This window comes from Lactuca saligna, chromosome 2 (assembly GCF_052625555.1).
Source record: "Lactuca saligna cultivar CGN05327 chromosome 2, ASM5262555v1, whole genome shotgun sequence".
Lineage (NCBI taxonomy): Eukaryota > Viridiplantae > Streptophyta > Magnoliopsida > Asterales > Asteraceae > Lactuca > Lactuca saligna.
The window spans coordinates 48889107-48961195 of record NC_136418.1 but is presented as its reverse complement, the minus strand read 5'-3'; the positions used below and the strand labels follow the sequence as shown (position 1 = coordinate 48961195).

Here is a 72089-nt window from a genome sequence, read left to right as displayed (position 1 = left end):
CTTTATCTAAGTTTTTTAAGCTCATACACCTTTGCTTTAGATAGCTCACATGTGTGTCTAAACAATTCAGAATTTATGTTACTATGTCCCAGATGTTCAGACCAATTGCCAAATCTCACAATTCGAACTATGAAGAGGGATGCCATATTCATAATCAAATTTGAGAATACAATTTTCACAATTATTGTCTTCTTAAAATCTCTCTTAGTAAAAGTATTTCCTCACAATCATTTTCATGAAGGAGGGAAATGTATGTCACTTAGACTTTCTGGTGCATGTGTTCCTATCCATGTGAATTTGTCAAAACGAAGCTTTGCGACAAATCCAAAACCATATGGACTGAACTTGTTCAATCTTGATTTCTTGCCTCATGGTAACACGAGTGCCAACCATGTCTTCCAAGTGGTTTAGCAACTCATCCTTACTTATCAATGTACTTTCCATTGATCAAGGTTCTTTGTCTTTATGCATTCAAATGAGAACTCATAGAACTCACATACATATTTAGCTTAACTGGAATGGCACTGAAACAAGATAATGTTAACACGATAGCTTATAAACCTCAAGTCGTGCGCTAGTGACGATTAACTAGGTTTACTCTTGATTTGTTCTTGGAAATTTTCAAGACCATTAAGACTCCCACTTACTCCTTGACATATAAGATTCTCATGTCAAGAAACATTTCTTGACAAAAAAATATTCAAGAGTTAGTGTAGCCTTTTGTCAAGTTTAACACTTCACACAATTGGTCTTGGTTGGTCTTTGTCTTATCCAAGACATCACAACTTACCAATTTCAAATGTGAAAGAATAAGAAAACTTTTCCAAATTCCACATTTGACGAGTGTTATAAACCTACTTAAGACTTGTCACTCAAGTCACAATCTTGGAGTATGACTCTTAAGACATGATATTGGAACGGAGTATCATTGACTTATTGATTTAACTATTTCCATAATTCTCGATTCCTCTTCTTAGACATACAAATGCAATAAGAATCACTTAGAGGACCAGTTGAGAAATAGTTCTTAATCATTAAAGCTTAGCATAAAACACAATAACAGGTACTCTCCCTTCTTCTTAGAACAGAGAAACTTTTATCTTTCTGCCTTCTTGATTCTTCTTATTTGTTCTACTATTGATTGAAACTCTTTCGATCAACTCAGAATTATACATAATCTTATAAGTATAACCATATTTAATAAACTTTAGTAAATCATGATGAATATCTATATCACTCTTGTGATGGACTTGATCAACGCACAACCTAGTGTACTCGATCTCCTGGTCCTTCTCTTGACACTTTGCCAAAGAATTAGTCTAATTTCCAAATATGAAGTTTCTCATTCATCACGCAACCAAGTTGTATGATTCCAAGTTTCTGTCCAATTGAAACTTGGGCTATGAGAATATTCCTTTATTTGGTAAATTCTCGACATTTTCACAAATAACATAATTAAGAATCAAACCCATTATTGCTAATAGTAGAAATATTCAAACATCATTTTTTCATACATGCCACTGCAAGGATAAATAAATAAGACAAAATTAAAATTTATATTATTGTAGAAAAAATTTGTCCTTACAATGCAATCCAACTGAAAAACTATGCTACTACATATTTCTTATCAATCTATCCTAACTCTAGAGTAGCAGCTTAAAAATATGATCTTCGAATCCATGTGATCGAAATCCATTTCTTCATGATCAGATTTAACATGCTTCTTCCTTAAGCTTCCTCTCTTTTCTTCGATCCTACAAAACTTCAAAATGTAATTTTATCACATCACATATTAAGAATCAAAGAATAGGAACATATAGAGTTAGTTAATGGGTTTTAGCTGAAGTAGAGCCATACGTTCTTGACTCTCCCATCTCCTAGATCTCTCAGGTAAATAGAGCAGCTTCATCTCCAATGCCCCTTCTCTTGGAAATAGAAGCAAATGGACTCTTTTAGAATGAAACAAGGAACTATCTCAGAATTTACCTTTTCTGGATTCCCAATGTCACCATTTTCAATGTCCATTGAACTTTGGGAGTTTGATTCACCGGACAAATTTGCTTGATCAACACGCCAAATCATTGCTGATTCAGCAGCTATAAGTAAATAGGTCAAATCAATGAGGGTCACATCATGGTCCATCATATAGTACTCTCTAACGAACTCACTATATGATTCAGGAAGTGACTGAAGAACCCAGTCAACAGCCAACTCACCTGAAATCTTGACACCTAACATCTTTTAACCTGTCAATTTGTACTTTATCTCCAAGACGTGTGCATACACAGGTTTCCCATCTTCTTGTTTACTTGCCAATAGGGCTTCAGTGAGCTTGAACTTTTCAAGTATTTGAACTTGTGGGTTTGGGAGAATAATTGGAGGAGGTGGAGGAAGTGAAGCATGACCCTCATTTCCTTGATTGTATCGTGGAACGTCATCTTCATTTGGAAAGCTTGTTCCAAGGGACTTGGGAAGACCATTGTAAGATTTAGACATCTACAAAACGGGAGAAAATTCATGTTAGTTGATAAGAATCCTTGATGTAACACCCAAATGAAACATCAAGGCTAGGATCAAACACAATACTCTAGAACCTAGAAGATGGATGTCGTAATCTAGTTGCAGAATATTTGAAGGTAGGCAAATGATGATTTACCAATTTTCACCATGCACAATGAAAAAGAAGTTTAAGTTTTAAATGAATTGAAACTCCTAGGTCTTTTGAGATTCATTGAACTCTTCAATGGCATGTTTAATCTCGATTATGCCCTTCAAATTTGCGACTGGGATGCTGAGGATCACAAACAAGGTGTGAATAACCATACGAATCTACGTGATGCACTCAATGATACTATCACCTAATTAATGTGCCGGTTAACCACACACGCTCCATTGATCTATGATAAACATCGAGCCACCCTTCGCCACCAATGTCAACCCCAAATTAGTGTTCCAGTTAACCACTCACGCTCCACTAATGTTTGGCAAGGGTGTGAATTGTAATTCCATGGATTAGCATACAAATCACATTTTTCCTGAAGTAACTATGATTTGGGAATTTGTGAAAGCATTTAGTTACTTTGTACTTCATTATACTTATAATGGAAGGTTTCGTCCTATCCTACCTGTTCGGCTAACGGCCCTCCACCAGTCAAGAGTGCGGTGGGTAAGAGTGGATACCCATTTAATCGCCATTTTATAGGCAATTTCCTTAGACACCCCTTATAGACCAACTTCGTGAATGAGGCCTACTAACGGTAAGACTGACTGTTTACTCATACATATATATAAAATTAGACTTTTAATGTTATATATAGTATATGGTGTATTTTACACTTTTAAAATACTAGGTGGTCTAATTTAATAAATTATAGTTTTATATTAATTAAATGTAAACCAAAATTGTATGGGTTTATAAAATCTCCTTCAATTATACACCATAATTAATAAATAAAACCATAAGGGTGTAATTTGAACTTTTTTTTTTCAAAATACGAGGTTTTAGAATTTAACATTTCAAACTTAATATTTTAATCAACTTTTAAATTCCAAAACTTAAGGGAAAGTTTTGAACTTTTCAAAACATTAGGGTTTAGAATTTAAATATTTAATAAATTAACTTTTAATCAAAAATTTAAATTTCAAAACTTGAAGACAAGTTTTGAAACCTTTCAAAACATTAGGGTTCAACTATTCAAATTTCGAAAACAAAACATTTAAGTTCAAAATTAAACTATAAAACCTGAAGGGGAAAATTGAAACTTTTTCACAAGATAATTCAAATCTAAATTACAAATAATCAATCTTTATGTAATAAAACAAAAGATAATCTAAATTTTGACAATTATCTTCTATTTTGGCATGGATAATCTCCAAATATTGATAAAAATCAGATTTTATTAATAAAAAGCGTTTTAGGTAATTATCCACAGCTAAAACAGTTCAAAATTCCGAAATCAGCTGCATCTGACTCGCTGACTCATCGAGTCAGGATTGGACTCGTCGAGTTCACTATGGGCTCAACGAGTGAAGTCGAAAAACCTCAAAAAAATCGATTTTCAGCCAAAATTTGATCAAATAAGCATCAAATTCACTAACAAACAACCCTATGCTTTGATACCACTGCAGGGTTTCCAACAATACATCATTCTTATGGTGTACATGCAAACCCAAATAGCTTTCGGATCTAGTTTGTCTAATGAACATGCAATTGAATATCCAAAGCTATAAACCCTAGATCTATCATATAGGAACCGAAATAAGGGTTTAGTAATTACCTTTGATTGTTATATAGTAATAACAATCAATTCCTTGCTTTGATTGACTTCAAAAAGCTTAGTGCCTCAAGTATTGCACCTCTAATGGAGTCACAAACACCACTAAGCGATTGGATGAAGGTGAGAAGAGAGGGGAGGCACAAAAACAGCTAGAAACCCTAAAGGAACACTTGACCACATTTTTGGGGTATAGGGTTCCTTTATATACATGTAGGCTATTAGGGTTTGCAACTAGGAAACCCTAATCTGACTGCTTAGGCCCTAAGCAGCCCATGGACTCCTTTAACATATCCCTTGGACGATTTCTAATGGTCTTCCCATAGAATCGTCCAACCTATATATTATTAGGCGATCCATAGCCCAATTGTAATTATCTTATAATTATAACTCCAGTCCCCTAAGTTTAGTTAATCTCTTTTAGCCACAAAATTAATTCTCATTTAATTCTTGACTAGTATTAATTAAACTATATGATTTCTCCTTTAATATATTATTCTTATAATATATTAATAAATCATAATTAAACCTTTCTCTCCTTAATTGATACTACATATTGCTATGGTGAAGGCAACCCAAAAGGACCATGTTCATAATCGGTCAAGTACATACCAAAATAGTTATGGACTTAGACACTAATCCAACACTTAAATGAACATCTAATAACAACTAGCAATCCATTGAAGCTCCTAATCTTAGATGGGGACTTTGGGAACTCCTACTGCATCACTGCCTTGATCATGTCCGGATTGACCAAAATCCCGTTCTGATTGATGAGTTATCCTAAAAACTGGACCTCTCGTAACAAGAACTTACACTTGAAGAACTTGGCATAAAGTTTCTCCGGCCTCGGTACTCCAGGTAGCTCTCTAAGATGCTCGTCATGATGCTCCATGGTCTTGGATTTACTAGAATATCATCAATGAACATAATAACTAACCGATTGAGCACCCAATTCAATTATTAAAATATTTTTCTAGAGATAAATTGTATATATAGGTGATGCTCAATTATTACAAGTTTCAACGAAGTTCCAAAGTGGTGACATTCAACATTATCAATATGTTGGGGTTTTCTATTAATTAAAGGCTATAAGTTCAAATTGTAATTCCATACAATATACAAAAACCTGACATTAGCTGTAACTTCTCAAAAATTATGACAAAATTTTCATTTTTAAAATCAACACAAATCCATAATTCATACAAAATATAGTTCCAAAACCATAAGTGTAAATTAGAGTATCCCAAAATCATAAGTCAAATAAATATCCAGGATGATATGCACAATCACGCCTTCACCTTACCCCTATCCTATGATGTACCTAAAACCATAAAATCAAACTGTAAGCCAAAGCTTAGTGAGTTCCCATAAAATACCACCACACAAACATATAAGAACATGCACATTGGGTCCACAACCATCAGATTGGTTTACCCCTAAGCCCATAGCATAATTCTAGATTACCCTCCCGGCCTACGACTCGTGTGTGGATTGCTTCCAAGCCCACATCATAAATCTGGTTTGCCTCCTCTACCCTCAGCTTATGTGTTGATTACTACAAGGTTTGTTGGCTTCCACATAGAACAGAAATGCCTCAACCCAACACACATGGACCAAACCAAAATCTACTACTCAAAATACCCCACATTACATAAAGTGAAATTTGGTCAAAGTCAACGGCCAAAGTAAAAGGTTAACCTCCAGCTGGTCGCCATGTTGTGGCCATCGTTGTCTATGTCGTGGCCACTAAATGAAAAAATATATGGATTCCTACCCATCGCAACGTCGTGGCAACATAAGTCTACGCGGTGGGGAATGATATAGATAGCTTAATCCATTAAACCATTTTCCTACAACTTCAAGATCTCTAAAGCTTAGATTTGGTCCTTCCCATGGTCATGATGGATAAAGATTCCAACTTTATTCATTAACACACCTTAACAGGTCAAGATCCCAAACCCTAATTCCTTAAAGGTGACTAAAAGCATAAAGTCACCCATTAAGCACCAAATCTCTAGAGCTTCTCACTTGAGTTTTCTAGAACGATTTCTTACACCTAAGAAGCCGTAAAGTTCGTAGCTTTATGGACATCTATGTCAAATGCATGTCCCTTCCATTTTAGGTCAAAATATGGCAATAAGGAACTCAAGCTAGAGCATGAGACCAAAAACTCCCTATATTCTCAAATCTGGAACATATGACACTAAAACGACCACATGGATCAATAAAGTTGCAACCTTTATGAGATGTAACCTTCCAATTCTTCACATCATGAAGATTAAGGAACAAAAGGGATAGATCTATAGATAAGTAACATAAATATTGGATCTTGAGGACTTATAAGAGCCTAAAAAATGTACACAAGAGAGATAGGGAGAGTTTCTTGCTGAAAAAAGCCCAAGGAAGCCTTCTTCTTCTTCTTTAAAACACCACCAAACACACAAAAACTCAAAGGTTAGAAATGGAGGCTTGGCTTTTCACTTAAAGGCTAAGGGAGCGTGACTGAGGTTGAGGATGGGCAACCCTAGCTATCACATTACCTTAAATAGGGGCTCAAACTCCGAATTAGGGTTTGCCACTAAATAGTGGACACGTTGTGGCGAATAGATGCCACGCGGTGATGTTAGCTTAAAGCCCACGAAACTCTGCCTTTGGTGTTACATTACAGGTAACGAAAATAATTAACGACCACCACAAATCCAACATCTGAATTATTAGATTACGTAAAAGAAACATACCAGAAACTTGGAGTCACATTAGCGACAACAACCATTATTAGCAGCCACAACACTTACTGTCACCACTAATTAAGAGTAGTTGTCACCATTATCAGCGTTGCTGCTAATGATAAAGAACCGAAACCGCATGATTTTTTTTTGTAAAGCGCATCCATTCGATCAAGAATTATATCCAATGGTTGGGACTCCATTTCGCATAAACAAAGTAGCGGCTACACTAATACCGATAACAGTCTGGTCGCTAATAGTCGACAAAAGAGGGGCTTTTATTTGCCTCCACAGACGTTTCCTTTATTAACCTAGCTCACCGCTAATACCCTAATAGTCGCTACTATTTCTTGTTACCGCTATTGCTCGTCAAGATAAATCTCTTTTGTGTATGTCTTATTTTCCGTCCTGCTTCCATTCTCTAGCTATTGTTTTCTCCGGCGATTTCGCTCTTCCACCACAATTTTGTTTTTTCATTTTCAGATTGAGACCAAATAACACCCCCCGTACCGGTGACCACCAAAAGTGCAATACAAGCGACCCCACTATTTCTAGCGATGTGATGCTTTTCTAGAGATGAAATATGTAAGATTTTTTGTGGTTCTCTTTTTCTTTCTCCTTTCACCACTGATATGTTGTTTTTTTTCAAGTTTTCTTAGAACTTCTTGATAGTTTTCTAGAAATTTTCCGAAAATTCAACTCATCATAATCTTGTCGAAGAACTGCAACTACCATCATTTTTTGCTTAAAAAATTGTCAAGACAACCTCACATGTTAGTTTCTCAGTGTTCTCATATATTTTTATATGTATATGTGTACTTGTGTATAAAATATTGTATTTGTATGAGTATTTGTGTATATAATAATGTTTTTTGTATATGTATGTGTATTTGTATGTATAATGTTTACATGACAATTGTGTATAAAATATTCTATTTGTATTTGTACTTGTCTATATAATTATGGTTTTTGTATTTGTATGTGTATTTGTGTATATAATACATGTGTATTTGTGTATATAATACATGTGTGTTTGTGTATGTAATCTAATTGTGTATGTACATGTGTTTTTGTATGTATATTTATGTACATAATTAGTGGTATGTGTATATAATGTATATGTATATGTGTAGGGATGAACATATGGACCTGGGAACCGGCCGAAACTGGTCCTAGAACCGGAACGCGATGGAACCGGTCGGGCCGGGACCGATACTATAATTTTGTCAAAATTTGGAACTGGGACCCGGTAAGAACCGGTCGTTGGAACCGGCCTAAAACCAGGAACTGGACTGGATAACTCACTCAAATTTTGGAAGTTGCATAACTTACTCAATTTAACATTTTTTGGCCTTAATCGTTTTCCTACATGTAGATTATGATTTGTAGTTAAGTTTAGAATATAAAGACGCTTCATTTGGTTAAAAATTGAATGAGTTACAATCCCCGCAAGGAAGAGTGTCAAATCAGATTTTTTTATGTTTCAGCATTTAAATGTAATCTGACTTTGTTGTTCAAATGTACATAACTCACTCAATTTAACTTGTTTTGACCTAAATATTTTCCTACATATAGATTAGGATTTGTAGTTTGGTTTAGACTATAAAAAAGCTTGATTTGGTAAAAAATTGAATGATTTACAAGCCCCGCAAGGAAGAGTGTCAAATCAGATTTTTTTTATTATTTTTATTATTTTTATTTTTTTTATGTTTCAGCAATTAAATGTAATATGGCTTTGTTGTTCAAATGTGCATAACTCACTCAATTTAACTTTTTTTTTTGACCTGAATATTTTTCCTACATGTAGATTAGGATTTTTAGTTAAGTTTAGACTATAAAAGCGTTTGATTTGGTTAAAAATTGAATGAGTTACAAGCCCCACAAGGAAGGGTGTCAAATCAGAATTTTTTTATGTTACAACAATTAAACGTAATCTGACTTTATTGTTCAAATGTGCATAAATCACTCAATTTAAGTTTTTTTTGACCTGAATATTTTCCTAGATGTAGATTAGGATTTGTAGTTAAGTTTAGACAATAAAAATGCTTGATTTGGTTAAAAATTGAATGAGTTACAAGCCCCATAAGGAAGCGTGTCAAATCAGACCGGTTCCAGAATTGAAAATCCGGCAAAAACCGGACGTGGAACCAGAACCATTTTAACCGCCAAGCCGGTTCGGTTCTTAATTTTGGCCGAAGCTGGTTCCAGTTCGGGTCAGGTCGAGCCGATTCCGGCCGGTTCGGTCTGTTTGCTCATGCTTATATATGTGTATATAATACATATGTATGTGTATTTGTATTTATAACATATACATGAAAATTGTAAATTATGTACTTTTATTGAAATAGAAAATTATGTATTCAATTTGGAATGCATATGTTTACTTTTATGGAATTTGGAACATTACTTAAATTATGTATATATGTAAAAGTATAATGCTTAAAAAGAAATAAAAAACAATATAATATTTTGTGACAACCCGAAATTTCTGTTCTAAATCAAACCAGTGCAATCCAATAGTAGTAGAGCAGTTACAGTGAAAATTCAAACTTTTGGAATAGGTTTGGCAGTTTTAGGGTTTTACACCTAAGGAGTTATTAGGAGAGTGGTTGCACTAGGATGTTGTGCAACACTGTAATTCCATTACTCTAGGTCATTAGAATCCATTCTGAGAAAGGAAATATTTTCTGCCAAAAATCTCAGGACTATAAATAGAATTCTGAACCAAATTGGTTCATTAGTTGAATTCCATTTAGAGAAAAGCCCATTTCTCTCTCACGGATCTTTGGGTTTTCATCCCATATTGTGAGTCTACTTCCCTAAATGTGTTTTAATACTTGTTATATACGTTATAACATTGTTTACATGTCCAAAACACAAGATCTGGGAGTTTACCGCCCAAGAACGTTCTTGGGGAGTAAACTCCAAAATCAAGCCTAAAGGCCACCTAGTCCCATTTTCGTGTTAGGAAACTAACTAAGGACTTAGTGTATGATCATTAGAGGCTAGAAACAAATCAAAATCACTTAGTTTGAGGAGTTTACAGCCAAGGAACAACCTCTTGGGCCGTAAACTCCAAGTAAAGGGCACAAATGAGTGCCTAGTGATCCTTTAGCCTTAGAACAAGAACCGAGAAGCTTTAAGCAAGTGTTTTAGACCAACAAAACAATTAGAAAACCAACATTGGAAGGGAGTTTACGGCCAAGATGCTCCTTAGGCCGTAAACTCCAAGTTTTAGGTTCCAAAATGCCTTCAAACTCTTCCTAAGGCTTAGTATTCATTTTTGGCATGTACCTTAATGTGTTTAGGACCTAGATAACACATGAAAAGCATAAGTGTTGGAGAGTTTACGGCCAAGAGTATTTCTTGGGCCGTAAACTCCTTTAATGGAGTCAAAGAGCACCCTAGACACTTCCTTAGGCCAAGAAACTTTTAGGGCAAGTACCTAGATGAGATATGGACTAGTTAAAATTCTTAGGACCTCATGTGTGAGGGAGTTTACGGCCCAAAGAGTTCTATGGCCGTAAACTCCATCAAATGGTCCCATTTAGTGCCATAAACCTTCCTTAATCCAATGGTTGAAAGACTTGTTCCTAGAAATGTTGGAGACTTGAAAGGACAATAAGAACCCTCCCAAGGGAGTTTACGGCCGTAAACTCCAAGGGAAAAGGGTCTTTGGGCCGTAAACTCCCCAAAGGAGTCAATGTGGTGCCCAAACACTTGTACAGCCTTGAAACAATTCCCCTCTAAGGTTGTAGTACTTCTAAACTCCATTTCATGACTTGTTTGAGAGTTTACGGCCAGGAGCTTACTCCCCTGGGCCGTAAACTCTAATGAATATGGTCTCTTGACCTTAAACTCACATTAGGGGCATTGCACTCCTTTGTTGCAACCCTTTAGCCTCCTAGCACTTGACCAAAAGTGTTATCCTCGCGCTTAAATGTTATTACTTGTATAATTAGTGTTATAATCACTAATTATTTATATACATATGTTTTCATATGTAATTAGGATCATTGTGTGTGTCTAAGTCTCCACTTGACACAAAGCACTTGTCCGATCCTTTCGTACGATAACAGTCCGTTCAATTCCAGTCACTTACCGCAGGTGAGTTCATACCCCTTAACTAATGTTTTAAACTCTTTTTAAATGTTTTATGGGGGGGGGGGATACAAGTAGAATCATGCTACTTATTATGTCAATCACATGTGATTTGTGAGTAGGACATTATTACTTATTACATCAATCACATGTGATTAATATACAACATTCAAAAGATTTGGCTACTCATTAGCCGTTTTACCAGACAGTTTCTTCAAATGATTTTTATAAACATTTTATATGTTTTCAAACTACTTCTTACACTGTACTTCTTACTCTGTTTATCATACTTCAAACTTATTTACAACTGTGTTTCAAACAAATGTTCCTTTATACTCAAAACTGTTTTATTATACTTATGCCTTCGAATTGTTTTATAGATAGACATCAAGTCGATCTTCTCTTAAAATAATATTTCTGTTTCAATTGTTTTACAAAACTTACTTATGCTTTTATTTTATTATAAATTGCATGCCTCTATATGTATAGTTATATAAGAAATGTTTAAAAGACATAGGAAGACTACCCACCCTATTTCCTTTTCGCGCCTTGAGATGTGGTCTGGTGGGACATTGGGTATTCGTCCGAAAGTCGTTTAAAGATTTGATATATATCATGTGTACATATATAGTCATAAAAGGTCCTTCCAATTCATCCTATGCCCTTGGGTAGAAAGGGTATACATCCAAGTCCATACACCACTTAGATTACTAGTAAGCTACCATAAGGGTAGTTCAGGAAGATACTAGAACCATTACTAGAGCGCGATATCATACAATGAGTCAGTTCATTCATGAGTCAATACTTTCTAGAACATTACTGTACATTACATATACAACTATACTAGAACGTTTACATTACTATACATGCTAGAACAGTTCATTACATTACAGCTAGAACAGTACATTACATTACATATACAAGAATACGTGAGTTACTGTGATTTAAATCGGAGCATGACTTAAAACCTCATGACTTGAGTTGCGGCCAGAATTCTCTTGAAGGGAGAGCGTGAGTTTGAGTATAGATCTATACTAGATTGACAATCCTACACCTTGCTGCTAGCTACAGCCGGACCTGCAGGTCTGCGGGTGCCAAACGTCATTCCGTTATTACGACCATTCATTTGTCGTTGTTACTAGTCGATAGTATGGTGCAATTTATCACAGAATGCCTTAGCCTAAAATACGGTTTAAGGTAGTTAGTACGGTAGTAGTGCTTTTAGAGCTACGTTTTAGTACTACGGTAATTTTTTCCATTACATATTTTTAGTGATAACCTCACTTAAACATAAATGTGCAGACTTTATTTTTGAATAATGATAGTTATACTTTGGAAAATGCATCCTCTTACAAGAGACACACACATTCAGAACAGTTAGGTCTTGGTAGAAGACTACATTCAGAACAGTTAGGTCTTGGTAGAAGACTACATTCAGAACAGTTAGGTCTTGGTAGAAGACTACATACAGAACAGTTAAGTCTTGGTAGAAGACTCCTTTTGTTATTAATAGGAATCATAGGGATTCTAGGGTTTTTCAAACACTTACAGTTCATATACACTTTCAATACTTTTAAGTACATATACTTACATTTTCTCACATACAAACTAAGACACTAAATACTTATGATCTCAGCAGCTTAAAAGTTGATACTCGCTTTCAAAATTACTTGTATCCTCAGGTCATCATAGACAGGTACCGATGCAAGGAGAAAGGAAGATGGAGCTTGTTCAAAACTTATCTTCATTTTGATTTATGCTTTAGTGTTTATCAAAATTTGACAGAACACATTTGTATAATAATTATATTATTAATGCAATGGATGATGTTGTTGCTTGTTTACTACTTTACATTGTTGTTGATATTATACATGACGTCCTCCGCCCCAGAACGTTTCCGCCGTTCCTGGTTTTTGGGTGTGACAGATTGGTATCAGAGCATTGTTTATAGTGAATTAAGTATATCAACCCATAAAAGATATACTAACTATAAATACATAAGGGATTAAAAATACTCTGACCAAGAGTTTATACTTTAAATAGTAAAATATTTAAGTAGGTATACGTGCTGCATTCATACTAAAATCAGTGTCACTAAGACAGTACAAAAGAATTACGATTGTTGGACAACACAAGTGGGCTTAGAGACATATGGTCAAAACTGGGAAGATATAGCCTGATCGCCTATATTATCCGAGGGTTGACTAGCATGTGCCTAAGTTTAAGTGTGTGGTTGCAACAATGCTAAAATCTTACCAACCCTACCACAATGAGAACAATAGAACCTAACAATAAATTTAAAATACTATAGGTGTATTTTGGTGTTACTATGAGTACTTTATACTTGAGAATTAAAAAGGGATCTTCATTACTAAGTTGATAGTTGCTAAGTGGATACACTAAGGCTGCATGTAATTAGGATGTTATAGACTTAGAATCTGTGATAATTTTGCCTTACCCCTATTCTGTGTGAATTTGGAATTAAGGTCACTTATTCGAAGGTCTATCCTATTTAGATTACACATAGCTGGTATGCACTCACAAATAGCGATGTAACTGATGAAGATTTTCTACATAATTATCTAGATAGATCGTCTAATAATTATTCTTTTACCCTAAAATTCTCGCAAAGAAATTATAACTGGACTCCATCCCCTTGACAACTAGTATCTTCCGAATGAAGTCATAGCTGGTTGGTTATGATGAAGACTTTTCGTCTGATGCTAAATCCGAACCAGAGTTTGAAAACCTACCCCGAGCAGCTCCCTTTCCAATTCCTAACCCTCGTCCGGCTTTTCATGGCCCGACCTTGAGTGAGTGGAATGCTTGGAAATATGGAGCCAAGGACAAGATCAGTCTATGCTATTTGATGGCGACCGAAGCTTTCACAACTTAAGCAAAGAGGGCTTAACAGATATAGTCTTGTCAATCTTGGTCCGCAGAGTGGCCCGAAATGAGATTCAAGGCAGGACAGCCCTAACATCAGATTACAGAAGTTGTCGCATATGCTAGAATGCATACCCTCCACACCATCCATCTAGAAGATGCACACGAGAGATCAGAGAGAGACCATGAAATCCTGCTGCAAGTACTGGCCGAATCACGAGCCGGAGTCATAGAGCTCCGGGTACGCCAGATGGTGTGCGAAAGACACCTACTTGACATGGAACGTCAATTGGTTGAACTACGAGTTCACCAGAGGGATGACCGTCGCCAGTAGTAGACGCTTTACTTTATTTCCCTTACAAAAAGGAATCGTATTTTCTGTCTACGTCGGATGTGGCATTTTCTATGAAATTATCTTGTACCGTAAGTACTTTAGTTAGGTCTTTATGCTGTCAGGAACTATCTTTAGTGTATATGATGTAAGACCCTTCCAAGGTCATTTTCCCAGAATCTTTACATCGCGAATATCACAGATATTGACAGCCGGCTAACTTCTGTGTCATTCTTCATTCAAGTACTCTTGTCATTCATTCATAAGAGTCTATCTGAATCATGCTTTAGTCAAATCATTGGACTATAGCGATTTATCTCCAGAGGCATTTCCAAGTCTCTTTCAGTGGTTGGATCTTGTTATTCATTAACCCACTATACCTCAGCTCGAACGACAAACGTCTTGAGACCATTCTATGAACATACTTCCATTCCGTACTAGGATTGCATCATAGGGATGTAGGACAAACCTTAGCGAACATACTTTCATTCTTTACCAGGACTGCATCATAGGGATGTAGGTCAAACTTTCGAGATAATACTCTTACTGTTTCATGAACAATCTAAGTACATCAGGGTCAACCAAAGTCGCTCACAAATCCTTATCTTTCATATTACAGAATCATGTTGTCATCCGGAAACGACCAGCCAAGCAACGAGACCTATACTTTTTCGATGGACGCCGCTACCTTTCAAACGACATTAACAGCTGCTGTAGTGGCTGCCGTAACCGCGGTCATTGCGCACCGTAGTGCTAGCAACACAGTCGATACTGCTGATGGGAATGAAGTTCCCAATCGTGATATCCATCCAGGAAGTCACCAAACAGTAATAGTCATAGGCTCGCAAAGCCAGAAAGCAGAGAACAAGAAACGAAAGTGTCAAGCTCAGAAGGAACGCAAGAGAGCCCAAAAGCTGGCTATACCACAGCAGCAAGTGGAAACCCCTGCCGTTCCCATACCGCGCAGATCATATGAGGGAAAACTCCCTAATTGTGATAAATGTAGTTTCCATCATCATGGGACTTGCCATGAGATGGAATGTTGCAATTGCCTAAACATAGGGCATCGTGCTCGTGACTGTGGAGCACCGAAACGACCCATCACTCAAGTCCCTTTCATCGAGACTAACCCTGCGCGAAAGACGAGTTATAGTGCAGAACGATTTAAGAAACAATTTCCAAGGTGGAGTAACGAGGAAGGCACTCGTGCCCACATAACTTTGGCTAAACACCGCAATCCCGTCGCCAAAGCTAGTACTACCCAGGCAAGCCACCAATGCGGGGAAATAGGGCACTTCAAGAAAGATTGCCCGATAGCAAAGAACTCTGGCAAAGATGGGAGAATTCTCAGGATCACAGCTGCAAGAGAGCCTGCTCCGGAACCACGTTATATATAAATTAGGCGTTTTCGTTGTAACAGACTTATAAACTATCTAGAACTAGTGCAACTAGAGTCTTACCTTTTGCGAGATCCTAGCTGTATAAGGACTCTCGTGCTGCGTATACTTGTCTTTTGTAGTATATCTTATTCGCAACAATAGTCTTGTGGTAAACCTAAAGTACTGTAACTCTGTTCATGGTTGCACGATTGTGTTTTGTCTGTAAACGTCTTATGTTCAAATCTAATGTCTTTAAGTTTCGGTATGATTTCGACATTATCATACGACTCGATTCAATTTGATCCTCACGAAAACAGCTTCATACGTACACCCCTTTCTTCTAGATCACTTTTCCAGCGAAACCGTCACATCAGATCGCCGAAGTACTCATGCCAGGAGTACCTATTAGTTATTTTCTTTCCGAAGAAATCCCCGAAGTACCACTCATACAGTACGTCAAGTTTAATCCAGGGGTTGATCTATCACTGAAGAATGTATGCATAAGAGTGATATATAATCAAGGTTCTATAGGTTTAGAATTGATGATTCCACTTTAAATGCTTTTTCCCCGATGGGATGTGAACTTAAAGAAGAACCAGTTATTCGACTACCTTTTCAACCTTAATTATATATGACTCATATACACGAATGAGTGACTGTGAAACTAGGTATGAATTCTAAAAGGAACTTCAGGACGGAGAACTGCTTAAGTACGAGTAATCACATCGTCATAAGAACAAGCATAGAACCCAGTACGACTCCCGAAAACAGGTCGCCCTATAGCTTAAACACCCACGGAGATACAAGAACAGTTTGGACAACTTAGCGAACTACACATAAATAGAATTAGAAGACCAGGTTTCTCACCCTAGAGAACCTCGGTCATATTCTTCCAGAGATCGACGGATCGCATTGCATGTACCTCGATTATTGAGGACCCCGTCGAGATTTTTCTTTGAGATTCCAAGTGAGTGACCAATTTCTTTAGAATAACTCACTCTGGGAATGGCTTTATACGCTTAGTAAAGCGTGGAAAGCTAAATCCAAGTTAGACAGGACCTCCGAGATTCTTATCAGAATCGGTCCTGTGCCTCGCACAAACTAGATCTACTCTGCGAACTCAGTAACATACTTTCTACTTTTCTCCTCTCGATCGTGAAACCATACCTTTCCGGATGGACTCTTACAAGTCCATTCGTCGAGATCCTTGCCTTCGTAGCAGGACCGTAGTGACCCTCGACCGAGAGGTCAAGTGGACGAAGCAACGCCGTCGCCAATTAGTGAAGGTTCGTTGGGTACCAACCGAGTGCCCGATTTCACTTAAGTGCGCTAGAACCAATCGATTAGGAAGTTTCCTCCTCACGTCTCGATCATTCGTGCATACTTCCTTGTCTAAATTCTAATTTTGGGATGAAATTCCCTTTAACAGGGGGATGATGTGACAACCCGAAATTTCTGTTCTAAATCAAACCATTGCAATCCAATAGTAGTAGAGCAGTTACAGTGAAAATTCAAACTTTTGGAATAGGTTTGGCAGTTTTAGGGTTTTACACCTAAGGAGTTATTAGGAGAGTGGTTGCACTAGGATGTTGTGCAACACTGTAATTCCATTACTCTAGGTCATTAGAATCCATTCTGAGAAAGGAAATATTTTCTGCCAAAAATCTCAGGACTATAAATAGAATTCTGAACCAAATTGGTTCATTAGTTGAATTCCATTTAGAGAAAAGCCCATTTCTCTCTCACGGATCTTTGGGTTTTCATCCCATATTGTGAGTCTACTTCCCTAAATGTGTTTTAATACTTGTTATATGCGTTATAACATTGTTTACATGTCCAAAACACAAGATCTGGGAGTTTATACCCCTTAACTAATGTTTTAAACTCTTTTTAAATGTTTTATGGGGGGATACAAGTAGAATCATGCTACTTATTATGTCAATCACATGTGATTTGTGAGTAGGACATTATTACTTATTACATCAATCACATGTGATTAATATACAGCATTCAAAAGATTTGGCTACTCATTAGCCGTTTTACCAGATAGTTTCCTTCAAATGATTTTTATAAACATTTTATATGTTTTCAAACTACTTCTTACACTGTACTTCTTACTCTGTTTATCATACTTCAAACTTATTTACAACTGTGTTTCAAACAAATGTTTTTTTGTACTCAAAACTGTTTTATTATACTTATGCCTTCGAATTGTTTTATAGATAGACATCAAGTCGATCTTCTCTTAAAATAATATTTCTGTTTCAATTGTTTTACAAAACTTACTTATGCTTTTATTTTATTATAAATTGCATGCCTCTATATGTATAGTTATATAAGAAATGTTTAAAAGACATAGGAAGACTACCCACCCTATTTCCTTTTCGCGCCTTGAGATGTGGTCTGGTAGGACATTGGGTATTCGTCCGAAAGTCGTTTAAAGATCTGATATATATCATGTGTACATATATAGTCATAAAAGGTCCTTCCAATTCAGCCTATGCCCTTGGGTAGCAAGGGTATACATCCAAGTCCATACGCCACTTAGATTACTAGTAAGTTACCATATGGGTAGTTCAGGAAGATACTAGAACCATTACTAGAACGCGATATCATACAATGAGTCAGTTCATTCATGAGTCAATACTTTCTAGAACATTACTGTACATTACATATACAACTATACTAGAACGTTTACATTACTATACATGCTAGAACAGTTCATTACATTACAGCTAGAACAGTACATTACATTACATATACGAGAATACGTGAGTTACTATGATTTAAATCGGAGCATGACTTAAAACCTCATGACTTGAGTTGCGGCCAAAATTCTCTTGAAGGGAGAGCGTGAGTTTGAGTATAGATCTATACTGGATTGACAATCCTACACCTTGCTGCTAGCTACAGCCGGACCTGCAGGTCTGCGGGTGCCAAACGTCATTCCGTTATTACGACCATTCATTTGTCGATGTTACTAGTCGATAGTCTGGTGCAATTTATCACAGCATGCCTTAGCCTAAAATACGGTTTAAGGTAGTTAGTACGGTAGTAGTCCTTTTAGAGCTACGTTTTAGTACTACGGTAATTTTTTCCATTACATATTTTTAGTGATAACCTCACTTAAACATAAATGTGCAGACTATATTTTTGAATATTGATAGTTATACTTTGGAAAATGCATCCTCTTACAAGAGACACACACATTCAGAACAGTTAGGTCTTGGTAGGAGACTACATTCAGAACAGTTAGGTCTTGGTAGAAGACTACATACAGAACAGTTAAGTCTTGGTAGAAGACTCCTTTTGTTATTAATAGGAATCATAGGGATTCTAGGGTTTTTCAAACACTTACAGTTCATATACACTTTCAATACTTTTAAGTACATATACTTACATTTTCTCACATACAAATTAAGACACTAAAGACTTATGATCTCACCAGCTTAAAAGCTGATACTCGCTTTCAAAATTACTTGTATCCTCAGGTCATCATAGACAGGTACCGATGCAAGGAGAAAGGAAGATGGAGCTTGTTCAAGACTTATCTTCATTTTGATTTATGCTTTAGTGTTTATCAAAATTTGACAGAACACATTTGTATAATAATTATATTATTAATGCAATGGATGATGTTGTTGCTTGTTTACTACTTTACATTGTTGTTGATATTATACATGATGTCCTCCGCCCCAGAACGTTTCTGCCGTTCCTGGTTTTGGGGTGTGACATATTTAAAGTATAATGCTATTGTAGAAAACTTGAGGGAATCTTCGGAAAAATCTCAATATTTTACCTTAATTTACGAAAAAGTATCAAACTAAAATTTGTTTATGAAAAAGTCCCAATTACCAGTAAAAATAACGATTTGACCATATTTTCCGGGTTTACCGGTATTATTAGTTACCCGGTTTTAATAAAGTCCCACTATTTTACCATAATTTATGAATAAGTTCCAAATTATGGTAAAATAATGGGACTTTAATGAAAATTATGGTAAAATAATGAGACTTTAGTGAAACCGGGTAAGTATTGAAACCGATAAACCGGAAAAAAAGTATCAAATCATCATTTTTTTCGGTTATTAGGACTTTTTCATAAACCAATATTAGTTTGAGACTTTTCGTAAATTAGGGTGAAATATTAGAACTTTTCCGAAGATTTCCCAAAACATAAAACAAAATCAAATGTTATATTTAATAAAAATATACAAAAGTAAGATGTTGTATCGGTATATATCTTATAACTTATTAGATAATGACGTTTATTTGCATCTTGTTTGTGACAACCCGAAATTTCTAGCTTTCATTCTTCATTGTTATTAAAGTTAGCTTCGTTTTGCTATTTTATAATGAAGTTTTGGGTCTAAAAGGGTGCTTAAAGCTTAGTATAATTGAGATACGTGTCAGAGGATGGGTTAGATTGGGTGTAGCATTAGTATAATGTAATATCTTTCACAAAGAACACCAAGAACACCAAGAACACCAAGAACACCAGGTTTTTTTGGCAGCACACGCCTCCTGGCCGCACACATGGCCGCATACACGTGCTGGCAGCACTCACACACATATAGTGTGTATTTTGGCCATACACTCTCTTGTATAGCCATATAACCCTTCGTACAATCATATATTGTTGTAACACTTCAATATAAGTGTTTACCAGTCCCTCATGTGGTCCCAATTCAATAATTAGTTGTTCATAACACTAATTATATTCATATATGTATCAATATACGCTAAATAGGATTCGCATGTGTACTCAAGTGACCACTTGGCACTTAGCAATTGATCCAACATTTTCATCAGAACCAATCACTATAGGTGAGTTCATACCCCTAAATTAAACTTTGAAATGTTTTTAAATGCTCTTATAGGGGGGGGGGGGGGAATACAAGTTGAACAATTATAGTGATTATATCAATCACATGTGCTTAGTGACTACCAAGCAAATGGTTTTTCTTACTTTCCAAACTATTTATCAAACTGTTTTACCTCAAACTTTCTTACAAACTCCTTTAATTGTCAAATACTTTTACTTAAACTCTTTTAAACGTATATTATGTGTATCTGTATAGATACAGTTATATAAGTTGGACTGAAAGGACTTAGGACTGCTAGTCTACCTTGCTTCCTGTTCTTGTTTGATTGTGGTCTTAGGGTATCAAGGTTAGTTGTCCGAAAGTCGTTTGAATCCTAGTTATATATTATGTATATGTATAAAGATATAAAAGGTCATTTCTTTCATTCAATTCCATGCCCTTGGGTAGCAAGGGTATACAAACATGTTTATACCTTACTAGTAAGCTACCATAGGGGTAGTTTAGGAAGATACTATTACTAGAACAAGGAAACATACAATGAGTCAGTTCATACAAGAGTCAATACATGCTATGATGAGAATCAAACTTGAAATAGAGTGATGAGAAAAAACAATAGACACTATGACGAGAGACAAACATACAAGCTAGACAGAAAAAGAACGTACAATACAGCTAGCACACATATACATTACATATACATTAACACAGTTATGTGAGCCATTAAACAGGGCATGGCACTACCTGCCATTACTGTTTTTGTATCAGAATCTCCTTAATTGGGGAGCGTATAAGTTTGTGTATAGATCTATACTGGATTGACTATCCTACACCTTGCTGCTCGCTACAGTGGGACTTGCAAGTCTCCGGGTGCCAAACGTCATTTCTACGACATCTTACATTGTCGTTTTTCAGCTAAGTTGGTAGCAAGATATAGGCCGATCACATGTTACCTTAAAATTTACATTTGGTTTAAGGTAGTTAGTACAACTATAGTTACTACATTACAGTACTATAACATCTTCCCTTTTCTTTTTACTTTGTGATATTCACACAATAAACAATGATGTACAAACTACATTTTTGGTTAATGATAGTCGGATTTGGGAAAATACACACTCTTACAAGAGACACACACACAAATACTAGATGCCTTGGTAAAAGGATACTTTTAGTAGAAAACATAGGGTTTTCTAGGAGAGTTCAATCAGATACAAAACTTTTACAAACATACACATTACATCTTACAAAACATCTTACAAATGCTTTCATACAAACACAAACACTAATATACTTATGATCTCACCAGCTTTAAAGTTGGTATTCGCTTTCAAAATAACTTGAATTCTCAGGTCGCCAGTAGAAAGGTACAGGTGCCAGGTTTTGAGAAGAAGGAGCTAGTTTAAGACTTCTCTTTCATTTTGATGTATATAATTTTTGGTGTCTATATAACTTGACAGAACACACTTGTATGAAATTATACTATTAATGCAATGGATGATGTTTTTGGTTGTTTACTAGTTTGCATTGTTGTGATACTGTACATGACGTTCTCCACCCCAGAACGTTTCCGCCGTTCATCAGTTTTGGGGGTGTGACATATTGGTATCAGAGCATTGTTTATATTAAATCGAGTGTATTAACCCATAAAAGATATACGAACTATAAACACAAGCGGGATTTAAAATACTCTGATAAAGAGTTTATACAAGAGTTTATACTCTTAAATAATAAAATATTTAACCAAGTATACATACCTACATTCATACTAAAATCAGTGTCACTAGGACAGAACAAAAGTATTACGATTGTTGGACAACACATGTAGACTTAGAGACATATGGTAAACCCTAGGAAGATGTAGCCTGATCAACTACATAATCTGACGATTGACTAGCATGTGCCTAAGTATTGTTGTGAGGTTGCAACAAGTCTAAAAACTTACCAATACTCCTACAGTAAGATCAATAGAACAAAACATTAAACTTAAAATACTATAGGAGTATTTTGTGTTACAATAATCAATCATCTGAGAATGAAAGGTCTTTATTAGTATGTCAATAGTTGCTAGGTGGATACATTACGAGTATATTTGCTTAGGATGTCATAGCCTTAGAATATGTAAATCTTTGCTTTACCTCCTGTTCTTGTTTGATTGTGGGCTTAAAGTTAGGATTCACTTATTCGAAGGGATATCTTGTCGTGAGTACATATAGCTGGTATGCATTAAACAACTATTGGAGTAACTAGTAAAGGTTATCTTATAATTATCTAGTTAGTTTGTCTATTAATTATTTCCTTATCCCTATTCTCACATATATTAAATGGCTGGATTCCATATCCCTGGAGACCCGTACTTCCCCAACCACGGCAATGTAGGATGGCTAGAAGATGAACCAGAAGATGATCACCCAATTCCTTTGGATGATCATGAAGCTGAAGGCTTTTCTGATGGTTCCGACTCAGATCCTGAAGTCAACAACCTACCTCAAGTAGGTCAGGCTCTGAATAACAACCCCTGACCTGCATTTCAAGGACCCACACCTCTGTGGGCAACAAACTTGAATACCTGGAGCCATGAACAAGGTCAACCCATTCCCTACAATGGAGACAGAAGTTTCTACAACCTCACTGATGGAGGTTCTGCTAACAGAGTCCTACCCATCATAGTTAGTAGGATGTCTCGGAGCACAATACTGGGGCAATCATCTATCAATCGAATCTTGGAGATTGATGCCAACACTGGTGTTAACACTGTCCACATTTGCCAACTAGAGACTGCTCAGGAAAGGGCTCAGGTCAGCAATGCAATGCTTTAGAGGGAGCTTGCTGAAACCCGAGCAGAAGTCAGGGAACTTCGAGCTCAGCAAGTAAGATCGGATAGGTGTGTAAGGGACATCGAGCGTCTTCTGTCAGCTTTGAGAACTCACTTTAGCAGTTCTCATCGCTGATAGAATCTTATTAACTTTTCTTTTGGATATAACCTAGTTATGTAAAAACTTTAGGCTATTTTCCTATCCTTGTAAATCTTAGACATGTTAGGTCTTGATTTGGTCACAGTTCTGTCAAAATTTTCCATCTTGGTTGATGTAAGACCTACTTATAGGTCAATTTTTCCCAAAGTCATTACATCTGTAATTCCATTATCTTTAACAAATGTCTAATCTAATGGAAATTATTATCCAAATTACTTTCGTCTTCATTCAATTATGCTGTTGGGCTATGTAGAGTTAGTCCATGTGTCATTCTCATTAATTTTCCTATCAAATTGTTATCAAATATTTATATATTTCTAAACTTTCAGTTAAAAGATGACTCCATGCAAATCACCAAGAAACAATCCTCCATCACCACCTATTTCTCAATTTGTTACAAGAGCCCTTAATGCTGCTGTAGCTGCAGTTGTGGCAACAGCCATGGCTGAATATCATTCCTCAAGTTCCACTGGAGGAGGGACTCCTATTCCAACTATACAGGTTGAAACCCCTGTGCACTCGAAAGATTGCTCCTACAAAGATTTCACGAACTGCAAGCCATTTTCCTTTAAAGGAACTGGCGGAGTCATTTTACTCTCGCAATGGTTCGAGAAAACCGAATCGGTTTTCGCAATCTGCTCCTGTCCAGAAGGGAGCAAGGTGAAGTTCGCAGCTTGCACCTTTGAAACAAAATCCCTATCATGGTGGAATGGCCATGTTAAGTCACTATCTCTTCCAGTGGAAAATGATATGGGTTGGGATACTTTGAAAGACCTCATGAGTGAGGAGTACTTCCCGAGGGGCGAGATTCAAAAGCTGGAGGAAGAACTTTGGTGCCTAACCATGAAGAGCTCCGATATCGTCGCCTATACCGTCAGGTTCTGTGAACTGGTGGCCCTTTATCCGAATATGATTCATACAGAGCGAAAGAAGATCGAAAGGTTTATATGGGGACTGGTGCCACCATACCAGGGCAATGTTTTGTCATCACACCCTACTACATTCGATAGTGCCAAGCGATTGGCACAACAACTAATTGACCACGGGGTCCGTACCCCGGCAGCAACAACCACCCTAGCCATCTCAGAACCCGCCAGAACCGTAGAGTCCAAGCGGAAATTCTGGGATGACAAGAAAAAGAATAAGACTGCCAAGAAACAACAGGTCGTGGAAGTTCATGCTGCTACAACACCTGCCACTACTGCTACTCCGTTAAAGCAGTATTCTGGAAGCTTGCCACTCTGCAACAAATGTAACTACCACCATGTGGGATCCTGTCGGGAAATGCAGTGTGTACTGCAACAGGAAGGGGACACTGCCCATTTCTGCAAAGCTCTGCCGAGGCCAATCACCCAAGTCCCCGACACGGGAGTGGGCCAAGCTTGCTACAACTGTGGTAATGTGGGTCACTACAAAAGGAACTGCCCCAAGGCAGGAAATGTCGGTGGAGTAGGAAGAGTTCTGGCTATAGGCCATGAGGAGGCGGTTGCCGACCCCACAGTGGTCACTGGTACGTTCCTCCTCAATAACTCTTATGCATGCATTCTATTTGATAGTGGAGCGGAGAGAAGCTTCGTGAATCAAAAATTTGCTCTTTTACTTAAGCAAAAATCACGAACACTCAAGGAACCGTTCACAGTAGAAATGGCTAATGGGAAGACAAAGAGCACAAGCTGCATATACATAGGATGTACTTTAACTTTAGATAGTCATTCATTCTCGATCGATCTCATGCCAGTCTCAACTAAAAGTTTCGACGTCATCATTGACATGGATTGGTTGAGTCTTCAGCGTGCCGACATCATGTGTTACGAAAAGGCTTTCCGCCTTAATCTTTCGTCTGGCGAAACCCTAGTAGTTTTTGGCGACAAACCCCACACGAACCTTCGTATCATCTCGAGCATTAAAGCTCAGAAATTCTTGCGAAAGGAATGTCTCACATTCCTTGCTCATGTGGTCGATGTGAGCCAAGAAACGAAATCTATTCAGAACATTCCAGTATTACGTAACTTTCATGACCTCTTTCCAGAAGAACTACCAGGACTACCTCCCCAACGACAAGTCGAGTTCAGAATCGATTTAGTTCCAGGGGCTACCCCTGTAGCCAAATCGCCTTATCGTCTAGCACCTGCAGAGACGCAAGAACTATCCTGTCAACTTAACGAACTGCTCAGCAAGGGCTTTATAAGACCAAGATTCTCACTCTGGGGAGCTCCAGTCTTGTTCATCAAGAAGAAAGACGGATCGTTTCGAATGTGTATCAACTATAGGGAGCTCAACAAACTAACCATCAAAAATCGTTATCCTTGCCTCGGATTGACGATTTATTCGATCAACTTCAAGGGGAAAACTTGTTTTCAAAAATCGACTTAAGATTCGGATATCACCAACTACGAGTGCTAGGGGAGGATGTTCCGAAGACAGCCTTCCGAACTCGTTATGGGCACTATGAATTCGTAGTGATGCCATTCGGATTAACAAACGCGCCTGCAGTATTCATGGCTTTAATGTATAGGGTGTGTCGTCCTTATTAGATTAGTTCTTCATCATCTTCATCGGTGACATACTTATCTACTCTCGTAGTAAGGAGGAACGTAGCCAACATCCACGGTTAGTCTTAGAAACCCTGCGTGTGGAGAAACTTTATGCGAAGTTCTCGAAATGCGAATTTTGGATCCGCCGTGTCACACCCCAAAACCAAGAACGGCGGAAATGTTCTGGGGCGGAGGACGTCATGTAAGTATCACAACACAATAAATGTAAATAAGCAAACAACATCATCCATTGCATTAAATATATAAAATTTTAATACAAGCGTGTTCTGTACATTATAGACACCAAAAATAACGTATATCAAAATAATAGGATGAGTCGTGAATGCGCTCCATCTTCTCAAAATCTGGTCTCGGTACTTGTCTACTGACGACCTGAGAATACAAGTTATTTTGAAAGAGTTTATCAGCATTAAGCTGGTGAGTTCATAAGTATTTTAGTGTCTGTATTGTCATTAAAAAATGTTTGAACATGTATCAAGTATAAGTTTGTAAAATGTATGTAAAAGTTTGAATCTCTCAGAAAAACCTATATTTTCTATTAAAGTAGCCTTCTACCAAGGCTTAACTGTTTTGTATGCTCGTTTGATGTAAAAATGTGTAATTTCCCAAATGTAACTATCATTTAACAAAATATAGTTCGTACATAAACGTTTAAGTGAGGTTATCACTAAAAGTATGTAATGGGTAAATTATTGTAGTAATGTAGCCTTGTATTATAAGAACTACTATTGTACTAATTACCTTAAACCGGATTTATATTAAGGCATTACGTGATAAATTGCACCATACTATTGACTAGTAACAACGACAAATGAATGGTCGTAATAACGGAATGACGTTTGGCACCCGCAGACCTGCAGGTCCGGCTGTAGCTAGCAGCAAGGTGTAGGATTGTCAATCCAGTATAGATCTATACGCAAACTCACGCTCTCCCTTTGGAACATCCTCTTCTAGCACTCGTAACTGGTGATATCCGGATCTTAGATCAATTTTAGAAAAATAGTTCGCCCCTTGCAGTTGGTCAAATAAATCGTCTATGCGAGGTAGAGGGTAACGATTTTTGACCGTCAGTTTGTTGAGTTCTCTGTAGTCGATACACATACGGAATGATCCGTCTTTCTTCTTAACAAACAAGACCGGTGCTCCCCAAGGTGAGAAGCTTGGTCTTATGAAGCCCTTGTTGAGTAGTTCGTTAAGTTGACCAGATAATTCCTGCATCTCTGCTGGTGCTAATCGGTAGGGAGACTTGGCTACTGGGGTAGCTCCTGGGACTAAGTCGATACGGAATTCGACCTGTCGTTGCGGAGGTAATCCAGGTAGTTCTTCTGGGAAAATGTCGGGAAAGTCACTCACTACTGGAATGTTCTTGAGTTCTTTCGTTTCGAGGTTCGTGTCGATGACGTGAGCAAGGAATGCGTGGTATTCTTTGCGCAGATATTTCTGTGCTTAAATACTTGATATAATGCGAAGACTCGCACCAGGTTTGTCGCCGTAGACTATAAGAGTTTCGTTAGATGGAAGGTTTAGTCGGATTGCTTTCTCGAAGCACATGATGTCGGCGCGATGTAGACTCAACCAATCCATGCCGATGATGACGTCAAAACTTTTTATTGAGACCGGCATGAGGTCGATTGGGAATGAATGGTTATCTAGGGTTAGGATACACCCTAAGTATATGCTACTGGTGTTTTCTGTTTTGCCGTTAGCCATTTCTACTTTGAATTGTTCTTTAAGTGCATGTGGTTGTGGTTTAAGCATGCGAGCAAATTTGTGGTTTACGAAGCTTCGCTCCGCTACACTATCAAACATAATGCATGCATAGGAGTTATCGAGGAGGAACGTACCAGTCACCACTGTCGGGTCAGCGACTGCTTCCCCGTGGCCTATAGCTAGTACCCTCCCTGCTCCTCCAGTATTCCTCGCTTTAGGTCAGTCCCTCTTATAGTGGCCTGTTTCGCCACATCCATAACAAGTTGGGCTCGCGCCAGAGCCAGGGACTTGCGTGATTGGTTGCGCCGGAAATTACAGAAACGGACGGTGTGTCCTTTCCTGTTGCAGTTAGAGCACTGCATTTCACGGCAGGGGCCGTTGTGGTGGAAGTTGCATTTGTTGCACTTCGGCAAACTTCCAGCATACTGCTTCGTCGGTGCAGTAGCAGCAGGGGTTACTGCGGCATGTACAGCCACAGTTTGCTGCTTCTTGGCAGCTCGCTGCCTCTTCTTGTCATCCCAGAACTTCCTCTTGGTGTCAGCGGGTTTGGATGGTTCTGAGATGGCTAGGGTTGTTGTGGTTGTAGGGGTTTTGACGCCATGGTCAATGAGTCGCTGTGCCAGTCACTTGGCACTATCGAAGGTAGCGGGGTTGGATGCTAAGACATTCCCCTGATACGGAGGAACTAGCCCCCATATGTACCTTTCAATCTTCTTCCCTTCAGTGGGAACCATATTCGGGCAGAGGGCCACCAGTTCGCTAAACCGGGCAGTGTAAGCGATAATGTTGGTGCCCTTCATGGTCAGGCTCCAAAGTTCCTGTTCCAGTTTTTGGATCTCACCCCTCGGGCAGTATTCCTCAACCATGAGGTCTTTCATCGTATCCCAGCCTATGCCGTTGGCCACGACGAGAGTTAGAGATTTAACGTGGCTGTTCCACCATGTCAGTGCCTTCCCTTCGAAGGTGCATGCGACATATTTGACTTTGCACGCAGCAGGGCAAGAACAGATTTCGAAGATTGATTCAGTCTTCTCGAACCATTGCAAAAGGGCAATGACTCCGCCGGTCCCATGGAAGGGTTTCGGCTTACAGTTGGTGAAATCCTTGTAAGAGCACTCTCTCGAGCGCACAGGAGTTTCCACCGGAATGGAGTTAACCGGGGTTCCACCTCTGCTAGCATCCGATGAGTGATACCGAGCCATGGCAGTTGCCACTGCTGCAGCTACGGCAGCGTTCAGAGCGGCAGTATCGATGACTGCAGGTGGAGGAGGCGGTGGAGGCACAGGATTATTCCTAGCCCTGGGAGATTTACGAGGAGGCATCTTTCAACTATAAGTTTATAAAGATGAGAAAAGTGGTAAGAATCGATTTGTAAGAAATGTGCGAATGACACATGGACTAACTAACCATAGCCCAACAATTGAATGAGTGTTTGTGTTCATAACCAGAATGATGTGTAAGAAAACCCAAATGCAAAGATTTATCCCACAGAGTAGGTAGTTGTCAAATAATACTGGTATTACTGATGTAACAAGTTCAATGAAAATTGACCTAACAGTAGGTCTTACATCATACCATACAGAAAGTTTGACAGTTCCTAGATTCCTAGTTAGAGTACTGAAAGTTAGGAATATTTTACAGACAAGTGCTACTTAGAGCACAGATGTTAAAAGACTAATCCTTAACCCAAAAGATAATGATGTACTAGACATCATCTACCGGCGATGAGTATTCCTCGGGAGAACCCTGAGGTCTCTCATTTGACGTACCACCTCTTGAAGGTGTCGTTCATGAGCTCTTTGACGAGCTCGAAGTTCCATGACCTCAGCTTGAGAGGCAACCAGACGTTGCTGCAGAGTTTCATTAGTTCTCCGGGTCCATTCCATATCTTCTTCGAGACGGCGAATGCGGACTGTGTTGACACCAGAGTTGGCATCAATCTCCATGACTCGGTCGATGGCTGTTCGACCTTGCTCGACATTACGAGATATCCTACGGATAAGGACAGGTAGAGCTCGGTCAGCAGAGCCACCATCGCTGACGTTGTAAAAGGTTCGGTCCCCAAAGTATGGTAAGGGTTGACCCTGTTCGTCACTCTAGCGATTCAAGTTATCTACCCACAAGGGAGTGGGACCTAGAAAAGCTGGTCGAGGGTTGTTGTTCGGGGCTTGACCTACTAGAGGTAGGTTGTTGACTTCTGGCTCAGAGTCTGATCCATCTGAGAAGCCTTCAGCTTGATGATCATCCAATGGAATTGGGTGTTCATCGTCAGACTCTGCTTCGAGCCATCCTGCGTTACCTTCATTTGGAAAGTACGGGTCGCCGTGATGGAATCCAGCCATCTAAATCTATGCGAGAAGAGGGGTATAAAGATATAGTATACAAGTAGTTGGTAGTACAAAATACACCTATAGTATTTTAAGTTTAAGTTGTATTGAATCTTCTTGTGGTATTGTTGGTAAGTTTTTAGACTTGTTAACACATCACAACCATTCTAGGGCATATGCTAATCACTCCTCGGACCAACATAGTTGATCAGGCTATGCCATTTCCAGGGCTGACCATATATCCCCGAGCTTACCTGCGATATTTAACAATCGTAATACTTTTGTTCTTGTCGTTGTGACACTGGTTTTTGTATGAATGTAGACTAGTATACTTAATTAAATATTTTAGTATTTTAAGTATAGACTCTTGGTCAGAGTGTTTTAATCCCAAATGGGTTTATAGTTTAGTATATCTTTTATGGGTTGATATACTTGATTCACTATAAACAATGCTCTGATACCAATCTGTCACACCCCAAAACCAAGAACGGCGGAAACGTTCTGGGGCGGAGGACGTCATGTAAGTATCACAACACAGTAAATGTAAATAAGCAAACAACATCATCCATTGCATTAAATATATAAAATTTTAATACAAGCGTGTTCTGTACATTATAGACACCAAAAATAATGTATATCAAAATAATAAGATGAGTCTTGAATGCGCTCCATCTTCTCAAAAGCTGGTCTCGGTACCTGTCTACTGATGACCTGAGAATACAAGTTATTTTGAAAGAGTTTATCAGCATTAAGCTGGTGAGTTCATAAGTATTTTAGTGTCTGTATTGTCATTCAAAAATGTTTGAACATGTATCAAGTATAAGTTTGTAAAATGTATGTAAAAGTTTGAATCTCTCAGAAAAACCTATATTTTCTATTAAAGTAGCCTTCTACCAAGGCTTAACTGTTTTGTATGCTCGCTTGATGTAAAAATGTGTAATTTCCCAAATGTAACTATCATTTAACAAAATATAGTTCGTACATAAACGTTTAAGTGAGGTTATCACTAAAAATATGTAATGGGTAAATTATTGTAGTATTGTAGCCTTGTATTATAAGAACTACTATTGTACTAATTACCTTAAACCGGATTTATATTAAGGCATTACGTGATAAATTGCACCATACTATTGACTAGTAACAACGACAAATGAATGGTCGTAATAACGGAATGACGTTTGGCACCCGCAGACCTGCAGGTCCGGCTGTAGCTAGCAGCAAGGTGTAGGATTGTCAATCCAGTATAGATCTATACGCAAACTCACGCTCTCCCTTCAAGAGAATTCTGGCTACAACTCGAGCCATGACAGTTAAGTCATGCTCCGATTTAAATCACAATAATAAAGTATTCATGTATATGTACTATTTCTCGTTCTAGTATATGTATATGTATTGTTTCTAGCATCATTGTATATGTATTGTTTCTAGTATCATTGTATATGTATTGTTTCTAATATATGTATATGTATTGTTTCTAGTATCATTGTATATGTATTGTTTCTAGTATATGTATATGTATTGTTTCTAGTATCGTTGTATATGTATTGTTTCTAGTATCATTGTATATGTATTGTTTCTAGTATCATTGTATATGTATTGTTTCTAGTATATGTATATGTATTGTTTCTAGCATCATTGTATATGTATTGTACTGTGTTACCCCGATGGTAACAAGCTATGATGTACTGATAAATATGAATCTGGAAGTACTTTTATGTCTATACATGTATATATTATATATAATTAATGTTGAAACGACCTTCGGATGGTCACCCGAAGCTCCACCAGACCACATCCAAATCGAGGAAAAGGAAATAGGATAGGTGGCTTTCCTAAGCCTTTTAAACATTATTTATACATCTATACGTATATGGGCATGTAAATTATAAGAAGTAGAACAAAGTTTAATAAAAGAATTTGATAAGTAAAAGAGTTTGTAAAACATTTGAAGTGAAACAATTTGATAAACAGTTTGAACATTGGTAAAAATCGTTGTTTTCCTAGTTATTAATCACATGTGATTAAAGGCAATCCCATGTGATTGAAGCAATAACTATGAGTATTTGACTTGTATCCCCCCCATAAAGTGTTTAAAACATTTAAAATCATTTCAAAAGTTGATTCAAGGGGTATGATCTCACATGTGGTGAGTCGCTTGAATTGAGGTATCGGGTACCGTGCTAAGTGTCAAACGGAGACTTGTTCACACGTACGAGCCTAGTTATCATATAATAAGTATATATATATATATATATATAACTAATTAGCCACATAATAACTTAACAAAGTAAGTTAATACAATTAGGAACATGTAAACACTCTTATGAGTGTTTAAGGTTCAAATGGTTGCATCTAAGTTGCTACGGGACAAGGCAAAAGGGTTTGAAACATCAAATGGCCTTGTATAGGAGTTTACCACCTAACAAACCCCACATCTTGGAGTTTACGGCCGTAAACTCATGGGTTTATGGCCGTGAACTCCTCAAAGGTTGGTTTTGGGTGTTGTATGGTGCTATCTTGGTCCTAGCTCACTCCTAGCTTTGTTGGAATAACACATGAAGTAGTTTAAGGCTCTAGAACACCCCATATGGAAGTTTAGGGCCTAAAGTCCTTCATCCTAGAGTTTACGGCCTAAAGTCCTTTATATATAACTAATTAGCCACATAATAACTTAACAAAGTAAGTTAATACAATTAGGAACATGTAAACACTCTTATGAGTGTTTAAGGTTCAAATGGTTGCATCTAAGTTGCTACGGGACAAGGCAAAAGGGTTTGAAACATCAAATGGCCTTGTATAGGAGTTTACCACCCAACAAACCCCACATCTTGGAGTTTACGGCCATAAACTCATGGGTTTATGGCCGTGAACTCCTCAAAGGTTGGTTTTGGGTGTTTTATGGTGCTATCTTGGTCCTAGCTCACTCCTAGCTTTGTTGGAATAACACATGAAGTAGTTTAAGGCTCTAGAACACCCCATATGGGAGTTTACGGCCTAAAGTCCTTCATCCTAGAGTTTACGGCCGTAAACTCTTGGATTTTAATTGATTTGAAGCACTTAAACAACAAGGATTGCTTTCATGAATTTATCTAAGGCTTATGGGGACAAGAGGCACACTTTGGTGCCTTCACTTGGAGTTTACGGCCCAAGATATGTTCCTTGGCCGTAAACTCCTTTCAAGGAGTGGTTTTGATGTACTTTTCTCTCCATTCAAGTCCCAAGAGTTCAAGGTAAATTGTCTTAAGGCTTAAGGGTTGCTTGGAATGATTTTTGTCCCACAAAAAGGGGTTTACGGCCCAAGAGGAGTTCTTGGCTGTAAACTCCTACTAACTTGTGATTTTGATGAGATTTTGATGTTCTAAACAAGCACAAGTATTAGTAGTTAAAGTCCTTAAGCATTTGGGGAAAGTTTTAGGGCATTTAAGCCCTTGAAAAGGGGTTTACGGCCCAAGGGAGTTCCTTGGCCGTAAACTCCTAGAACTTATGTTTCTTGGATGATTCCTAGGCTATAAAGATCATACACAATGTCATTGATAAGTCTTCTAACACGTGGATGGGTCTAGAAAGCATTAAAGTTCCATTTTGGAGTTTACTCCCCAAGAACGTTCTTGGGCGGTAAACTCCCGGATCTTGAAATCTAAACATGTTATTGTTGTTAATAAGCATTAAACAAGTATTGAAACACATTTAGAAAAGTAAACTCACAATCTGGGATGAAAACCCGAAGATCCGTCAGAGAGAATATGGCTTTTCTCTATTTGGAATTGTGAATAATGAATTAATTTAATTCAGAAAACTATTTATAGTCCTGGAATATTTTGGCAGAAAATATTTTTATTCCTGATGTTGGACTGTAACATTATGAAACTTGAAATGCCCAAGTTTCACAAAACCAGGAGTATCCACTCTCCTGATATCATCTAAAACATAAACCCTAATGTACACAAACTTGTTCGGAAAAGCTTGAAAATCACAGAAACTGAACTAGCTTCTATTGAATAGATGATGTTCGCACAAATGGAAATTTCGGGTTGTCACACGCCGAGTCGAATTCTTAGGGCATGTGGTTAGCGAAGAGGGAATACACGTGGACCCTTCCAAAATTAAAGCCATTGAGAGCTGGTCAGCACCAAAGACGCCTACAAAAATTCATCAATTTCTAGGCCTCGCTGGCTACTATCGTAGGTTTGTTCAGAACTTCTCCTACATAGCGAAGCGTCTTACAACACTTACCCAGAAGGGCGTATCCTTTGATTCGGAAGAAAAGTAGGAAAGAGAGTTGCAAACGCTCGAACGAGCCTTGTGTACCACACCAATACTATCCCTCCCCGAAGGGATAGAAGACTTCGTTGTCTATTGTGATGCATCAAATCAAGGACTCGGATGTGTTCTAATGCAGCGAGGTAAGGTCATCGCCTATGCCTCGAGACAGCTGAAGACGCATGAGGTCAACTATACAACCCATGATCTTGAACTGGGAGTAGTTGTGTTTGCTCTAAAGATTTGGAGACACTACCTGTACGGTACGAAGAGCACAATCCTTACAGAACACAAGAGCCTACAACACATATTCGACCAGAAGGAGCTCAACATGAGATAACGATGGTGGGTCGAGCTACTCAGTGACTACGAATGTGAAATTCGTTATCATCCCGGCAAGGCCAATGTAGTAGCTGACGCCCTGAGTCGGAAAGAATATTCTAGTCGTAGGGTCAAATCATTAACTATGACTGTCCATTCACACATATCCGTACAAATACAGGCGGCTCAGTTCGACGCTTTGAAACCTGAAAATGTGACTAGTGAATCCCTGCGGGTGACAGAGCTTATTATCTCATGAACCGAATCTGGACCCCGAAACTTGGTGGTTTCAGAGACTTGGTCATGAACGAGGCGCACAACACTCATTATTTCGTCCACCCAGGTTCAAATAAGATGTATCTGGATCTTAAAAAGTTATACTGGTGGCCTAACATGAAAGCAGAGATTGCTACCTTCGTGAGTAAATGCCTTACTTGCACAAAGGTCAAGGCCGAGTACCAGAAACCCTCAGGCCTCCTTCAATAGCCTGAGATCCCGGAATGGAAGTGGGAGGGATCACTATGGATTTCATTACTAAGTTGCCCAAGACAACGGGTGGACTTGATACCATATGGGTCATTGTAGACAAATTGACCAAGTCCGTGCACTTCCTACCTATCAAGGAAACAGACAAGATGGAGAAACTTACAAGAACTTACATTAGGGAGATAGTACGACTGCACGGTGTTCCCATATTAATTATCTTGGATAGAGATAGTAGGTTTACTTCTAGATTCTGGTAGTCGCTACAGAGTTCCCTAGGAACTAGGCTGGACATAAGTACAGCCTACCATCCGCAGTCAGACGAACAAAGTGAGAGGACTATTCAAACCTTGGAAGATATGTTGCGAGCCTATGTGATCGACTTTGGGAAGGCATGGGATACTCATTTAACCCTTGTCGAATTTTCCTACAACAACAGTTATCACACAGGCATAAAGACTGCTCCATTTGAGGCCCTCTATGGCCGCAAGTGCAGATACCCTCTGTGCTGGGTTGAGGTGGGTGATAACCAGTTAGCTAAAGGACGAGTTCCTGAAAGCACTTTCACAGGTCCGGAGATCATATGGGAAACGATGGAGAAGATCGTTTAGATCCGTGAACGATTGAAAGCCTCTAGAGACCGATAGAAAAGCTATGCCAATAAACGTAGAATATCGTTGGAATTTCAGGTGGGCGGTCGTGTTTTATTGAAGTTCTCACCCTGGAAGGGCTTGATACGCTTCGGAAAGTGGGGAAAGCTAAATCCAAGGTACATTGGACCTTTCGAGATTCTTTCCAGAATCAGCCCAGTAGCTTACAAACTCAATCTACCGAGCGAACTTAGTAATGTACATTCTACCTTCCACTTATCGAACTTGAAAAAGTGTTTGTCCGAAGAGACACTTGTAATTTCACTCGACGAGATCGAGATCAACGAGACCCTCAAATTCATGGAAGAACCAGTAGAGATCATGGACCGAGAGGTCAAGCAAACGAAATAAAGCCGTATCCCGATAGTGAAGGTTCGCTAGAATGCCAATCGAGTACCTGAATTCACTTGGGAATGAGAGGATCAAATGAAACTGAAATATTCTCATCTTTTTACTTAGTTACTTGTAATTACTTATTTGCTTAAATTCTAATTTCGGGATAAAATTCCTTCTAAGGAGGGGATGATGTGACAACCCGAAATTTCTAGCTTTCATTCTTCATTGTTATTAAAGTTAGCTTTGTTTTGCTATTTTATAATGAAGTTTTGGGTCCAAAATAGTGCTTAAAGCTTAGTATAATTGAGATACGTGTCGGAGGATGGGTTAGATTGGGTGTAGCATTGGAAAAACGGGCCAAACACACCAAACCAGGTGTGTGCGGCCGCACACTAGAGTGTGTGGCCAGCCAGCCGCACACAGGCCAACCACACACACCTCCAACTGCACTCACCCTCCTAAATATACTATCCTTGGTCAATTTGATCATTTCTTACACTTCTACAAAGCAAGGACCCAAAAATCCTCTCAAGTATCATCCGGAAATGTAATATCATTCACAAAGAACACCAAGAACACCAAGAACACCAAGAACACCAGGTTTTCTGGCAGCACACGCCTTCTAGCCGCACACATGGCCGCACACACGTGCTGGCACCACACCTGGCCATACTCACACACATATAGTGTGTATTTTGGCCATACACTCTCTTGTATAGCCATATAACCCTTCGTACAATCATATATGGCTGTAACGCTTCAATATAAGTGTTTACCAGCCCCTAAGGTGGTCCCAATTCAATAATTAGTTGTTCATAACACTAATTATATTCATATATGTATCAATATATGCTAAATTTGATTCGCGTGTGTACTCAATTCACCACTTGGCACTTAGCAATTGATCCAACATTATCATCAGAACCACTCACTAGAGGTGAGTTCATACCGCTAAATTAACCTTTGAAATGTTTTTAAATGCTCTTATGGGGGGGGATACAAGTTGAACAATTATAGTTATTATATCAATCACATGTGATTAATGACTACCAAGCAAATGGTTTTTCTTACTTTCCAAACTATTTATCAAACTGTTTTACCTTAAACTGTCTTACAAACTCCTTTAATTGTTAAATACTTTTTCTTAAACTCTTCTAAACATATATTCTATCTATCTGTATAGATATAGTTATATAAGTAGGGGCTGGATGGACTTAAGACTGCTAGTCTACCATGCTTCCTGTTCTTGTTTGATTGTGGTCTTAGGGTATCAAGGTTAGTTGTATGAAGGTCATTTGAATCCTAGTTATATATTATGTATATGTATATAGATATAAAATGTCATTTCTTTCATTCAATTCCATGCCCTTGGGTAGCAAGGGTATACAAACATGTTCATACTTTACCAGTAAGCTACCATAAGGGTAGTTTAGGAAGATACTATTACTAGAACAAGAAACATACAATGAGTCAGTTCATACATGAGTCAATACATACTATGATGAGAATCAAACATGAAACAGAGTGATGAGAAACAAACAATAGACATTATGAAGAGAAACAAACATACATGCTAGACAGAAAAAGAACTTACAATACAGCTAGCATACATATACATTACATATACATTAACACAGTTATGTGAGCCATTAAACAGGGCATGGCACTACCTACCATGACTCTTTTTGTATCAGAATCTCCTTAATTGGGCAGTGTATGTATTAGGGCTAATATGTTGTAATATGTCGAAGAGTCAGTTTGTTTGTTACGAAGAATCTTGTGTCTTCGTATGTATGGGTCTTTTTATATATAATTATTTTACTAAGGCGTTATAATGTGAAGGCTTAACATTTAGTCCTTAGTATTTTTGTTATGATTTTATTCTCCTATAAATAGGGGTATGTACTAGTGATCTGTAGACAACTTTTACACACAGTTTTACAGTTTATTCATTGTATTCTGTAAACTGAAAGGCATAATATGAGCTGATCAAAGATTCTATTTACTCTCGTGTTCATCGTTTCAATACTTTACTCAATTACTTCTAGAATTACATTCAAACTCGATTCCAAATCTCATCAATTGGTATCACAGCAAGGAAGCTTTATGTGATATGTTTTTCATACGTTCAAAAAGATTTTGGAGTCTACTGTTTGATTCAAAAAGTTTCCGTTCTTTTTGTGTGGAAAATATTTCTTGATCTAGGTCTAGGATTTGATTATGCAAAATTTTTTGTGAATCGTTTGTTTGTAGTGTGATTCTAATCTGAAATATACAATTTGATTTCAAATTCTCCAAGTTTTCATAATATTCTTGAGTTTTGTTCCGTACAACAATGGCATCATTCAATCTTAAATCCATGACATCATTTTCTCATTTTCTTGGATCATCCACAAAGATTCCGATGTTAATTTCAGAATGTTATGATCAGTGGGCAGATCGTATGCAAGACTACTTGAACGAATTGGATGAAGAACTATGGAATTGTATTTCAGGAGAAATCAATCCACCTGCAAGAGTTCAACCAATCGGTGCATCTTCAAGCAGCTCGAAGGCTGATAATCAATCTAATTGTTTGAAATAGCTGGAAAAGAGGTGCATGAGAGAATTAAGAGGTGCTTTGCCTCCTGTTGTGTATAATTATGTCAGGACTTGCACAACAGCTAAAGAAATCTGGAACAATCTCAAAGACAAATTTCAAGGCAGTGAAAAAACAAAGATCACTTCGGTGAAACAATGTTTGGTGGAACTCAAGGATTTCAAACAGAAGGAGTCTGAATCCATTGAAGCTTACTATGATCGGTTCAACGAGTTAATCTACCATTGTAATCGTTATGGTATCAGAAGATCTTCAATGGAGTTCAACTTGACACTTCGAAAGGAATGGAGAAGTGTAAGTATGATGGTGAAAAATCAGCAGAGTTTTGACACTTTGACTTTAAATAACTTGTACAATCAATTGAAATCTCATGAAAATGAGGTTAATGAAATAGCTGAGGAAACTATGGCAAGTCTTGGTGGTCCATTGGCACTAATTTCGAAGGTCTTAGAAAAAGAAAGTGAAAAATCGAAGTCTGATGAAGAAGAAGGTTTTCTGATGAATTCTGATGATGAGGCTGTTGCATTTTACTCAAACAATAGAGTAAATAAATTTTTTAAGAAACCTTTTAATACAAAGAACAAGTCATCAGATTCGAAGGGAAATTATGAGAACAAAAGTAAAATGGATGAAAAGGTGAAAGAGGAAAAGAAGGATCCGAAGAGCGAAGAGGAGAAAAAGGAAAAGAAGTTAAAGGGTGACACTGGTATTAATTGCCACTATTACAATGGTGCAAATCACTTAGCAATAGATTGCTTGTTAAGAAAGAAGGAAGAAAAGAAAAATAAAACAAAGGATGAAGCTTATTATACTGAAAAGTTGGAGGAAGTGAGGTCAAAAGCAAAGAATCTGTCTCTGGTGGCTCATGGAGAAAATGAATCAGATGGTACATATCAAATATGGTCTTCAGGCTCTGACGATGAAGAGATGAAGAACCCATCACATGGAGCCATGTTTGCAAAGGTTGAAGAGGATTCAGATGAAGAGCAGACTTACGAAGTGCGTGGGCAGTGCTTCGTATCAAAGTCTACTCACAGGTCGCCTATGACAACGAAGGTACGTAACATTCTTGAATCTTTTAATATTCCAGTTTCTGCATACAATTCTGAATTAGTATCTTTTGATGAAACTGTTACTTACTTTGATTCACTTGTTGTGTCTGCTAGCAATGAAGCGAAAAAGTTAAATGCTTAATTACTAGAGACAAGAAAGAAGTTAGATTCAAAAGTCACTAGGATTGATTATCTAGAATTGCAAGTTACAAATATTATGGCAGATAGGGAGAGTTTAGCTAAAGAAATAAATTTGTTATTAGCACAGCGTAATATTTTTTTGTAATTTTGCAAAAAGACTTTATGGAAAATTAACTGAATTGCATCATTCTAGTGAGATTAGTAAGGAACAACATAGAAAGTTGCTACCATTTTTAGCTTATGACAGAGCTAAGGTAGATAGTATTTCATATGATTGTGAAAAAGAAATATCTGATTTTAACAATGTTCCAGATGATAGGTATAGATATGGAATTGGAAAAGTTGAAGATTATCTTGATGCTGATGATTTAGTAAAAATTGTGAATGAGACTTTAACTAAATCAGAACAAATTCGAATTTTGAAAAAGACTGAGAATTCTACATCTAATTCTCAATCTAATTTTGCGGATATTGAAGATAATTCTGATAATATTAGTGAAATTAGTGATTTAGAGGATGTGGATTGTTCTCAATTGTCTGTAATAAATGTTGCAATTTCTTTTAAAGGGAAAGAAAAATGTGAAGAATTATTGGTAAAAATTGACACTGATCAACTCTTAACTTCGAAAGTTTGCGATATGGATTTTGTGGAAATAAATGATAGTCAAACACATGATAGTGATATTGAGGAAGAAAACAAAAATTCAAAGACAAATAAAAGATTGAAAGAAGTTGAGATTCCTCGAGTGGTTGTTGATCAGGTTTATATGGATTCACAAGAGTTTGAGAAAATTCTTAGTTAAAAAGGTGCTCATTATCTTGAATCAAATATTGTGGTTTATCCAATCTTCAAATGCACTGATGATATTGTGTTCCCAAACCATGTCTTCGTAACAAGAAGCAATGTTGAAAATATAAAGCCTGAATTCAAAAAGTTGGTAGAGGAGGACAATAAGAACACTTCTGATGAAGGTTTCTTTTCAAATCAAAGTACGGTTGAAAACAATCTAACAAAGATTCATATACATTTCAACGTCAAAAACCAAAAAGAATATGGATTGAAAAGTCGAGAGTTGCAGAGAAGATAGCTAATACAACTGAAAAAGAGTTATCAAAGAACGAAAATGTTAAATCAGTGTGTAAAAAGGTTAACAAAGCAATAAAATTGAATTCAAAGGAGTTTAAGGATCAAGTTGAAAATTTTTCAAAAGAAAATAACATTTCTAAAAGAAAAGCAAGAACAACAATTTTTTGGCAAACTATTGAGTCATTAAATAAGAAATCAATAAATTTTTCAAAAGACAAAACTGTGAATTTGGTCCTTGTGGTTTGTCAAAACCTTTGGATGGGGTCCAAAAAGTTTTCAGCTTGCACCAAAGGTCCAAAATCAAGGTTTTCATGGGTTTTTAGTCCATTCCATCACTGTCCGTTTGTTTGGAGCCGTTAGTGCCATTACGTGCCCTCCATGTGAGGGCATTTTGGTCATTTTATGTGCTTATTTTAAATAATATCATATTTCTCCTTTATATACATACTCATACGCAATCCCCTTCTTCTTCTTCTTCATTTTTATTACAGAGAAGCAGCAAAAAGGGCTTCTTCTTCTTCATCTCTCAAAGGGATTCTTCTTCTTCGTCTCTCATCTACTTCTACTGCTACGAGATTCAAAAATGGTGCTCTGCTTCTCTGGGAATGTGCTATTGTGCGAACCTCATGGACCTTACGAAACCCTGGTCGTCGTTTCGATGCATGCCCTAAAATGGTAAGCAAACTCATATTATGTTATGATATTTTGGTAGTTATGCAATAACTCTTCTACTTTAATGTTTAATGTATTCTTGTAGGGATCCAAATGTGGATTTTTGGGGTGGTTCGATCCCCCTATGTGTCAAAGATCAATTGTTATCATACCAGGACTGTTGAGAACAATGAATATGTATGAGGTTGAAGTGGGTCAGCTGAAGAAGTGTTTGCTTATCTCGTGGGTTTTGTTTCTGTTGTTTGTGTTATTTTGGAAATAGGAATTAGAGGTTAGGGTTTTTTTTGTTTGGTAATAACCACTTAAAAATGTTGTCTTTTGGTGCTAGAAGGTTTAATTGGGGTTTATATATGTTGTAAGTGTTGTCTTTTGGATCATTGTATATGTAATGCTTTTATGACAATGGGAAGTGTAATGGTTTTATCCTTATATGAATATGAGATTATAAAGGTTTGATCTTGACATGATATGCAAGTGTAATGGTTTTTCTCTACGATTGAATATGCAATTGTAATGGTTTTACGTGCATACATTAAGTACATTGCCATGACATCTTCATGATTTTACATTAAAACTGGTAATAACCACTTAGAAATGTTGTCTTTTGGTGCTAGAAGGTTTAATTAGGGTTTATATATGTTGTAAGTGTTGTCTTTTGGATCATTGTATATGTAATGCTTTTATGATAATGGGAAGCGTAATGGTTTTATCCTTTTATGAATATGAAATTATAAAGGTTTGATCTTGACATGATATGCAAGTGTAATGGTTTTATCCTTTTATGAATATGAAATTATAAAGGTTTGATCTTGACATGATATGCAAGTGTAATGGTTTTTCTCTATGTTTTAATATGCAATTGTAATGGTTTTACATGCATACATTAAGTACATTGCCATAACATCTTCATGATTTTACATTACAACTGGTAATAACCACTTCAAAATGTTGTCTTTTGGTGCTAGAAGGTTTAATTAGGGTTTATATATGTTGTAAGTGTTGTCTTTTGTATCATTGTATATGTAATGCTTTTATGACAATGGGAAGTGTAATGGTTTTATCCTTTTATGAATATGAAATTATAAAGGTTTGATCTTGACATGATATGCAAGTGTAATGGTTTTATCCTTTTATGAATATGAAATTATAAATGTTTGATCTTGACATGGTATGCAAGTGTAATGGTTTTTCTCTATGCTTGAATATGCAATTGTAATGGTTTTACATGCATACATTAAGTACATTGCCATAACATCTTCATGATTTTACATTACAACTGGTAATAACCACTTCAAAATGTTGTCTTTTGGTGCTAGAAGGTTTAAATAGGGTTTATATATGTTGTAAGTGTTGTCTTTTGTATCATTGTATATGTAATGCTTTTATGACAATGGGAAGTGTAATGGTTTTATCCTTTTATGAATATGAAATTATAAAGGTTTGATCTTGACATGATATGCAAGTGTAATGGTTTTATCCTTTTATGAATATGAAATTATAACGGTTTGATCTTGACATGATATGCAAGTGTAATGGTTTTTCTCTATGCTTGAATATGCAATTGTAATGGTTTTACATGCATACATTAAGTACATTGCCATAATATCTTCATGATTTCCTAGTACAACATAAACAAATAACAAACAACATTACCAAAAGGGGATCATAACAGATAAATGCCAAAACACAATCATTACCAACAAAGGGCATTAAAGTACATTATCAAAACATTGGAGTACATTGTTCCATAAAAGGGCATCAAAGTATATTATCAAAATGGAACCAAAAAAAGCCAACAAAATACCAACTAAATTGCATTAACAAGTCTTCACAAACATAAAAAGTACTTAAACATCAATTCCCATCTTTGGCCTTACAGGTCCTGGCATTGTGACCCTTTTGCTTACACTTACTACATGTCACACTCAAAAACTTCCTGCTCAGTGATTGAGTTTCATTATCATTTTGACATTGACTGTTTGCTTGCCTCTTACGTTGTTGGATTTCAATCCTTTCCTCTGCTGTAATCCTTTTTTTTTGGCCTGCCTATAGCTTTGTTGTGTGGTGGAGGCACAAGAGTTGTTGGGCAGTCACTCTTAGGCCACATGGCTCTACCTTTGATAGGCTCCACCTTGAAGGAGTACATCTCTTTCCATGTATCAAGCCAATACACCTTATGCACATAGGTGTAGAGTTCTACCACCTTTTCATTATTGTCTACCATTTCATTTAGGCTTGCAATTGCATGCTTGCAAGAAATTCTAGTAAGCTCCCACTTTCTACAACTACACTCCCTTTTTTCCATGTCCACCACATGTTGATCATTCCATGGACCTTTAACCTGATACTTTTGTCCCCCATTCCATCGTGCATCATACTTACTAGCTAGTGTTGTGTTTGCTTCTAAAATCCTAGTACCAGTTGGAGTTAATGGACCTTGACACTTGTTTAACACCTTCATCACATTGCATACTCTCTTCATAAGGTACTGTCTGATGAACTCCAAACAACTGATAATGGGTTTGTCTCCCCCTTTAACAAGTTTGCTATTGAACACTTCACAAAGGTTATTCAATAACATGTCTGAAATTGCCCTTCCTAATAGTTCATTAACAAAACAACAGTTAGTGTATATCTATACTATAATAAAAAAATAAGACAACAAATTGAGAAAATACCTGAAAAATGACTTCTAGCCCAATGATGTGGAGGGATTTTCAAGATCAACTGATATGCTTCTATGTCATAACTCCTAAGCTCTACCATTACATCTTCAAACTCTGGTATGGTGATGGCTTTAGCACACCTCCAAAAATACTCCTTGTACTCTGTAGTCTTAAATCTGATCCTCATGTTCTGTTATATGTGTCTAATACAGAACCTGTGTTCTACATTAGGGAACAATTGTTCTATGGCTAGTAGAAGACCCTGTTTTCACCAAAACAAAATAAGTAAGTAGCATTAGTCTGTAATGAACCTAGTATACAATATTAAATGTAACTATAGTACCTTCTGTCTATCACTAATAAAGGTGAACTTAGAATTTGAATACAAGTCAAGATCTTCTGCAAGACACTGAAGAAACCATTTCCAACTTGAAGTGTTTTCACTTTCAACAACAACATATGCCAATGGGTAGGTTCCATTATTGGAATCAACACCAACTGCACTTAGTATTTGACCTGGGAAAGGTCCCTTCATGAAGGCTCCATCTAAGCCTAAAAATTCTCTCAAACATGCCTTAAATCCTTTCTTCAAAGGACCTAAACACACATATATCCTTCTGAATTGCCTGGTTGGGGATGAAACCACAGGTTCAGAAACCACATCAATGTTTACAATTGTACCTTCATTTGTATTTTGTAGCTCTAGTACATAGTCTCTCAAAGCTGCATATTGCTTTACGTAATCCCCTGCAACATTTTTAGTGGCTAATTCTTTTGCCCTAAATGCTTTCTCTTCTGACAACATATTTAGTGGCTAATTCTTTTGCCCTAAATGCTTTCTCTTCTGAAATACTAACTCCATAATTTGATTGGAGTTGCTCTTGTAAGGCACGAACAGGCAGTCTAGGATTAGCTTCAATCTGATCCATAATACATTTGGAAAGAAATGTTGCTGTGCAAGATCTGATTTTTTGTGTTTGGAGGCAGATCTGTTTCTGATTATAGGTCTTAATAAACCAATAGTCATGTTCACTTGACCTAGACGCATGAAGTTACCATGTGCATTTAACTTTATCTGAGTTTACATCTTTACCCTTTACCTTTTTCCCAGAGGTAGGTCCACCTACCCCACTTGCATTTGAAACTACATTTCCATCACAAATAGCTGTTAATCTACTCTTGTTGTTTTTTGTGAATGAGATATTCCTCCGTGTCTCTAAAGCATGCAGGTCAATTTTATCTTTCAAATCTTTCTTGGTTTTATATTTCTGCCCAATATGAAAAGCTACCTTATGCACCTCACCAACAGAACATAAGGTTTGTTTCCCCAGCTCTTTGATCATTTCTCTTCTTTTCCTATTGTCCCCTGAGTCATCACTTAGTGAATCCCACTCGTCATTATCAATTACCTCCAAATCCTCTTGTTCATCACTATCTTCATTTATTTGAACACCACCCAAACTTTGACATCCATTGAACTCTACTTCTGTATCAATATTTAGATTGAAATCCTCCATGTCAACCTCAACATCTTCAATTATGTGGTCCTCATCAATCATAAAGTCACTATCTTCATCTTCACTGTTTTGATTCTCAAACTCAATGTCATCAGGCTCCTCTTGTCTCCACTCATCATTGAAAGGGATATTATCTTGGCCTTCAAACCCATTAAATGGGATGCTATCTTGGTCTTCAAACCCTTCAAAAGGTTGAAAGTTTGTCATTAACTCATCATCTATGTTGATGTTAGTTGAAAATTCATTGACTCCTTGAGGATCATTATCCATGACAACTATATACCCCTCATCTGCAAATCCTTCTACACCCTCACCATTGGATTTGTTCATGTCAAGTTCTTCATTCATATCAATCTGTTTGTTTAACTCTTTTTCTACATCAACTACAACAAATTCATCTGCAAATCCTTCTACACCCTTACCTTTATCAACTTCACCACTTGCCATTGTTTTTCACCACCTTCCCAATCCAAGTTAAGATTTGTACTAGTAGACGATACCCCTTTACTATGTTTCCAACCTTTAGACCTACTAAATTCAGGTGTTGTTGATTTGTATAAGGTTAATGCCAACCCTAAATCACCCTCACCAACATCAATTTGGATTGGAGTTACCACTTCATGAGCAACTACAGGTGATGATGGTCTAAGAGGACCCTGATTATCCAAGTCTTCTATTATAACCCTTCTTGGACCAGTTGGGGACATAAAATATGTAAGCAAGTTTGTTTGACCATGCTCTGTGTACACTTTAATCATTTTGTTATTATGGGTAACATACCGTGAGAGATTACGCACATCATCATCGTTACCTAATGCTCGGAGTCCAAAGTTAAATCCTTCATTAGGCAAACGGAAATGGTAATACATGATTTCAGTACCATCATACCCTAATTCTCTCATCATCAAGTCTAGTTCATGAACAGAAAATTCATCAATGTCGACAACATCAAAGTACCTTACTTGGCCATTTATATACCTGATATTTGGAAACTTTGTGAAACTCCCTCCGTGATGAAGTTCAATAGAGAATATGTTGGAGTAACCATCTTCAAAACAGAAATAGACGATTGTTAGAGTTTTTCAAAGTTTGAAGCTTGATCATAAAATACATAGCTTTTTCAAAGTTTGAATCTTACCATAAACTTCTTGAACGTTGAAAATCTCTCCAACATTTCTAAGTCCCCACATTTTCAAAAGCATGAACACAAGCCAATTTGCAGACGATCGTTAGGGTTTTTGCGTTTGAATCCAAAGTGGTATGAGTAGAAGACGAAGGAGTAAGTACAGTCTGCAATCTTATTAATTAAAGTGGCGGCAACGGAGGCTAGGACCTAAAATGACCAAAATGCCCTCACACGGAGGGCACGTGATGGCACTAACGACTCCAAACAAACGGACAATGACGGAATGGACTAAAAACCCATGAAAACCTTGATTTTGGACGTTTGGTGCAATCTAGAAACTTTTTGGACCCCATCCAAAGGTTTTGACAAACCACAAGGACCAAATTCGCAGTTTTGTCATTCTTGTATTTGTATAGTATGTTGTATCTGTTCTAGTGTATAGTATGTTCTATCTGTTCTAGTGTTTAGTATGTTCTCTCTATTCTAGTTTTTGGTATGTTCTTTCTGTTTCTTATTATAGTATGTTCTTTCTGTTTATCCTTATAGTATGTTTGAACACACTTATGTATGAACTGACTCTTGTATGTTTCATTGTTCTAGAAATAGTGAGTATTAATCCTCTAAACTATACCTATTATAGTTTACTAGTAATGTCGTTTGAATGACTGATCATGTTTGTACACCTTTGCTATCTAAAGGTATTTAATTGTATAAAGATCTTTTATATCTATACACATATACATAATATATAACTAAGATTCAAACGACACTCGGCCAAACAACCGATACCCTAAGTCCACAACCAAACAAGGAATAGGAAATAAAGCGAGTTACCAGTCCTAAGCCCTTTCAACCCTATTTATATAACTATATCTATATAGACATGATTTTGTCAATATATAAGTTTAAAAGAGTTAGATAAAGAATTCAACATATAAAAGAGTTTTACCCATTTGAATGATTATAGATGACTTGATGTCAGTTTATAAAAGGTTTTGAAATAGTTTGTTTGATAACATAGTTTTGAAGAATAAGATATCCACTTGTTTGATAGTTATTAATCACATGTGATTGATACAATATTTATAATGTTTTCTACTTGTATTCCCCCCCCCCCCCCATAAAAGCATTTAAAACCATTTAAAACCATTTAAAAGATAAGTTAGGGGTATGAAATCACCTGTAGTGAGTGATTTGAATGTAAGATCGATATAGGAAGCTAAGTGGCAGGTGAAGTGCCGAGCATAAACAGATCCTATTAAGCATATAATGACACATATATGGATATAATTAGTGTATATAACAACCAATCTCTATAGGGAACAACGTTAGGTACTAGGAAGCATTTAGGATGAAGTGTTATAATCACATATGATTGCACTAAAGGAGTTCATGGCCAAACAAAGGGATGTTCACGGCCTTAGGAGGGTTCACGACCAATGAACACATAATGTGCTCATGGCCCAATTTTGATTCTATGAGGTGTTCATGACCATGGATGAAGTGATCATGGCCAAACCTCGCACCTAAGAAGGGTTCACGACAATGTCAAGATCCTATGAAGGGTTCACGGCGTAATGAAGGGTTCACGGTTGAGAAGTTGAGAGCGAATGAGGAAAGTTTACGGCTAGGGTTGAAGGATTTGAAAAAAGTGTAGAAAATGAGTCAAGTTTGTTTATATAGAGGACTTGTTCACGGCTAGGAGTTTAGATGTGGTTGTGAACCCCTTTTGATGGAGTTCCCGGCTCAATTGCAACTCAAAGATCTCGAGCTAACACATCCTAACACACAAACCTTGATATAATCGTCGGTAAAAGTCACATAGAAGCGACTTGCATCCCTTGTGGTAGATCTAAAGGGTTCACTTACATTTTTGTGTATGAGATCCAATAAACCCTCACCCCTCGCACAAGTGCCAGTGAAGGGTGACTTGGTCATCTTTCCAAGTAAACAAGGCTCGCATACGTCATCGTCCCTAATGTTGAATGACTCCAATACTCCATCCTTTTGAAGTTGGGCTATGCGTTTCTTGTTGACATGTCCAAGACGACACTGCCACAAGCATTCTTTATCCATCCTATTGGAAGAATCTACACACAATACATCATTTCCTAAGTTATCTATAACCATCACAATTTCATATATTCTATTAAAAGGCAATGCTTCAAAATATAAAACATTATTAAAATAAGCATAAATGGAACCCTTTTCATTGTCAAATGAATATCTAAAACCTTGCCTATATAAACCATGAAATGAAATGATGTATCTTGCCATACCTGGCGAATAGCAACAATTTTTCAAATCTAAACCTAATCCATTGCTAAGCACTGAGGAATAAACTCCAATCTTTGTCACAGGCGACGATCTTCTGTTTCCCATGATCATATTCATCCTTCCATGCTCCACATTCCTGTTTCTTTTTAGTCCCTTCAAATCAGAACATATGTGAAAACCACATCCTGTATCAAGAACCCAAGAAGTAGCCTGTGATAGACTATTAGATTTAATTGTGTAAATACCTTCGAAATATGGCTTGATCTTCCCATCCTTGATGGCCTACATATATTTTGGGCAACTTCTCTTCCAATGCCCTATCTTGTGGCAGTATGGCACTCTGCCTCCTTAAGGTTAGAGTTGGGTTTAGTAGAATCAACTTTGGTTCCACTATAAGAGGTACCATCTTGTGACTTTCCCTTGTGGTGGCTCTTTGAGGGAGCCTTCCTCTTCTTACCCTTCCCTTGTCCTATTGCTAAGACAGGGGCAGTAGTGTGAGTTAGATTTGGTGCAACAAATTTGTCCTTGAGGTTACTCTCAGCAGTCCTCAACAAGCCCTGAAGCTTGTTCAAAGAGACCTCCTCCTTGTTTATGTGGTAGGTCATGCGGAACTGGCTATAGCAGGGAGGCAAGGAGTGAAGGATGATGTCAATTTCCAGCTCTTCATCAAAGTTAACATTTATCTTTAGCAGGCGATCGACATATCTCTACATCATTTGCAGATGGGCAATGAAGGACTCTTCAACACTCATTTTGGTAGTGATCATCAAAGTGACGATGTCGTACCTTTCCTGCCTTGCACTTTGGTGGTACCTGTCCAGCAGGTCTTGATGCATTTGATAGGGGTACATGTCCTCATAGATCTTATGTAGTTCTGAGCTCATACTCGCTAGCATGGTGCAATGGACTTTCATGGCATCATGCTCGTGGGCCTCAAAGGTCGCGATCTCTTCAGCAGTGGCAGTGTTGATGTCAATCTCTTTTAGCTTCTCATTAAGGATGTACTGTTTGTCCTCGTAGCGAGTGATCATGCGAATGTTGCAGATTGAATTGTTGAAATTGGTGCCATCGAAGATCACTATCCCACACAAGTTCATGAGTGAGAATGTGCCAGGGGAATTTGAACCAGAAGCGTTGTTGTTGTTGTTGATGGTCGACATCTGAAAAGGAAAAGAACAAAGTTTGATTAGAAATGAATCCCCAATTAAACACCCAAATGATAAATTAGGGTTAGGATCCAACAACATTATTTACAAATTAGAAGAGGGATGTCGTAATCTAACAAGTAAATAATTTGAAGGTAAGTGAATGACAATTCACTAATTCTCCACCATGAAAAACAAATTTAAAGCTATGTTTTAAATGTATTGAAAACTCCTAGATCTTTTGAGATTTATTGAACATTTAAATGGCATGTTTAAATCTCGATGTGCCGCTCTAGTTTGTGACTGCGATGCCGAGGATCACAAAGTAGGTGTGAATAACCACGCAAATGTACATGGTGCCCTCATTGTTACAGTCATCTATTCGATGTGTCGGTTAGCCACACACGCTCCATCGAACTATGACAAACAATGAGTCACCCTTTGCCACCTATGCTTAGAATCCAATTAGTGTGACTGTTAACCACACGTCAATCCACTAACGTCTTAGCAAGGGTGAAAAGTGTAATTTCATGGAAGTGCTTCGATTCACTTTTCCTAAAATAACTAAGATTGAGAATTGTTTGTAAAAATATTTATTTACTTTTATAGTTCATTATACTACCTATTCGGCTAACAACCCTCCACGAATCAAGGAAGCGGTGGGTGAGAGTGGACATCCATTAAACGACCATATTATAGGCCATAACCTTATACCCCCCCTTATAGATTGGCTTCGTGAATGAGGCCTACTAGTGGTAAGACTATCATTTTAAGTCATATATATATATATATATATATATATATATATATATATATATATATATATATATATATCAATCTTGTAATATTATAATAGTATAGGGTGTATTTTAAATATTTTAAAACACTAGGGTTTTAATTTCAATATAAAATTTTTGAATTTTAAACCTTTTAATTTAAACCTTTTAAATATTAAAACTCTCTTGATTTAATAATTCTACTTGAAATAAACAATTTATTTTAACTATCAAATCTTATAGAATTATCTTTTAAATTAAACAATTAATTTTTCCTAATCCCTTAAATCCCCGAAAATCGAAAATATGGGATGGGATAATTTAAAAATCTTTAATTACCATATTATAACCAATTAAAAGATAATTACAAGATAAGGGATTATCCTAATCCCTAAAATTTAGGATCTTATCCTAGGGAGAAGGCTAAAATCGAAACCCTAGGGTTTGCGAACCCTAGATTTTGAAATCTTAGGGACTAAGCAAAGGGTTTCAAAAACCCTTATCAAATTTCAAAATTTAGGGCTCAAGAACCTTAATTTCGAAATCTTTCCTCCTAGGGTTTATTGGCCATAAACCCTAATTTTCCAATTCATACTTTTGTATAAACTAATTGAAAACAATGAAACCAATGGCTCTAATACCACTGATGGGTTTTTTACAAACAATCCTATGTGTGCATGCAACCCTAGAATTGGATCTATGTTTTACTATTAGATACACAACATTATGAACACATGAAGAACCCTAACATGCTCCTAGTAATTTTGAAATCCACAAAGGAGAAAGGTTTAAATTCCTCTTGTTGTTATATTGTAATAACAACTCAAATCTTCAATCTTCTTGACTTGAAAGCAAGTACCACAAGTGTAGTACATCTAATGGCTCACAAACACCAAGAGCAATGAAGAGGCAAGAGAGAGAGAGAAAGAGAGGGAGAGAGAGAGAGAGATAGGAGAGCTAGAAAATCGGCTCTAGGACTTCTAATGATCAAGTGGCCGATTTTCCTAAGCCAGGGGGTCTTTATATAGCTGTAGGGATTAGGGTTTCAGTGCTTATCCCCTTGAATTCGTCCCCTCTAGAAGCCCTATCCTTGGATGAATTCTAGGGCCTTATCCCCTTGTATTCATCCACCCTATCCGTAGGGCATCCTTTGCCCTACTTTCCAACTATCACATAGTTTCATTTCAGTCCCCTTGGTTTAGTTAATTCCTTTTGATCACAAAATTAATTCTTAATTAATTCTTGAAAAATAATAACTAAAAAAAATATGATTTCTCTTTTAAAAAATTATTCTCTTAATATATCAATAAACCCTCGCACCTCTAAGTCATGACTCCCTCTGAGGACTAGAAACCATTCCTTGGTCCTCCGATGGTACTTAAGCATATTATTGACTGCGATCCAATGTGCTTTGCCAGTGTTCCCTTGATATCTACTGACCATGCTCAAAGCGAAGGCCACATCAGGGCAAGTACAAGTCATAGGACACATAATCTATCCCACTACGGAAGTGTATGGTACTCAGCTCATTTTTTCTATCTCGACTTCGGTGCTCAGACTTTGATTCTTACTCAACTTGGCATTACTTTGTATTGGTAGTTCCTTTTCTTTGAATTCTCCATAGTAAAACGTTTTAGTACCTTGTGTAAGTAAGTATTCTGACTAAGTCCTATTAGTCTCTTACTTCTGTTTCTCACTATCCTTATTCCCAAAATGTAAGCAGCTTCTCCAAGGTCCTACATAGCAAAGCACTTTCCGAGCCAGGACATAACTGCCTGCAGTGTCGGAATCTCGTTTCCTATGAGTAGTATGTCATCGACGTACAATACGAGAAGGATAACTATACTTTCACTGGCTTTGACATATACACATGATTCATCCTCGCTTCACAGAAAACCAAACTCTTTGACCTTCTCATCAAAACAAAGATTCCATCTGCGAGACGTTTGATTAAGTCCATATATGGACTTCTCAAGCTTACACAGTCTATTGAGATGTTTTGCATTAACAAAACCCTCTAGCTGATCCACGTAAACATCCTCAGCCAACTTCCCATTACGGAAAGCCGTTTTGACATCCATTTGCCATATTTCATAGTCATAAAATGCAGCAATGGCAGGCATCACCCTATTAGACTTTATATTCGCAACTGGTGATAAGGTTTCATCATAGTTAACTCCAGGAGTTTGAGTGAAACCCTTCGCAACAAATCACACCTTATAAGTGTGCACGTTTCCATCCATGTCGGTCTTCTTCTTGAAGATCCATTTGCACCCGACTGTCTTACGACTTGGTACGTTGTCAACCAAATTACAAACTTGGTTGTCATACATGGACTGAATCTCGCTATCCATAGCCTCTTTCCATTTTGCAGACTCTAGGCCTGCCATGGATTCCTTATAGCTATTGGGTTCGTCCATATTCACTAGTGTACTATCACTAATGAATGTATCCCCTTCTATAGTAATATGAAAACCATAAAACTAGGTTGGAACACTAACTCTTTCGAAACGACTAAGAGGTAAGGACTCGTCAATAGGTTCAACCGGAGTTTCCTCCTCGAGTTATGTGCCAGTGTTAGAGGTTCCTTCAACACTCGACTCTTGAAGCTCTTCAATATCGATTTGCCTTCCACTGTCTCCTTGGCTTATGAGTTCCCGCTCTCAGAAAACCCCTCTCTTCACAATGAAGAGAACATTGTCACTCGGTCTATAGAAGAGATATCCAAAGGACTTCTTTGGGTAGCTGATGAAAATACATCGCTCACTACGAGGTTCGAGCTTGTCGTGAGTCTCTCGTCTTACAAAAGCCTCACAACCCCAAACCTTGATATGTAGTAACGAGGGAGCTTTCCCTGTTCACATCTCGTGAGGTGTCTTGGCAACCTTCTTCGTGGGAACTAAGTTAAGGATATGGGCAGCAGTTTCTAAGGCATAACCCTGGAATGAGATAGGTAGTGAAGCACGACTCATCATGGAACGAACCATGTCTAGCAAGGTTCGATTACGCCTCTCACCCACACCATTCAACTGTGGTGTCCTAGGTAGCTTTAATTGCGAAACAATTCCACAATCCTTGAGGTAGTCGTGGAATTCAAGACTTAGGTACTCTTGTCCTCGATCAGATCGAAGCATCTTGAATTTCCTACCCAATTGATTCTCCAATTCTTGCTTGAACTCTTTGAACTTTTTAAAGGTTTCTGACCTATGCCTGATTAAGTAGATATATCGATATCTACTATAATCGTCGGTAAAAGTCAACTAGAAGCAGCTCACATCCCTTGTGATAGATCTAAAGGGTCCATATACATATGTGTGTATGAGATCCAATAAACCCTCACCCCTCGCATAATAGCCAGTTAAGGGTGACTTGGTCATCTTTCCAAGTAAACAAGACTCGCATATGTCATTGTCCCTAAGGTCGGATGACTCCAACACTCCATCCTTTTGGAATTGGGTTATGCGTTTCTTGTTGACATGTCCAAGAAGACAATGCGACAAACATGCTTTATCCATCCTTTTGGAAGAATCCACACACAATCCATCATTTCCTAAGTTATCTACAACCATCACAGTTTCATATATTTCAATACAAGGAAATGCTTCAAAATGTAAAACATTATTAAAATATGCATAAATGGAACCCTTTTCATTATCAAGTGAATATCTAAAACCTTGTATATATAAAACCATGAAATGAAATGATGTTTCTTACCATATCTAGCAAATATCAATAATTGTTCAAATCTAATCCTAATCCATTGCTAAGCACTAAGGAATAAACTCCAATCTTAGTCACATGCGACGATCTTCTATTTCACATGATCAGATTCAACCTTCCATGGTCAACATCCCTATTTCTTTTTAGTCCCTTCAAATCAGAACATATGTGAAAACCACATCCTGTATCAAGAACCCAAGAAGTAGCATGTGATAGACTATTAGATTTAATTGTGTAAATACCAGCGAAAGATGGCTTCAACTTCCCATTCTTGATCGCCTACAGATATTTTGGGCGACTTCTCTTCCAATGCCATATCTTGTGGCAATAGTGGCACTCTACCTCCTTAGGGTTAGAGTTGGGTTTAGCATAACCAACTTTGGTTCCACTAGAAGAGGTACCATCTTGGGACATTCACTTGAGATGGCTTTTTGAGGGAGCCTTCCTCTTCTGACCCTTCCTTGTCTTATTTCCATGAAAGGGGCAGTAGTGTGAGTTGGAGTTGGTGCAACAGATTTGTTCTTGAGGTTACTCTCAGCAGTCCTCAACAAGCCTTGAAGCTTGCTCAAAGAGACCTCCTCCTTGTTCATGTGGTAGGTCATGCGGAACTGGCTATAGCCGGGAGGCAAGGAGTGAATGATGATGTTAATTGACAGAGCTTCATCAAAGTTAACAATTAGCTTTTGTAGGGGACCGACATATCTCTGCATCGTTTGTAGATGGGCACTGAGGGACACTCCATCACTCATTTTGGTAGTGATCATCGAAGTGATTATCTCGTACCTTTCCTGCCTTGCACTTTGGTGGTACCGGTCCAGCAGGTCCTGATGCATTTCATAGGGTTACATGTCCCCATAGAACTTCTGGAGTTTTTCGCTCATAGTTGCTAGCATGATGCAACGTACTTTTTTGGCATCACGCTCATGGGCCTCAAAGGTCGCGATCTCTTCAGCAGTGGCAGTGTTGATGTCAATCTCCTATAGCTTCTCATAAAGGGCATAGTCGTTGTCCTCGTAGTGAGTGATCATGCGAATGTTGTAGATCCAATTGTTGAAATTGGTCCCATTGAAGATCACTTTCCCACAAAAGTTCATGAGTGAGAATGTGCCAAAGTAGTTTGAACCAGATGCGTTGTTGTTGTTAATGGTCGGCATCTGAAAGGAAAGGAACAAAGTTTGATTAGAAATGAATCCCCAACTAAACACCCAAATGAGAAATTAGGGTTAGGATCCAACAACATTATTTACAAATTAGAAGTGGGATGTCGTAATCTAACAGGTAAATAATTTGAAGGTAAGTGAATGACGATTCACTAATTCTCCACCATGAAAAGCAAATTTAAAGTTAAGTTTTAAATGTGTTGAAAACTCCTAGATCTTTTGAGATTCATTGAACTTTTCAATGGCATGTTTAAATCTCGATGTCCCCCTGTAGTTTTCAACTGGGATGCCGAGGATCACAAAGTGGGTGTGAATAACCATGCAAATATACATGGTGCCCTCATTGTTATAGTCATTTATTCGATTTTCTGGTTAGCCACACACACTCAATTGAACTAGGACAAACAATGAGTTACCCTTTACCACCTATGCTTAGAATCCAATTAGTGTGTCGGTTAACCACACACTCTCCACTAACGTCTTAGCAAGGGTGCAAAGTGTAATTTCATGGAATTGCACCGATTCACTTTTCCTAAAATAACTAAGATTAGGAATTGTTTGTAAAAACATTTAGTTACTTTTATAGTTCTTTATACTTTTAAAGAGGAAAGGTTTTCCCTATCCTACCCGTTCGGTTAACGTCCCTCCACCTATCAAGGAAGAGGTGGGTGAGAGTGGACACCCATTAAACGGCCATTTTATAGGCCATAACTATAGCACCTGGTTCCTGGTACGTAAAATTTATCTAAGAATTTGTCATTTTTAGCCTTGGACTCGGCGAGTTGTAGGTCCGACTCGCCGAGTAGGGACGGGGTCCGGGGGCACGTTTAAGTTGGCGACTCGGCGAGTCCGCGCTGTTTGATGAAACCCTAAATTTCAAGGGTTTGCACCCTATTTAAACCCTCTTATCCGTCCCTAAGCTCGCCCCCTTCACCCTCAGAGCTCCCAACATCATTTATACCATTATTCCTTGTGAGATTGAAGTGTTTTGGTGTGTTCATGAAGATTTTTGAGGAGAAAGAAGAGTAGATTAAGAAGAAGAGATGGAGGTCAGCAATCTTTGTGCCATCTCAATGTTTTCCTTGAGGTATAGCTTGTTTCCCCTCTGTTTTCATGCTTGTAGTCTCTATTAGCTAGATGAAAGTCCTTCTTGAGCCATTCCCCAAGCTTGTTTGTGCATTGTGGGTTATAATAAGTTGTTAGCCTCTATATCTAGGCATGATTGAGTCCCTGGAGCTTGGATCTACTGCCTTTATGGAGTCATATTGCATGAAAGCCCTAGATCTACCACTTTTGGTGCACTTTGATCCCTAAAACCTTCATTGGTGATTATCTACATGTAAAGTTGGAAACTTTACGTGTAACCCATGCCCTAGAAACCTAGGTCTGTGAATGGCATGAGCTGGATTCAAGAAAAATCGAGTGTATAGGAATTGCATGTGGCCGACTCGGCGAGTCGTCCCTTGGACTCGGCGAGTCGAGTCGCGAGTCCCCGAGTTTCCCCTTTTTCGCTTTGGCAGGTTGGGAGTAATGAGTCATTGGGTGTGACTCAGTGGGTTGGAAGCTATACTCACTCATGAAGTCACTCGGCGAGTTCATGGCAATCTTCTTGTCTCAAGAACAACTTGGCGAGTTGTTCATACAACTCGACGAGTAGGATGAAGGAGTATTGGACCTTGGGTATAGAGAAAGGGACTCGGTGAATTGGCAAACCAACTAGGCAAGTCTGGTCAACTGGCAGTTGATTGTGACTTGACTCATGACTTGTTAAGGGTAAATTGACAATTTACCCTGAAGGTGGTTTGCAGTATTTGACTAAGTGTTTGGTGGGAATTGCAGCCGGAAGATTTCTGGAGCAGCAGCAGTAGACAAACCATTCCCACACAGATCAGCAGCTACTACGAGGTGAGTTACCTTCCAGTAGCGTTGGGTCTAAGGCCACAATGCCGGCCTACCAGTAGGAGATGTATGATAGATGGATGTCTTTGTGATATCATCTAGGTTTGCTACTACCTGGTATGTTATATGCTAGCATGATATGTTGTTTGTGATAGTAGTAGAGTTCGGTTGTTGGGACCGAAGGGTAGTCAGACACCCCAGATACATCTGACAGTATATGATGATATGTTTGTATGGTAGCTTGTTACGTTATATGCGATAGAGGTAGTAGGAGGGGACCAGTCCCCGAGTTCGGTTGCTACGCTCGAAGGGTAGTTTAGGCACCCCAGATATGTCTAATAATATTTTATGTTATGATATATGTGATAGTAGCAGTGGAGGGTGAAATAGTCCCCAAGCTTCGGTCGTTAGGACCGAAGTGTAGTCAGCACCCCAAAATGGCTTGACATGGGTAGTCAGCACCCCAGAATGGCTTGACACGGTTAGGTCAGCACCCTAGAATGGCCGTACCGGGTAGGCCAGGCACCCCAGAAATGCCTAGAAATATGTATGATATGTGATTGTATGGTATGTGGTATGATGGGGGAACTCACTAAGCTTCGTGCTTACAGTTTTCAGTTTAGATTTCAGGTACCTCTTCTTCGAAGGGGAAGGAGTTGGCACGGTAGAGGTACATCACACACATGCTTATATTCCGCATTATGATATCACCTGGGGATTTATACTCTGACACGTTTATGTTTTTATAACAATGTTTTCCAGACATGCAATATATTTTGTGAAATGATATGATGGTTGAACGTTTTATTCCTAATGTTTTGGCTAAGCACGCATTTTAAAAATGAAATTTTTGGCTCGTATTTTTGGGGTGTTACAAGTTGGTATCAGAGCCCTGGTTTGAGGGATTCGGACACACCTTCGGGGGTGTTTGAACTTGAATCGAGGGATTAAAAGATTTTGGAAAAAGAAAATGTTTTCTAAAAAGGCTAGTAAAGGGTTCTAAGAAAGAACGAAGTATGTGATGTGTGCGACCGGCCGAGCTCAAGTAAGTATTCCCCAATGTACCCATACAAGTATATATATATATATATATATATATATATATATATATATATATATATATATATATATATGTTTATTAGTTTCTGTAGAACAGCATGCTAGAATAGGACTAAGGATCTAGGAGTGATGCCTTATGTGCTTGCTTTATGTGCTTCAGTATATGAAAAAGTTGCATGCTAGAATTGAGTAAACAGCACTAGGGTAGCTTGTTTAGGTTATTCCTGATAGTACGAGTTTATCATTATATGCTAGTTCAGTTTTTCTCTACGAGGATAAAGTTGCTTGAGATTGTTTCTTTATGTCCAAATGTTGTTTTCTTTGTGCTATATGGGCTTTGAGTGATGGGAGATAGCTGTTAGGTGGATACGTTAAAGTCACATGTGATCAGGGTTGAATAATCTCAAAGTGTTGGATTTGACCCTATTGCGTAGCTCTTGTTTGAGTCCTAACCGTTGTAGTGATGAGTCCCTTACTCGAAGGATTATCCGAGCCTCGTCGCATTTGATTGTATTAAGGTAATAGCTAATTGGCATCACAAAGTGACCATTAATAGCCGAGGACTGGGATGGGTGGAGTCAGAGGTTTCCTAGGGAAAGCCTAGGATAAGAGTAGAAGTGATCAGCGGTAGTGGAAGGGACCTGGTAGAGTCAAGGCAGTCTTTGGAGAAGGTACGAAAAGATGTGGAAGGTAGTATGGGCCCGTACTACTGAAAGCAGAGGATCCGTACCCGAACTGAGGAAGGCCAAGATAAGACCAAGGAACTTTGTAGTAGGTGTGATCCCTCCAGGGGTATCAGTATCACTAACAATTGTTATTTCTTTTGTATTTCAGAATGCTGGTACTATGCCCGGGGCTAGCAGTTGGCAGTACAGGAGAGGGATCTGGTTCGGGACCAGGTTCCGAGCCATTAGATGAGGGGCTACGTGAGTTGATCGCGTCAGAGATCACCAGAGGCATCCTTGAGTCGACCCCCATCATCTTTGGGTCGATCAAGGAAGGGATATTGGAGATGACGGAGGATCGCCTCAGGGCATTCAGGAGCGACATGGCATCTGGCCAGTCAGGACCCCGCACACTATCCTTCAAGGACTTTCGGGGCAGTGGTGCACCGGATTTTCATTGGGCGAAGGACCCCATAGCTGCCAGGCGATGGATCGCAGACATTGAGTCTGCACCGACGATTAGGTTCTACCCTGAGGGGTCGAAAGTGAGCTTTGCGGCAGGGTGTTTACGAGATCGAGCTAGGGAGTGGTGGGAGTCCGTGAGCGAATCATTGGGAGCCTCTGTTGTAGAGGCTATGACATGGTTGGACTTTACGACCAGGTTCAGGACAGAGTTTGCATCGACTGTCGAGCTTCAGCAGCTGGCCAGGGAGTTTTTGGATATGAGGCAGACGACGGAGATTGTGGCGGAGATCACCGCCAAGTTCTGGGAGAGGGCATTATTAGTTCCCCAGTATGCGGGTGATGAGGACATGAGGAGGACCCGCTACCATGACATGCTTCGAGCTGATATTCGAGAGCATGTCAGTTTTTCAGCTTGCCCTACCTTGGACTCTATGATTTCTAGGGAGAGGGAGAGAGAGATAGATCAGGAGCACATCCGGAAGAGGTAGACAAAGGAGGGACAGATAGGAGGGGCTTCGGGGAAGAAGCCCAAGGGATCAGATGGTAGGCCGAAAGGCCAAACAGGACCGAGCCGCTGCAGGAAATGCGACAGGCCTCATGAGGGGGCATGTAGACTGCGATCGTTGGGCTGCTATATGTGCGGCAAGTCGAGGCATTTGAGTAGGGATTGTACCGCCCCTACACCTGTGATACAGACGTTTGAGTTGATGTGTTTCCACTGCAACCAGAGGGGCCACAATAACGCCAATTGCCCCTAGTTGACATCACCAGCACCGGTTAAGGCGCCAGCTCCAGCTACCCTGCGGATTACAGATGGCCGGCAGGGCAAGGCAGAGGCTCCAGTGGTGAGGAGCCAGGCATTTCAGCTGACTGCAGAAGAGGCACGCGCCACACCCGATGTGGTGACGGGTATGATTCTTTCCCTCTACTTTATTTTATGATGTTATGTTATTGATTTGTTTTCTGTGTATATGCATTAGGATCATTCCATGTGAACGGTATTCTGGTTCAGGTGTTTTTCGACTCGGGTGACACCCGATCATTTGTTTCCCTTGCGCTTAGCAAGAGGTTTACTGAGTCCTCGGGCATGTTGGATTGCCCTTTAGAGGTGGAGATTGCCGATGATCGATCAGTGCGAGCATCAGCAGTGTTCAGGGACTGTGTTTTGAGGTTAGTTGAGGAGTGCTATTTGGTGGACTTAGTTCCCATTCCTTTGCGGGGGAACAAGGTGATTATAGGCATGGATTGGTTGAGCCCTAATGGGGCGGTGATAGATTGCGCACAGTAGCTAGTGCGGGTCAGGACCCCAAGCGGGGGAGAGTTGGTGATCCACGACGAGAGGCCACAACGTGGACCTATAGTCTGTTCAGTAGCGAGAGCTAGGCGCTACCTTCAGCAGGGATGCGTGGGGTATGTCGCGTATGTTATGGATACCTGGGAGACAGGTAAGGCGACGGTGAGCGAGGTTCCAGTGGTGCGAGACTACGCTGATGTGTTCCCGGAGGAGCTTCCTGGAATACCACCGGAGCGTCATGTAGAGTTCAGGATCGACCTAGTTCCTGGTGCGGCTCCGATAGCCAAGGCACCCTATCGGTTGGCTCCTCCCGAGATACAGGACTTATCTACGCAGCTGTAGGAGCTGCTAGACAAGGGATTTATTCGTCCGAGCAATTCACCCGATCCTGTTTGTGAAGAAGAAGGATGGGTCGCATCGGATGTGCATAGATTACCGAGAGCTGAATAAGGTGACGGTGAAGAACCGTTACCCACTCCCGAGGATTGATGACCTTTTTGATCAGTTGCAGGGAGAATCCTGGTTCTCCAAGATCGATTTGCGTTTAGGCTTTCATCAGATGAGGGTTAGAGAGGAGGATATATAGAAGACCGCATTTCGGATGTGTTATGGCCATTATGAGTTCGTGGTGATGCTGTTTGGGCTCATCAATTCTCCTGTCGCATTCATGGACCTCATGAACCGCGTGTGAAGGCTGATGTTGGTTCGGTCTGTGATAGTTTTCATTGATGACATCTTGGTTTATTCCAAGACTCAGGAGGAACATGAGGAGCATCTGAGAGAGGCTTTGGAGACCCTGAGGAGGGAGAGCTTGTATGCAAAGTTCTCCAAATGTGAGTTTTAGTCGCGCGAGGTGTAGTTTCTTGGGCATCTTGTCAACCAGAACGGGATTTCAATAGACCCGTCCAAGGTGGAGGCCGTGATGAGGTGGGAGGTTCCGAAGTCTCCATCTGAGATTCGGAGTTTCCTAGGATTAGCACGCTACTATCGGAGGTTCATTCAGGATTTCTCCAAGATAGCCGTACCCCTGACACGGTTGACTAGGAAAGCCTTGGTCTTTCGATGGGGGCCTGAGCAGCAGGTAGAGTTCGAGAGTTTGAGCCAGAGATTATGCGAGGCGCCAATCTTAGCCCTGCCCGAGGCCGTGGAGGATTTTGTGGTATTGCGATGTGTCGATCTCAGGTTTAGGCGCCGTGTTGATGCAGAGGGGGCATGTCATTGCTTATGCCACGAGGCAGCTGAAGCCTCATGAGGCGAACTACCCGATGCATGATTTAGAGTTGGGGGTGGTGGTCTTCACCCTCAAGATATGGCGGCATTACCTCTACGGGGTTCGATGTACCATTTACACGGACCATAAGAGTTTGAGGTACCTCATGGATCAGCCGAATCTGAACATGAGGCAGCGTTGGTGGTTGGACGTGGTGAAGGATTATGATTGCGAGATCCTTTACCACCCGGGGAATGCCAATGTGGTGGCCGATGCGCTTAGCCACAAGGCGGCGCCGATCAGGGGAATTTGCATGAGGATGACTGTGGTGACTCCCCTGTTGGAGCAGATTCGGGAGGCTCAACAGGAGGCTATGAAGGAGGAGCATCGAAAGAGTGAGCGAATAGTGGGTCAAGTCACCTCCTTCGATTATGATATCCGGGGGTTATTCACACTACACCGTAGGGTGTGGGTGCCGTATCATGGAGGCGTGCACCAAATGTTGATGGAGGACGCGCACAAATACCGATTCTCTATTCATCCAGGGGCGAAAAAGATGTATCGGTATCTTCACCTAGACTATTGGTGGCCCTGCATGAAGCGGGATGTGGCGTGGTACGTCGAGCGGTGCTTGACCTGCAGGAAGGTCAAGGCCGAGCATCAAAGACCACACGGCAAGATGCAGCCGTTGGATATCCAGTTGTGGAAATAGGAGGATATTACAATGGATTTTATCACTAAGCTTCCACGAAAAGCACGAGGAGTAGATTCTATTTAGGTCATCGTAGATCCGTTGACCAAGAGCGCCCATTTTATTCCGGTTCAGGAGAGTATCTCGGCTGAAAAGTTGGTCGTTATCTATATCAGGGAGATAGTGGCGCAGAACTGGGTGCCAGTGTCAGTGATATTAGATCGAGATGTGCGGTTCACTTCCAGGTTTTGGAAGAGGTTTCATGATGAGTTAGGCACTCGTCTGCATTTTAGCACTGCCTTTCACCCGCAGACGGATGGTTAAAGTGAGCGGACCATCCAGACGTTGGAGGATATGTTGCGGGAATGCGTGTTAGATTTCGGTGGTAGCTGGGATACCTATCTTCCCTTGGCTGAGTTCTCGTAGAACAACAGCTACCATGCGAGTATTGATCGTCCCCCATTAGAGATGTTGTATGGTCGGAGGTGCAAGACCCCGATATGCTGGGGTGAAGTTGGCCAGAGGGTCATGGGGAGCACTGAGGTGGTGCTTAAGATGACCGAGAGAATCCAGCAAGTTCGGAGCAGGCTTCAGACTACGCAGAGTCGGCAAAAAAGTTACGCCGACAAGCGTCGATTAGACCTGGAGTTCCAGGTCGGGGATATGGTTCTCCTGAAGGTGTCTCCTTGGAAAGGCATCATTCGATTCAGGAAGCGGGGCAAGTTGGGCCCAAAATTCATCGGACCATTCAGGGTTGTAGCCCGGGTGGGCAAGCTGGCATATAGGTTGGATCTTCCAGCCGAGCTCAGCCAGATCCACAAAACCTTCCATGTCTCCCAGTTGCGGAAGTGTCTCGTGGGTGATTCAGTGGTAGTGCCATTAGAGAATATACAGGTTGATGATAGCCTGAATTACATTGAGCGCCCAGTCGCAATCCTCGACCAAAAGTCGAAGGATCTAAGGAACAAGAGGGTGGAGCTAGTGAAAGCACAATGGCAGCACTGCAAGGGTTCGGAATGGACTTGGGAGCCGGTGGAAGAAATGATAGAGCATTACCCCGAGCTGTTTCAGGATCGAGCGGCACACTTCGAGGATGAAGTCTAAAATAAGGGGGGGGGGGAGAGATTTGTAGCACCTGGTTCGTGGTATGTAAAATTTATCTTAGTATTTGTCATTTTTATCCTTGGACTCGGCGAGTTGTAGGTCCGCCTCGCCGAGTAGGGACGGGGTCTGGGGGCACGTTTAAGTTGGCGACTCGGCGAGTCCATATTCTGGACTCGGTGAGTCCCCGCTATATGATGGAACCCTAAATTTCAAGGGTTTGCACCCTATTTAAACCCTCTTATCCACCCCTAAGCTCGCCCCCTTCACCCTCAGAGCTCCCAACATCATTTATACCCTTATTCCTTGTGAGATTGAAGTGTTTTGGTGTGTTCTTGAAGATTTTTTAGGAGAAAGAAGAGTAGATCAAGAAGAGGAGAAGGTGGCCTGGCATCTTTGTGTCATCTCAACATTTTCCTTGAGGTATAGCTCATTTCCCCTCTGTTTTCATGCTTGTAGTCTCTATTAGCTACATGAAAGTCCTTCTTGAGCCATTCCCCAAGCTTGTTTGTGCATTGTGGGTTATAATAAGTTGTTAGCCTCTAGATCTAGGCATGATTGAGTCCCTGGAGCTTGGATCTACTGCCTTTATGGAGTCATATTGCATGAAAGCCCTAGATCTACCCCTTTTGGTGCACTTCGAACCCTAAAACCTTCATTGGTGATTATCTACACGTAAAGTTGGAAACTTTACGTGTAACCCATGCCCTAGAAACCCAGATCTGTGAATAGCATGAGCTGGATTCAAGAAAAATCGAGTGTATGGTAATTGCATGTGGCCGACTCAGCGAGTCATCCCTCGGACTCGGCGAGTCGAGTCGCGAGTCCCCGAGTTTTCCCTTTTTCACTTTGGCGGGTTGGGAGTAATGAGTCCTTGGGTGTGACTCAGTGGGTCGGAAGCTAGACTCACTCATGAAGTCACTCGGCGAGTTCATGGCAATCTTCTTGTCTCAAGAACAACTCGGTGAGTTGTTCATACAACTCGGCCAGTCACAGCTTAGACTGTTCTTCGGATAAAGGTGAACTCGGCGTGTTGTTCATACAACTCGGCGAGTAGGACGAAGGACTATTAGACCTTGGGTATAGAGAAAGGGACTCGGCGAGTTGGCAAGCCAACTCAGCGAGTCTGGTCAACTTGCAGTTGACTGTGACATGACTCATGACTTGTTAAGGGTAAATGGACAATTTACCCTGAAGGCAGTTAGCAGTATTTGACCAAGTGTTTGGTGGGAATTGCAGCCGGAGGATTTCTGGAGCAACAGCAGCAGACAGACCATTCCCACACAGATCAACAACTACTATGAGGTGAGTTACCTTCCAGTAGCGGTGGGTCTAAGGCTACAATGTCGGCCCACCAGTAGGAGATGTATGATAGATAACTGTCTTTGTGATATCATCTAGGTTTGCTACTACCTAGTATGTTATATGCTAGCATGATATGTTGTATGTGATAGTAGTAGAGTTCGATTGTTAGGACCGAAGGGTAGTCAGACACCCCGGATACGTCTGATAGTATATGATGATATGTTTGCATGTTGGCTTGTTACGTTATATGCGATAGAGGTAGTAGGAGGGGACCAGTCCTCGAGTTCGGTTACTAGGACCGAAGGGTAGTTCAGGCACCCCAGATATGTCTGATAATATGTTATGTTTTGATATATGTGATAGTAGTAGTAGGGGGTGAAATAGTCACCGAGGTTTGGTCGTCAGGACCGTAGGTTAGTCAACACCGCAGAATGACTTTACATGGGTAGTCATCACCCTAGAATGGCTTGACACGGGTAGGTCAGCACCGCAGAATGGCCGTACCGGGTAGGTCGGGCACCCCAGAAATGCCTAGCAATATGTATGATATGTGATTGTATGGTATGTCGTATAATGGGGGAACTCACTAAGCTTCGTGCTTACAGTTTTCAATTTTGATTTTAGGTACCTCTTCTTCGAAGGGGAAGGAGCTACCACGGTAGCAGTACATCACACACATGCTTATATTCCGCATTATGATATCACCTGGGGATTTGTACTCTGACGTGTTTCTGTTTTTATAACAATGTTTTCCAGACATGCAATATCTTTTGTGAAATGATATGATGGTTGAGCGTTTTATTCCTAATGTTTTGGCTAAGCACACATTTTAAAAACGAAATTTTTGGCTCGTATTTTTGGGGTGTTACAATAACCTTATACCCCCCCCCCCCCCCTCTTTATAGATTGGCTTCATGAATGAAGCCTACTAACGGTAAGACTAGCATTTTAAGTTTATATATATATATATATATATATATATATATATATATATATATATATATATATATATATCAATCTTGTAATATTATAATATTATAGGGTGTATTTTAAACATTTTAAAATACTAGGGTTTTAATTTCAATTTAAAATTTCCGAATTTTAAACCTTTTAATTTAAACTTTTTAAATATTAAAACTCTCTTGATTTAATAATTATCCTTGAAATAAACAATTTATTTTAATTATCAAATCTTAAAGGACTATCTTTTAAATTAAACAATTAATTTATCCTAATCCCTTAAATCCCCTAAAATCGAAAATATGGGATGGGATAATTCAAAATCTTTAATTACCATATTTTAATCAATTAAAAGATAATTACAAGATAAGGGATTATCGTAATCCCTAAATTAGGATCTTATCTTGGGGAGGAGGCTAAAATCGAAACCCTAGGGTGTGAAAAACCCTTATCAATTTTCGAAATTTACGGCTCAAGAACCCTAATTTCAAAATCTTGCCTCCTAGGGTTTATTAGCCAGAAGCCCTAGTTGTCCAGTTCAAACTCTTTTATAAACTAATTGAAAACAACAAAATCAACGGCTCTGATACCACTGATGGGTTTTTTACAAATAATCCTATGTGTGCATGCAACCCTAGAAATTGATCTATGTTTTACTATTAGATACATACCATTATTAACACATGAAGAACCCTAGCATGCTCCTAGTAATTTCAAAATTCACAAAGGAGAAAGGTCTACATACCTCTTGTTGTTATATTTTAATAACAACTCATATCTTCAATCTTCTTGTCTTGAAAGTGTTGGATATAGTGTCTAAGTCCATGACTATATTTGGTATGTACTTGACCCGACCCGGCATGGTCCATTTGGGTTGCATGGCATTGCAATACTTGGATAGACTAAATGAGAGAATATGGAACTTATGATTATTAATATATTATAAGTTCTAATATATTAATAATACTGTTATTTAATTAGTATTGATCAAGTATTAATCTAGTATTAATTCGGTGATCAAAGTGAGACTAATTAAATATATAGGGTTGATTATGACAATCATCAATTCTTTTATGGTGGATTAATGATCCATGGTTTATGGGTTATGGATGTAACCATTTGGATCTCCATGGATAGTCCATGGGAGTTACAAACCCATGGGTCAAGATAAATGAAGAGTCATGACAATTATGGGTCTTCATAATGAAACCCTAATTGTGACACCACTATAAAAGGAACCTTTTGGCTAGCAAAATCGTGACCTAGTGTTACTAGAGAGGGCATAACCGATTTTGAGTGCTAGAAGTATTCTCTCAAGTTATTCCATGTTTTGTGGTGTTGTGTGAAGCATGTGAGGCACAACATTTGGGGTGCTAGGCTCACAAAGTCTTGAAGGAATCCAAGCAACATCAAGGTATGTATTTCTACTAGATTTATATTTTATTTATTCCCCATGCCATGCTAGTTAGGAAATAACCTTGAAAAAGAAATTTGCATGTATATAGAGAAAACATAGATTCAAGGTTATTATGGTTGCATGTACACTTAGGAAGTGTTAGAATGCTCAAAACCCATCAGTGGTATCAGAGCCTAGGATTGTTTTCTGTATACTTGATGCAAAACTGCTTGAAAATCGAAAATTCTGCTCATTGTCGACTGGACTCGCCGAGTTCATGGGGAGGACTCGCCGAGTCCATGAACAAATTCATCCTACTCGTCGAGTAGGATCATGCACTCGACGAGTAGGTGCGTGATGGGCAGTCTTTTCGTGTTTTGTTGGTGGAAATGGATTAAATCATTATCCCAATCTGTTTTGGACTTGTAAGATCTGTTTTTCAAAATGATAATGATTATGTTAACTCATTTTACATGACTTTTATTAATTTTCAAGTATTGTATATGTTTATATGATTTCTTGAAATTGCTTGACATGAATTTGTGTTCTTATGAGTTTTTAGAAGATCATAGAAATTATGTGTAACCTCCATGTATGTTTAATTCATGATCTTAATTACAATGATGGTGTTCATAACTTGTCCTCAAGTTATGGATAACCAAACGTCACTTCTTTAAATTGTGATTAAAGAACTAAAGAGGTTTCATAAAATGAAGAGTCTTCATTTTTATGAACCATTAAAACTCATAAGTTACAAATTGAAGAGACTTGGAATAGTTTCAATTCTTGCCCTCAAGTTTTGGAATTTGAAAAGTCTTACACTTTAATACTTTAATTCCAAATTAAACCTTAGATTTTTAAAAAGTTTAAAAATCGACACTTATACTATTATTATAATTTTATTATATAGATATGTATAAGAATATGTCGTTCCTACCATTAGTAGGCCTCATTCACGAAGCCAGTATATAAGGGGGGTCTAAGGTTGTTGCCTATAAAATGGTGACTTAATGGGTGTCCACTCTCACCCACCACTTCCTTGATCGGTGGAGGGTCGTTAGCCGAACGGGTAGGATACGACTTTAAATTCTCATTAAAAGTATAATGAATTATAAAGTAACTATACATTATAAATTCCCAATCTTAGTTACTTTAGGAAAATGTGAATTTGGTGTTAGCCCATAAAATTACACTTTGTACCTTACCAAGTCGTTAGTGGAGCGTGTGTGGTTAACCGACACACTAACATGGACTAGTAGGAGTGGCAAAGGGTAACTTGACTTTATTATAGATCGGTGGAGCGTGTGTGGTTAACCGGAACATCAATTAGGTAATATTGTTAAGGGTACCAAGTCAATTTGTATGGTTATTCACACCTTGTTTGTGATCCTCGGCATCCCAGTCACAAACTTGAGAGGGAACATTCGAGATTCAAACATGACATTCAAAAGTACAATGTATCTCAAAAGATCTAGGCGTTTCAAAACCAAGAAAACCTAATAATAAAATATTTCATTCTTATGGTGGAAATTGGTAAATCGTCATTTACCTACCTTCAAATATTTTGTAGTGTGGATTACGACATCCCTCTTCCACCTATAAATAGTTTCTTGGATCCTAGCCTTAATATTTCATTTGAGTGACTTATTAAGGACTCTTAATCTAATGAAACTTGTCTTCCTTTTATTTCCAGATGTCTTCCAATAACGCTGCTGGCTCAAACCCAATAGGCTCCTTTTCCCTAATGAACTTGTGTGGTAAGGTCATCTTTGATGGATCCAACTTTAATGAGTGGATTAGAAACATCAGGATGATTACCCGCTATGAGGACAAAGAATATGTCCTTGTAGGGAGCTTAAGGTTGTTAATGAAGCCACTGCTACTCCAGAAGAGCTTGTGGAGTTCATTGCACATGAAAAGGATGCCACCAAGGTGTCATGCATCATGATGGCCATAATGACTCCGGAACTCCAAAAATCTTATGAAGATTTCTACCCCTATGAGATGCACCTAGATCTAATGGAAAGGTAACATCAGAGCATGTCTCAAGAGAGGTATGAAATCATTTCCTCCATGATAACCGCAAGGATGAAGGATGGTGAACCCATCACCGGTCACTTGCAGAAGATGCAGAGGTTCGTTGACCGGTTGCTAAAGCTCAATGTTGACTTCCCTGAGGAATTGGCGATTGACATCATTCTCCATTCCTTACCTCCAAGTTATGATCACTTTCGTATGACTTATCATATGAACAAGGAGGAAATCACACTTAGCAAACTTCAAGGACTCTTAAGGATAGCTTAAAATGGTCTTAAGGGTACATCGGTTGCTACTTCTACTCCTTTAACAGCCCTTGTTCTGGCTATTGGGCAGGGAAAGGGTAAGAAAATGAAAAGCCCTTCGAAGGGTACCAAGGGTAAGATTCTTGATGGTTCCTCTTCAAGTGGGACAAAGAAAGGTCCCATTACTCCTTCTTCAAACCCATAGGAAGCATAATGATTTTGTTGCTAGGATAAGGCACACTTCAAGCGAAGCTGCGCCAAATATCTGTAAGATGTAAAGGATGGGAAGGTTAAACCCACCCATGCAGGTACTTACATAATATCGTCTAACAACTCATCTAATGCTAATTCTTGGGTGCTTAATATAGGGTCTGGTATTCACATTTGTACTGATTTGCAGGCACTAAGAAGAAGTGAGCAAGTGGAGCACAGGAAGATAAACTTAGTCATGGGCAACAAGAAAGCATCACTTGTTACCAACATAGGAGTTTATTCTTTATTGCTTAATAATGGGTTAATGTTAGATTTGAATAAGTGTTGTTACTCGCCCGAAATGGCGAGAAATATTATTTCTTTTCATGGCTTGTACGAACAAGGTTTTATATTTTCATTTGATAATAAAAATGGTGCTATTAATGTTTATTACAATGATGTATTTTACTTTAAAGCAATACCTTGTGATGGTGTATATGAAGCTATCAATGTTGTAAACAATTTAGGAAATAATGTGTTGTATATTGATTCTTCTGATAGCTTGGACAAAGCATCCTTGTGGCATTGTCGTCTTGGACATGTTAACAAGAAGCGCATAGGCCAACTCCAAAAGGCTGGAGTCTTGGAATCATTTGACCTCAAGTCAGATGATAGTTATGAGTCTTGTTTACTTGAAAAAATGACAAAGTCACCCTTCACAGGTACTTGTGATAGGGGTGAAGGTTTTTTGGACCTTGTACACACGGATGTGTGTGGGTTCTTCAGAGTTGCTACAAGGGATGCTAATCGTTATTATGTGACTTTTACTGATGATTACAGTAGATATGGATATATTTACGTAATCAAGCATAAGTTAAAAAACTTTGAAAAGTTCAAAGAGTTTAAGCAGGAAGTTGAGAAATCAATTGGGCAAGAACATCAAGATGCTCCATCCGATTAGGGAGGAGAGTATATTAGCATTGAGTTCCTTGACTATCTTAAGGAATGTGGGATTGTCTCATAATTGACACCTCCCAGGACACTACAGTTGAATGGTGTAGCTGAGAGGTGCAATCAAACCCAAATATGGTTCGTTCCATGATGAGTCGAGCTTCGTTATCAATCTCTTTCTGGGGGTATGCCTTAGAGACTGCTGCCAATATCCTTAATCTAGTCCCTACTAAAAAGGTTGCCAAAACACCTCACGAGATGTGGACTGGGAAAGTGCCCAATTTGGACCACATCAAGATTTGGGGTTGTGAAGCTTTTGTGAGGCGTGAGACTTGTGACAAGCTTGAGCCCCGAAGCGAGAGGTGTATTTTCATAGGCTACCTACAGGGATCCTTTGGTTACCTCTTCTACAGACCCAATAATAATGTGGTCTTTGTAGCAAGAAGATGATTTTTTCGTGAGAAAGAATTCATAAGCCAAGGGGACAATGGGAGGCAAATTGACCTTGAAGAGCTTCAAGAGTCAAGTGGTGAAGGAACCTC

The 72089-nt window shown here is 38.7% G+C and overlaps 1 protein-coding gene across 1 annotated transcript; it reads right to left on the bottom strand.

The window, feature by feature from the left end:
• Positions 1-43695: 43695 nt before the first annotated feature.
• Positions 43696-44543, bottom strand: LOC145029686 (uncharacterized). Its single transcript, XM_078978178.1, has 2 exons — positions 44369-44543; positions 43696-44288 (listed from the first exon to the last, which is right to left on the bottom strand). The coding sequence occupies exons 1-2, from the start codon at positions 44541-44543 to the stop codon at positions 43696-43698; spliced, it is 768 nt and encodes a 255-aa protein (XP_078834304.1).
• Between the last annotated feature and the right edge of the window lie 27546 nt (positions 44544-72089).

Coding starts and splice junctions, on each gene's coding strand:
- LOC145029686 (XM_078978178.1), bottom strand. CDS start 44,543: ATGAGGATCAGATTTAAGACTACAGAGTACAAGGAGTATTTTTGGAGG. Junction 44,289..44,368: donor GGCTAGAAGTCATTTTTCAG/GTATTTTCTCAA, acceptor ATGAACTATTAG/GAAGGGCAATTTCAGACATG.